At 47.5% G+C, this 72089-nt stretch overlaps 1 protein-coding gene across 1 annotated transcript; it reads left to right on the top strand.

Annotated features, from left to right (window-relative positions):
• The first annotated feature begins 22406 nt into the window (after window positions 1-22406).
• On the top strand, window positions 22407-71859 carry LOC134945246 (cytochrome b-c1 complex subunit 2, mitochondrial). Its single transcript, XM_063934418.1, has 14 exons — window positions 22407-22625; window positions 44319-44396; window positions 48452-48601; window positions 59550-59614; window positions 60919-60975; window positions 64463-64587; window positions 65213-65310; window positions 66386-66443; window positions 68096-68191; window positions 68947-69146; window positions 69422-69502; window positions 69864-69940; window positions 70974-71127; window positions 71540-71859. Exons 1-14 carry the CDS (start codon window positions 22590-22592, stop codon window positions 71621-71623), a joined length of 1359 nt encoding a protein of 452 aa, XP_063790488.1. The 5' UTR covers window positions 22407-22589; the 3' UTR covers window positions 71624-71859.
• Window positions 71860-72089: the final 230 nt, after the last annotated feature.

The raw sequence follows: 72089 nt of genomic DNA, 5'->3' as shown, positions 1-72089 counted from the left end.
ACAAGGGTATCAAGTTGCTTCAAGTATTGCACCCACAAACGCGCGGTCCAATCGCACAGCGTATAGGTACTTGTTACCTATCCGCACTACGACCACTGGAGTCGAATTCACAAGCTGCGATCCTCAGCCGGAGTGTAACAAAAAACCTTTACTTCAATACTACACAATGAACAATTCCCTATTACGCTCCTCTGCAAATCTCCTCACGATTTGCGTACTTCACTGTACCATATTTAGTATGAGTCAGCCGCCTCATGCCGCCAAGCCTCCACTTACTTGGTGTACCAACGACGGGATCCCGAATTCACGGGGTTCAATACACTCACTCTTACTTTCAGCTCACACAAATACACAGCATTTTTCTGTACAGAAAATTGCCACTCTTTCTGATTGGCAGCTTTACCCCAGAGGCACTTACAGTTTAGACAAAAGTCTTACACTAATCTGCTTTTGAAATCGGATAGTTACAGTATGTGCTATTGTATTTAAGGTATACTATCCCACCTTTTAATTGAACAAACTATCGTGTGATTTGTACTTAGCGTCTGCACCCTTTCGTAACCTAGCATAAACACGCGACCGTGCATGTCTTTTACGCCGCGTGCGCGACCCTGTACTTTGTCCATACCACGTGTACAAAAAGTGCGTCCGCAATTCAACAAACCACAGTCTCTATAAATGTGAGCAATACTAACTATAATTGCTCACTTAACACAACACCCAGTTTTTCTGTATAAACCTTTAACGACTAGGCCAGAACTGCGTTTCATGTCTTTATAATTACTCCCTTAATACAGTTATTTTTAAATTTATCTATATAGCAAACAAATGTATCCGATTTCACACAGATATATAATGACTGCAATAATCTATAATTTAAATGATATGATTCAGATTGGATAGCCATCTTGCAGAACATACACTGATATAAATATACACATAATTACAATAATATTATATATATGTACCATTCACTCGCCTCCTATGAGACACCTTCATATGTATTTGTGGGCACACTGAATGACTTATTTCTTTCAGGGCCTCTAATTTGCATATCAAAGATATTTGCCTTGCCTATACTAAAAAAAAGTAGTCACAGAAGTTAATTTGCATTTCAATGGCAAGTCTTGGAAAAAAACTCTTAATTTTTTCTTTTTCACAGACAAGAAGGAAAAAAAACATTCACTTATCTCACCATTTACTCTCACTAGGCCCAATTGAAACTATTTGTAATTGATTATGGCATGGGTTAAATAAATTAATTGATAACTCATAAATGGTGCTGAATTTGTATATATGTGGAAACTTTGTGACAAAGGAAACCGATTGTTCTGAGCAGACTGAAAATCAGCTATTTAGAAAGTGACCTTCCTAAAATGGCCACTGCTCCTCCCCCTTCCACATCCATGAGGTTTACACAAGATGGTGGTCAGGCCATGTGGCTAGGCCAAAATGGAGGACAAACCATGCGGCTCCTTTGTCACAAAGAAATCACACTTCATACAGGCACCAATGTTAAATTAGGCCTGAGTTTTAAAAAAAAAAGCTATATCATGGCTATGCAGCAACTTTTAAATGTACTTAAATTCTACTTAACAGATAAACAATCCAATCTGAATCAAACACAATATGACTTATTTGAACTTTGTTTTGCAACAATAAAAATACGCTTTAGCATTTTAAATATTATGAGAAACACACTGTTCCTTGAATTTCATATCAGCACCTTACTAATAACACAACAGAACACACGGATGTGATTTCTCAGCGTCACGATGCGTCCATCGTTAGCTGATCGACCACAGCGTCGCGTTTGTAATGTACAGTGCATCATTAAGACTGTGATATCCCGCAGAACCCCCATCTGTAAATACCAAATTGCTTTCTAACAAATATTTAAAATGCCTGCTCTAATATATACTGCGGATGCCAGGCACATCTTATTACCATATACGATAAAAGTGCGCTGTACGTCGCAAAACACTACATCCCTTAAGAGAAAACAATACACGCACACATTGTCTGAGTTCCAAAGCTCATTGATGTATATATTTTTTATTAAAAGGATATGTATTCAATATATCACAATGTACAGTATATATATATATAGTTACATGGTTACAATGTATACAGTAAGCAGTTAATACAAACTAAATCAAATACATACATGGCCAGTGATACAATTAACATATTTTGCTCAATGCTTTCTACGCTCCAGTTCCTCCATCTTTAGCTGTATCTCAACTCCAGCTAACAGAAGCAAAATATTATCAACACTCCATCTCGCTCAGGACCCAGGGAAAAAAGGACAGAGACTTCTGTGTGTCTCTTCAGCAATACACTATGTAGTTTGGGGGAGTTCACACATCTAGTCTAGGGGAGGGAACTTTCTCATTCATGATGAGTCACTGTTCAGTTCATATGCAAACAAGGTTCAGCCTTCATGGACAAATTACAGGAGATAGCCACTGGTCAGGCATGCTGTCTTCCAGGAAATCCATTGTTCTAATAAGAGTGACTTTAGCTTTCATACATTTAATCATATCTACTTGTTGCAATGAGCTACAACTTAATAACAGGCATCAAATTGATATACACATTAATCTGGTTGATTTAATACCAAATACGACATGTCCATCTTGCTTCGTTCCAATAATACACATACATGACGTTACTCCATTAAATACATTTAAAACATTATGATGTCTGGCGCTTGATATGTTCAAATTATGTGCTGTATGAAATATGTGTTGAATCTATCTCTGTGGCATGTCTCTGTAAATGCATATGTTACCATATATTGCTGTTCTCGCTGCGCGTATTTGCAAGCATAGCGACTCATAATGTGTGGAGTCTGTATGTTCTCTCTATGTAATATTTTGGACTTCGACACTAGTACCAGAGTCTGATTTACACACAATATGAGCCACAGGGCTCTTGTGGACATTATAGTTGTTAGGATCTCCTGCTCTGTGCTGCCACATCGCCATGGCAACCGGGAGGCAAGTGTTAGCGAAGTAACCTGAGCGCAGCTGATACTCCGGTCCGGGTTTTTACTGTGTAGTGGTTACAGGCTCTGTGCACGGCAGGGAATCCGGCGCTGGTTTTGTGCTCACAGTCTGTGAGGTCTGAGTGGGGCGTGGACAGCACCTGCTATATAAACCATCCTCTCAGGCTAGGCAAATGCTGCTGAATCTTTGTTTGTTAGTCAGTTCCAGAGAGTTAGCTAGTACTGTGTGACTTTGTATTTACTTGTTGCTTACTGCAAATAGGCCTTGGGATTCGGTACTTCATTCTGCCAATCCGGATCTAGCAGTAAGACTAGAGTCAGTTGTTTAACCTGCTGGGGTTCTTTTGCTATTCTGTGAACCCACCAGGTTTGCGGCTGTACTCTCAGACCTGCTTGCTTAATCCTCCCTCACTGTGCAGGGCGTCCAGGTGTCAGTTTAGTGGCAGTAAGCTGAACCTGTGCCCTGCAAGTGGGGGTTAGGATTGTGGATACTCTCCTTGTGTCTATATTTCTATCTCTGACCAAGGAGTTTATTCCCACACCCGTTGGTAACCCTTTGGGGTTTTTTCTGTTGCTCTTAGCAACATCATTTCGGGTGCTCCACATGTTAAATCACTACATCTCGCTTCATTGTCCGCTCTATTCCATCTGAGCATTCCTGACACTAGGGAGACACCCAGTTCCTGAGCCTTTGGGCTTCTCCGTTCACTTTGTGTTTATTAGTTATTCCATCACCTCCTGTGTATGTTATGTTATACTGTCTGTGAGTTCGTTTGCTTCGCATCCCTCTCTATTCATACACCGGTATACTCCTGTTAGCACTGGTGTGCGTAACATATTCAGCAGCCCTACTCCTGTTGAAATTTTGTGGGAATATGGAGCATACCCCTCAAAATATTTTGCAACAGGTGGTCGATCAGGTGCGGGTCCTGACTCGACAATTTAATGAGATGTCCATTAAAATGAACACACCGCAGGCCGCTAGCGGAGCTCCCGCAGCAGCAGCGGCAAGTTCAGGGGTTAAGGAGCCGAAAGTAAATCTCCCGGATCGTTTTTCTGGAGATCGCTCGCTGTTCTTTTGTTTCAGGGAGAGCTGTAAGCTATATTTCAGGCTTAGGCCCCAGTCTTCTGGGTCGGAGATTCAGCGGGTGGGCATGGTGATTTCCTTGCTACAATGAGACCCACAGGTCTGGGCATATGGGTTGCAGCCTGACTGTCCGTCGCTTAAAAGTGTTGATGCTTTTTTTACGGCACTGGGCATTTTGTATGATGACCCTGACAAGATGGCTTCAGCCGAGGCTCAGATTACGGTCCTTAAGCAAGGGCGACGGCCAGCTGAGGTTTATAGTACGGAGTTTCGAAGGTTGGCTCATGATACCCAGTGGAATGACCCAGCCCTGAGAAACCAGTACCGAAGGGGCCTTTCTGACCAGATAAAGGACCAACTGGTACAATATCCCTCGCCTGATAGCTTAGATCAGCTCATGCAGTTATCCATCCGGGTGGATAGACGGCTGAGAGAGCGTAGGCTTGAAAGGGAGACCGCAGTTTCCTTTTTTCCCAAGGGAACCTCAGACTCTGAGGAATATTCCGAGGAGCCTATGCAGATTGGGGCTACCCGCCTCTCCTCGCGTGAGACGACGCGGAGGAGACAGCAGGGTTTGTGTTTGTACTGTGGGAATAAAGGTCATGTTGTAGTATCATGTCCAGAAAAGCCGGAAAACTTCAGGGCCTGAGGGTGATGGGAAATATCCTGTCAGGCCAGAAGTCAGAATTTCCCAAAAAGACTTTTCTCATTCCGGTGACTTTGGAGATCCTCGGTCAAACTGTCAAGACTGAGGCCTTTGTTGACAGTGGGGCCGATGGGGTTTTCATGGACCGTCAATTCGCCCTGGAACACTCTGTTCCCTCAGTACCTTTGGCATCAGAGATTGAGATCTGTGGGTTAAACGGAGAACCATTGTCCCAGGGTAAAATTACCTCCTGCATCAGCCAAATTCCTTTGTTTATTGGAGCCACACACTCTGAAAAATTGTCTTTCTATGTGACTGTCTGTTCTTTTGCACCATTGGTTTTGGGGTTACCCTGGTTAAGGGCCCATAACCCTCAATTTGACTCGGTCTCTGGGGAGATTCTTAGTTGGGGTAGTGATTGTCTCAGGAGTTGCTTGAGCTTTCCAGTCAGGCTCTCGCAGCTAAGTTTCCAGGATTGCCAGGATGTTATGCAGATTTTGCGGATGTGTACTCCAAAAAAGTTGTGGAGGTACTACCTCCCCATCGCCCCTATGACTGTGCCATTGATTTGTTGCCGGATGCTAAGCTTCCCAAGAGCAGGTTGTACTCCCTGTCACGTCCTGAGACTCAGGCTATGGCAGAGTACATTCAGGAGAACTTGGCTAAGGGATTTATCAGACCCTCACAGTCCCCAGTTGGGTCTGAGTTCTTCTTCGTGGGTAAAAAGGACGGTTCGTTGCGACCCTGCATCGACTTCAGGGAATTGAACCGTATCACGATTAAAAACTCGTACCCACTGCCTCTCATTTCGGTTTTGTTTGACCAGCTTCGTACTGCCACCATTTTTTCTAAGATTGACCTACGCGGTGCTTACAATCTAATCCGAATAAGAGAGGGGGATGAATGGAAGACTGCCTTTAATACCCACTCAGGGCATTATGAATATTTGGTGATGCCTTTTGGGCTCTCTAATGCCCCGGCAGTCTTCCAGGAATTCATGAACGATGTGCTCAGGGAATATTTGGATAGATTCTTAGTTGTTTATCTAGATGACATCCTAATCTTCTCCCATTCCCTGGAGGAACATCGGAAGCATGTACGCTTAGTCCTCCAGAAACTCAGAGACCACCAGCTTGGGGCGAAGCTGGAGAAGTGCGAATTTGAAGTCCAGCAAATCGCAATTCTAGGGTATATTATCTCCTCAGAAGGTTTCCAAATGGAGGGTTCTAAGGTACAGGCAGTCCTGGATTGGGTGCAGCCCACTAGTTTGAAGGCGCTTCAGCGTTTTCTGGGCTTTGCGAATTTTTATAGACGGTTTATCGCTGGATTTTTGTCTATAGTGGCCCCCTTGGTGGCACTCACTAAGAAAGGGGCGGATGTTGCTCACTGGTCTTGTGAGGCCAAAGCGGCCTTTGCCCGTCTCAAAAGGGCATTTGTCTTGGCCAAGGTGCTTGCGACACCCAGATCCAGAGCGTCCTTTTGTGGTAGAAGTGGATGCCTCTGAGATAGGTATTGGGGCAGTGCTCTCTCAGATGGGGGTGTCTGATAATCGCCTTCATCCCTGTGCTTACTTTTCCCGTAAATTTTCGTCTGCCGAGATGAATTATGATGTGGGTAACCGGGAATTGTTGGCTATAAAGGATGCACTCGGGGAGTGGAGACACTGGCTTGAGGGGGCTAAGTTTGTGGTCTCAATTCTCACCGACCATAAGAATCTGGCATATTTAGAGTCAGCGAAACGGCTCAATGCCAGGCAGGCACGATGGGCTTTGTTTTTTGCTCGCTTTAATTTTTTGATAACATATCGCCCTGGGTCAAAAAACATCAAGGCTGATGCGCTCTCGCGGAGTTTTGCTCCAGTCCAAGAGACCACCGAGGAGCCATTGCCCATTGTGTCCCCATCATGTATTAAAGTGGGCATTACCCAGGACCTCTTGTCATTAGTCCTTAGAGCACAGGAGCAGGCTCCTCCAGACCTTCCGGTAGGTCTCTTGTTTGTGCCTCCTAGGTTAAGACAGCGAGTGTTCCTGGAATTCCATGCCAAGAGGTCGGCAGGGCATCCGGGTATTGCCAGAACTCGGGAGTTGCTGTCTAGGGCGGTGTGGTGGCCCTCGGTGGCTAGGGATGTGGACCAGTGGGTTCGGGCATGTGACGTTTGTGCCCGAAATAAAACTCCTAGAGGGGTTCCTGTCGGCCCATTACATCCACTCTCTATTCCATCTAAGCCATGGACCCACATTTCCATGGATTTTGTGGTGGACTTGCCCAAATCCTCGGGGATGACAGCCATTTGGGTTGTCGTTGACAGGTTTTCGAAGATGGCGCATTTCGTTCCACTGGTTGGGTTGCCATCGGCCAGACGCCTGTCTGAGTTATTTATGCAGCATGTTGTGCGCCTCCACGGGTTGCCACTTGATGTGGTCTCTGACTGTTATGATTCCTGTACTCCAGACCGGAGGAGATCTTATGGCAGGGATCTGAGTACAGGAAAATAAGCTGGTTGTGGGAGCTGGATAGCCTAGTAACCCCTGGCGCCCTAACTCCGTTGTCTCGCCCGTGTTATCAGAAATCCCCTGCGAGACTATGGTTGCTTGAGCCCATGGCAGCCGCGTTCGAAGGGCGGATTATGTCTGCCCAACCCCGATGCCCCCGCAGGTCTTAATGGGAGACAAGGGGAAGTCCAAGACAGGGTGATAACAAGGGGCCCTCTGACTAAGCAACCAGGCCAGGGGTTACAAGCTAACTAACTAAATCAAAAGGTATGTGCGGACTAGCCGCCAGGAAAAAGGACAACCAAGGATCCACTGATCCGACACTCCTATCCGGCTCCGCCGGACACCAGAGTGGATCTGTGGAAGCGGAATCCTCCGCAAAGCTCCAGAACACAATTAAACAAAATAATAAACAGAAGCGGACAAGCCGCAACACACGGCTGCGCCGCGACTCACGAACACCACCAGATGTTAAAGGTGCTCGGTCAGACTCCAGGAACAGATGGTAACTTCCGAGTACAGGATCTCTGAGGACAGGAACAACCGAAAAGACCGGGACTGGGAACTCTCTGCAGCAGACACAGGCAAACAGGAAGCTATCACCGGCGTCTGTAAGAAGTCCTGAGGGTGCCTTTATTCAGGCACCCTCCAATCAAGATCCAGACAGGACAATCAAATAGAAATGCCGTGCAGCTTGCATGCTGCACGGCCAGCACATAATCAGGGTAATGAGAATAGACCCAGCAACGGGGAACGCGGCTGAACGTGGCGTCCCCGTTGCGAAGGTCAGAGCGGCTCCGTGCACCCGGCGTCTTAGCGTTGCCAGGGAGCCGGCGGCTGAACGCGCACGGCGTCCCTGGTTGCTAGGCGCCGGGCCGCACGGCCGAGCGGACCCCGGCGCCTAACAGTACCCCCCCCTTGAGGAGGGGTCAAGGAACCCCTAAAGCCAGGTTTCCGAGGAAATTCACGAAAAAATGCCCTTTTGAGCTTTGGGGCATGAAGGTCTTCATCCAGGACCCACGACCTTTCCTCTGGCCCATAACCTCTCCAATGCACCAAAAAATAAAGCCGACCCCGGGACAACTTGGAATCGAGAACCTTCTCAACCAAGAACTCTTGCTGACCCTGTACATTAACTGGTGATCTCCCCTGAGATTTTTTACGAGGAAATCTGCTGGACGAAACATATGGTTTAAGCAATGAGCAATGGAAGGTATTTCCGATCCGTAAAGTCTTTGGTAAACGTAACCGGAAAGCAACTGGATTGACTTTTTTGATAATGAGAAATGGTCCAATATATCTAGGACCCAATCTGGCTGAGGTTTGTCGAAGTTTGATGTTGCGAGTCGACAACCACACCCTGTCTCCTACTTTAAAAGTGCACGGCCGCCGGAGCCTGTCAGAAATTTTTTTTTCCCGGAAAGCTGCTTTTCTGAGAGCCAGGTGCACTTTTTTCCAAATAAGTTTAAGATGAGAGGTCAGGGCCAGAGAGGAGACAGAGGAATGTTGAAAAAATGAATTAGCTCTGGGGTGGAAACCAAAAACTGCAAAAAATGGAGACACATTGGTGGAGGAATGACAGGCATTATTATAAGCAAACTCCGCCAATGGAAGAAACTCAGACCAGTCATTTTGGAGTTTGGCCGAGTACAAACGCAAATATTGTTTTAGAGATTGGTTAACTCGCTCAGTCTGTCCATTGGATTGTGGATGATAGCCGGAGGTTAATGATAATTTCATCTTTAACGAAGCACAAAAAGACTTCCAAAATTGCGCAATGAATTGTGGACCCCTGTCAGAAACAATATCAGTGGGTAACCCATGGAGTCTGAAAACATGACGGAGGAACAAGACTGCCAATCCCTGGGCAGATGGCAATCGGGGAAGAGCAATAAAATGGGCCATCTTGCTAAAACGGTCCACTACCACCCATATGACTCGGCATCCGGCTGACAGAGGGAGATCCACCACAAAATCCATGGAGATATGCGACCATGGCCTAAGAGGAACTTTCAAGGGCATAAGTTGACCAATAGGCAAAGAACGGGGAACTTTATGCTGTGCACAGACCTGACACGAAAAAACAAACTCTTTAATGTCTTTGGAAAGACCAGGCCACCATACTGAGCGGGATACTAATTCCAAAGTCTTAGCGATTCCCGGATGCCCTGCAACTTTGCTATCATGAAATTCCGCCAAAACAGTTGCTCTCAAAAACTCAGGAACAAAAAGACGACTAGCAGGAGTATTTCCCGGAGCTTGATGTTGAAGCAGCTTTAATTGGGAAAATACATCCTGTGTGAGACCTGCCTGAATGACTGAAGGCGGAAGTATGGGAGTAACAGGACTGTTGTCTTGAACCGGAAGGAAACTGCGTGACAGGGCATCTGCCTTGGTATTCTTGGAACCTGGTCTGAAGGTGATAATGAATTTGAAACGAGTAAAAAATAAAGCCCAACGAGCCTGTCGGGCATTCAGTCGTTTAGCCGATTCAATGTATTGAAGATTTTTGTGATCAGTCAAAACTGAAATGGTGTGGGTAGCTCCTTCAAGCCAATGTCTCCACTCCTCGAAAGCCCATTTAATAGCCAGCAATTCCCGGTTACCAACATCGTAGTTGGATTCTGCAGATGAGAATTTCCTGGACATAAAGGCACAAGGATGTAACTCAAGGGAATCTGGATCCTTCTGAGAAAGGATAGCCCCTACTCCAACCTCCGAGGCATCCACCTCAACAATGAAAGGTAATTCTGGGTTGGGATGTCTAAGGACAGGGGCTGAGACAAAGGCTTGTTTTAAGGCCTGAAAAGATAACTCCGCTTCACATGACCAATTGGTAGGATCTGCTCCCTTCTTAGTAAGTGCCACAATGGGAGCAACTAGGTCAGAGAAAGAGTGAATAAATCTTCTATAGTAGTTTGCAAACCCTAAAAAGCGCTGAATTGCTTTTAAATTGGTGGGTTGCGCCCAACTAAGGATGGCTTGGAGCTTTTTTGGTTCCATTCGGAATCCCCGAGGGGAAATAATGTACCCTAAAAAGGATACTTCCGCGACATGAAATTCACACTTCTCCAGCTTGGCATATAAGTGATTTTCACGTAATCTCTTTAGCACCTGACGCACCTGGGTAACATGTTGTTCCACGGAGTCAGAATATATCAAAATATCGTCTAAATAGACCACGACGAATCTTCCCAGAAACTCACGGAGCACATCATTAATGAGATCCTGGAAAACTGCCGGAGCGTTAGATAGGCCGAATGGCATGACCAGATACTCATAGTGGCCCGACTGAGTACTAAATGCCGTTTTCCACTCATCCCCTGACCTGATTCTGATGAGGTTATATGCTCCTCTAAGATCAATCTTAGAAAAAATAACAGCCGAACGTAGCTGATCAAAGAGGACAGAGATCAGCGGCAGAGGGTAAGTATTCTTTACTGAGATTTTATTCAAAGCTCTAAAGTCAATGCAGGGTCTGAGTGAACCATCCTTCTTCTCTACGAAGAAGAAACCTGCACTTAAAGGGGATTTAGATGGCCTGATAAACCCTTTCCCAAGGCTTTCTTTCACATACTCATTCATGGCCACAGTTTCAGGACCAGACAATGCATATAACCTTCCTTTAGGCAACGTGGCACCAGGAATTAACTCAATGGCACAATCATAAGGCCTATGGGGAGGCAAAATATCCGCATTGCCCTTGGAAAACACATCAACAAAATCCTGGTATTCCCCAGGAATATGTGCGGAACTGGCGGCAGCTACTCGGATAGGAAGCGTAATACATTCTTTATCACAGATGGTACCCCATTGTAGGATCTCCCCAGACTGCCAATCAATGACGGGATTATGAAAGGCCAACCAAGGATGACCCAGAACCACAGGAACTGCTGGACAATGGGTAAGGAAAAACTCAATTTTTTCAGAATGCAGAGCTCCCACCGAGAGCAAAACAGGAGGTGTACATAGAGAAATAACCCCATTGGATAAAGGACTCCCATCTAAACCATGCATGGTGATACACCTACCTAAGGTTAGCTGAGGAATACCTAAGGCCTTGGCCCATGTTAAATCCATAAAGTTTCCTGCAGCTCCACTGTCCACAAAAGCAGAGACCGAGGAACAGAGGCTGCCATAGGAAACTTTAGCAGGAACCAACAGTGAATTATTTGAGGAGATGAGCTGCAGACCAAAGTGAACCCCCTCACAATTCACTTGGTCAGGAAGTTTCCCAACTTGTTTGGACAACTACGGGCAAAATGTCCCTTACCTCCGCAGTATAAACACAGACCATAATTTTGCCTCCTGGTTCTTTCTTCCGGAGACAATTTGGAGAGACCAATCTGCATAGGCTCCTCTATGTCTACAGGAATGGAAGGAACCCAGGGAGAGGACCCGACAGATGCCCCTTTTTCAGCCCTACGCTCTCTGAGCCGACGATCTATTTTAATAGATAGCTCCATGAGGTTATCGAGGGTCTCAGGAGCGGGATACTGGAGGAGACTGTCTTTTATAGATTCAGATAAGCCGAGGCGAAACTGACTGCGCAGGGCTGGGTCATTCCAGCCACAGTCGTTCGACCAACGGCGAAACTCCGTACAATAATTCTCTGCGGGATTCCTACCCTGTCTAAGAGCACGCAACTGACTTTCTGCGGACGCCTCTCTATCAGGGTCGTCATACAATAGCCTTAAAGATTTTAAAAAGGCGTCTACAGACGATAAGGCCGGATCGTCTGTCTTTAAACCAAAAGCCCAGGTCTGAGGATCCCCCTGAAGTAGAGAAATAATAATCCCAACCCGCGGAGCCTCTGTACCTGAGGTAACTGGTCTTAAACGAAAATACAGTTTGCAAGATTCTTTAAAATTAAAAAACTGTTTTCTATCCCCAGAAAAACGGTCAGGCAGATGCATTTTTGGTTCAGGGATGACCCTCGGGGAAGTCCGTAACAGATCTTCCTGTGACCTCACCCGGAGGGACAGATCCTGAACCATCTGAGTAAGTTCCTGAATCTGACTAACAAGAAGCTGGCCAGGGTTTGGCCCAACACCGGTGGGATTCATAAGGCCGACAAAAATCTCCCAACTAAAAAGTGAAAAAATTTACTGTAAGTTAAATCTTTTCTTTTGTGGCCGGTGATAATGTTATGATTCCTGTACTCCAGACCGGAGGAGATCTTATGGCAGGGATCTGAGTACAGGAAAATAAGCTGGTTGTGGGAGCTGGATAGCCTAGTAACCCCTGGCGCCCTAACTCCGTTGTCTCGCCCGTGTTATCAGAAATCCCCTGCGAGACTATGGTTGCTTGAGCCCATGGCAGCCGCGTTCGAAGGGCGGATTATGTCTGCCCAACCCCGATGCCCCCGCAGGTCTTAATGGGAGACAAGGGGAAGTCCGAGACAGGGTGATAACAAGGGGCCCTCTGACTAAGCAACCAGGCCAGGGGTTACAAGCTAACTAACTAAATCAAAAGGTATGTGCGGACTAGCCGCCAGGAAAAAGGACAACCAAGGATCCACTGATCCGACACTCCTATCCGGCTCCGCCGGACACCAGAGTGGATCTGTGGAAGCGGAATCCTCCGCAAAGCTCCAGAACACAATTAAACAAAATAATAAACAGAAGCGGACAAGCCGCAACACACGGCTGCGCCGCGACTCACGAACACCACCAGATGTTAAAGGTGCTCGGTCAGACTCCAGGAACAGATGGTAACTTCCGAGTACAGGATCTCTGAGGACAGGAACAACCGAAAAGACCGGGACTGGGAACTCTCTGCAGCAGACACAGGCAAACAGGAAGCTATCACCGGCGTCTGTAAGAAGTCCTGAGGGTGCCTTTATTCAGGCACCCTCCAATCAAGATCCAGACAGGACAATCAAATAGAAATGCCGTGCAGCTTGCATGCTGCACGGCCAGCACATAATCAGGGTAATGAGAATAGACCCAGCAACGGGGAACGCGGCTGAACGTGGCGTCCCCGTTGCTAAGGTCAGAGCGGCTCCGTGCACCCGGCGTCTTAGCGTTGCCAGGGAGCCGGCGGCTGAACGCGCACGGCGTCCCTGGTTGCTAGGCGCCGGGCCGCACGGCCGAGCGGACCCCGGCGCCTAACACTGACCGTGGATCCCAGTTTGTGGCCAAATTCTGGAGGGCATTTTGTTCTGATCTCCAGATTTCTGTGAGCTTGTCGTCAGGCTACCATCCACAGTCTAATGGGCAGACTGAGAGGGTGAACCAGTCCTTGGAGCAGTTCCTCAGGTGTTATGTCTCCAAGTGTCATACTGACTGGGTTGCTCATCTGTCCATGGCGGAGTTTGCCTATAACAACGCGGCTCACTCTGCTACAGGGATCTCTCCCTTCCTTTGTGTGTATGGGCATCATCCTAAGGCCAATTCTTTTGACCCCCTGGATTCCACGCCTGGTGGTTCCTCTGTGGTTTCGGCCCTTAGGGGTATTTGGAGGAAAGTGAAGAAAGCCCTTGTGTCTGTGTCATTAGTGACCAAAAGGGTTTTTGATAAGCGGAGAAGACCCTGCAGCTTCAAATTAGGAGACTTCGTCTGGTTGTCCACCAAGAATTTGAAGTTAAGACAGCCATCTCATAAGTTAGGCCCCCAGTTCATCAGCCCTTATAAGATCACCAGGGTTATCAATCCGGTGGCATTTCAGTTAGATCTGCCCCGTTCATTGGGTATCAATAAAACATTTCATTATTCCCTTTTAAAACTGGCGGTTAGTAATCCTTCTTCCAGTGGAAGACATTCTCCTCTTCTGATACGGGGTCAGAGGGAGTTTGTGGTTGAAAGGGTTCTTGACTCCAAGATGGTTCGGGGTCGGCTGTCATTTTTGGTGCACTGGAAGGAGTATGGCCCGGAGGAGCGGTCGTGGGTGCGCAGTTGTGATCTTCATGCCCCCAGACTGATACGCTCTTTCTTCTCGCAGTTCCCCGATAAACCCGGTGGTAGGGGTTCTTTGACCCCTCGTCAGAGGGGGGGATACTGTTAGGATCTCCTGCTCTGTGCTGCCACATCGCCATGGCAACCGGGAGGCAAGTGTTAGCGAAGTAACTTGAGCGCAGCTGATACTCCGGTCCGGGTTTTTACTGTGTAGTGGTTACAGGCTCTGTGCACGGCAGGGAATCCGGCGCTGGTTTTGTGCTCACAGTCTGTGAGGTCTGAGTGGGGCGTGGACAGCACCTGCTATATAAACCATCCTCTCAGGCTAGGCAAATGCTGCTGAATCTTTGTTTGTTAGTCAGTTCCAGAGAGTCAGCTAGTACTGTGTGACTTTGTATTTACTTGTTGATTACTGCAAATAGGCCTTGGGATTCGGTACTTCATTCTGCCAATCCGGACCTAGCAGTAAGACTGGAGTCAGTTGTTTAACCTGCTGGGGTTCTTTTGCTATTCTGTGAACCCACCAGGTTTGCGGCTGTACTCTCAGACCTGCTTGCTTAATCCTCCCTCACTGTGCAGGGCGTCCAGGTGTCAGTTTAGTGGCAGTATGCTGAACCTGTGCCCTGCAAGTGGGGGTTAGGATTGTGGATACTCTCCTTGTGTCTATATTTCTATCTCTGACCAAGGAGTTTATTCCCACACCCGTTGGTAACCCTTTGGGGTTTTTTCTGTTGCTCTTAGCAACATCATTTCGGGTGCTCCACATGTTAAATCACTACATCTCGCTTCATTGTCCGCTCTATTCCATCTGAGCATTCCTGGCACTAGGGAGACACCCAGTTCCTGAGCCTTTGGGCTTCTCCGTTCACTTTGTGTTTATTAGTTATTCCATCACCTCCTGTGTATGTTATGTTATACTGTCTGTGAGTTCGTTTGCTTCGCATCCCTCTCTGTTCATACACCGGTATACTCCTGTTAGCACTGGTGTGCGTAACAATAGTTTTGATCAGAGATGTGCGGAAAAGGTGCCTCGCCTGCCATAGACTTATTACTCCAATGTTTTGACTATAAAAATGATTTGAATAATACAAAGAAGATATTTCTAATATATTCTGTGTATTTTTCATATAATTTATATAGTCAAAACTATGGTGTATATGTTAGTATGACAGGAAAGACTCTGTGTCACCCCACTGCGTGTCATTGATACATACATATCTTTCAACTATTCCGATTTTGGAGGGACAATCACGTTTTTCTGAGACTGTCCCGCTGTTTGGGTGGTATTCATGTGACCGGCGGTCACATGACCTCCCCCAAAATTCCGCCCCCTAACTATCCCGACGGTTGGCATGCCGACCAACAGGGACTATTTCCACTCGTGGGTGTCACCACCGAGCCCGCAAGGGGCTTGCCCCTCCCTGCCAGGATGCCGGCGTCGGTATGCTGACCGGCGGTCAGGAGACCATCGGTCAGCCATACCACACCCTGCTGTTCTGTCCTGCCATGTGGGGAGACTGGGACCCACACACCCACTGTGCGCATGCCTGGAGTGACAGGGGGCATGCCAGCAGCCCAGAGTTGTCGGAACGCCATCCACAGCAGCAAAAATGGGGGCATGATCATGGCACTTCCAGTGACGCCACGCCCCTTAATTTCAGGCGTTTTGGGCCAGTGTTCCTCATCCCAGCTTCAGAAAGTTGGGACTCGGGAGATATAAATATAGACATACTGTAAGCCCCCACCAAGATAAATATAATAGGATGATTTCAGACGTGCATTAGTGTATTATATGCTTATGTAGACAAATGAAGAAAAAAATATAGAAACAGCGGATTACATCGCTCACAAAGAGCCAGTGTTTTAGACTGACCAATGTTTTAAAGTCAATGTTAAAAAAATAAGAATTTACTCACCGGTAATTCTATTTCTCGTAGTCCGTAGTGGATGCTGGGAACTCCGTAAGGACCATGGGGAATAGCGGGCTCCGAAGGAGGCTGGGCACTCTAGAAAGATTTATGACTACCTGGTGTGCACTGGCTCCTCCCACTATGACCCTCCTCCAAGCCTCAGTTAGGACACTGTGCCCGGACGAGCTGACATAATAAGGAAGGATTTTGAATCCCGGGTAAGACTCATACCAGCCACACCAATCACACCGTACAACTCGTGATACTATATCCAGTTTGACAGTATGAAAAACAACTGAGCCTCTCAACAGATGGCTCAACAATAACCCTTTAGTTAACAATAACTATTTACAAGTATTGCAGACAATCCGCACTTGGGATGGGCGCCCAGCATCCACTACGGACTACGAGAAGTAGAATTACCGGTGAGTAAATTCTTATTTTCTCTGACGTCCTAGTGGATGCTGGGAACTCCGTAAGGACCATGGGGATTATACCAAAGCTCCCAAACGGGCGGGAGAGTGCGGATTACTCTGCAGCACCGAATGAAAGAACTCTAGGTCCTCCTCAGCCAGGGTATCAAATTTGTAGAATTTTGCAAACGTGTTTGCCCCTGACCAAGTAGCTGCTCGGCAAAGTTGTAAAGCCGAGACCCCTCGGGCAGCCGCCCAAGATGAGCCCACTTTCCTTGTGGAATGGGCATTTACAGATTTTGGCTGTGGCAGGCCTGTCACAGAATGTGCAAGCTGAATTGTACTACAAATCCAACGAGCAATAGTCTGCTTAGAAGCAGGAGCACCCAGCTTGTTGGGTGCATACAGGATAAACAGCGAGTCAGATTTTCGGACTCCAGCCGTCCTGGAAACATATATTTTCAGGGCCCTGACAACGTCTAGCAACTTGGAATCCTCCAAATCCTTAGTAGCCGCAGGCACCACAATAGGCTGGTTCAGGTGAAACGCTGACACCACCTTAGGGAGAAACTGGGGACGAGTCCTCAATTCTGCCCTATCCATGTGGAAAATCAGATAAGGGCTTTTACATGATAAAGCCGCCAATTCTGACACTCGCCTGGCTGAAGCCAAGGCCAATAACATGACCACTTTCCACGTGAGATATTTTAGATCCACGGTTTTTAGTGGCTCAAACCAATGTGATTTTAAGAAACTCAACACCACATTGAGATCCCAAGGTGCCACAGGGGGCACAAACGGGGACTGAATATGCAGCACTCCTTTCACAAATGTCTGAACTTCAGGTACTGAAGCTAGTCTTTTTGAAAGAAAATCGACAGAGCCGAGATCTGTACTTTAATGGAGCCTAGTTTTAGGCCCATATTCACTCCTGCTTGCAGGAAATGCAGAAATCGACCCAGCTGAAATTCCTCTGTTGGGGCCTTTTTTGCCTCGCACCATGCAACATATTTCCGCCATATGCGGTGATAATGCTTTGCCGTAACATCTTTCCTGGCTTTAATAAGCGTAGGAATGACTTCTTCCGGAATACCCTTTTCCTTCAGGATCCGGCGTTCAACCGCCATGCCGTCAAACGCAGCCGCGGTAAGCCTTGGAACAGACAGGGCCCCTGCTGTAGCAGGTCCTGTCTGAGCGGTAGAGGCCACGGGTCCTCTGAGAGCATCTCTTGAAGTTCCGGGTACCACGCTCGTCTTGGCCAATCCGGAACCACGAGAATTGTGTTTACTCCTCGCTTTCTTATTATTCTCAATACCTTTGGTATGAGAGGCAGAGGAGGGAACACATAAACCGACTGGTACACCCACGGTGTCACTAGAGCGTCCACAGCTATCGCCTGAGGGTCCCTTGACCTGGCGCAATATCTTTTTAACTTTTTGTTGAGGCGGGACGCCATCATGTCCACCTCTGGTTTTTCCCAACGGTTTACCAGCATCTGGAAAACTTCTGGATGAAGTCCCCACTCTCCCGGGTGGAGGTCGTGTCTGCTGAGGAAGTCTGCTTCCCAGTTGTCCACTCCCGGAATGAACACTGCTGACAGTGCTAGAACATGATTCTCCGCCCATCGGAGAATTCTTGTGGCTTCTGCCATCGCCATCCTGCTTCTTGTACCTCCCTGTCGATTTACATGGGCGACTGCCGTGATGTTGTCTGACTGGATCAGCACCGGCTGGTGTAGGAGCAGGGATTTTGCTTGACTTAGGGCATTGTAAATGGCCCTTAGTTCCAGAATATTTATGTGAAGGGAAGTCTCCTGACTCGACCATAGTCCTTGGAAGTTTCTTCCCTGTGTGACTGCCCCCCAGCCTCGAAGGCTGGCATCCGTGGTCACCAGGACCCAGTCCTGTATGCCGAACCTGCGGCCCTCTAGAAGATGGGCACTCTGCAGCCACCACAGTAGAGACACCCTGGTTCTTGGAGACAGGGTTATTAAGCGATGCATCTGAAGATGCGATCCGGACCATTGGTCCAACAGGTCCCACTGAAAGATTCTGGCATGGAACCTGCCGAAGGGAATTGCTTCGTAAGAAGTTACCATCTTTCCCAGGACCCGCGTGCAGCGATGCACTGATACCTGTTTTGGTTTCAGGAGGTCTCTGACTAGAGATGACAACTCCCTGGCTTTCTCCTCCGGGAGAAACACTTTTTTCTGGACTGTATCCAGAATCATACCCAGGAACAGTAGCAGTGTCGTCGGAACCAGCTGTGACTTTGGGATATTCAGAATCCAGCCGTGCTGGTGCAGCACTTCCTGAGATAGTGCTACTCCCACCAACAACTGTTCCTTGGACCTCGCCTTTATTAGGAGATCGTCCAAGTACGGGATAATTAAAACTCCCTTTTTTCGAATGAGTATCATCATTTCCGCCATAATCTTGGTAAATACCCTCGGTGCCGTGGACAGTCCAAACGGCAGCGTCTGGAATTGGTAATGGCAATCCTGTACCACAAATCTGAGGTACTCCTGGTGAGGATGGTAAATGGGGACATGCAAGTAAGCATCCTTGATGTCCAGGGATACCATGTAATCCCCCTCGTCCAGGCTTGCAATAACCGCCCTGAGCGATTCCATCTTGAACTTGAATTTTTTTATGTATGTGTTCAAGGATTTCAAATTTAAAATGGGTCTCACCGAACCGTCCGGTTTCGGTACCACAAATAGTGTGGAATAGTAACCCCGGCCTTGTTGAAGTAGGGGTACCTTGATTATCACCTGCTGGGAATACAGCTTGTGAATTGCCGCTAGCACCGCCTCCCTGTCTGAGGGAGCAATCGGCAAGGCAGATTTTAGGAACCGGTGGGGTGGAGACGCCTCGAATTCCAGTTTGTACCCCTGAGATACTATTTGAAGGATCCAGGGATCCACCTGTGAGCAAGCCCACTGATCGCTGAAATTCTTGAGGCGGCCCCCCACCGTACCTGGCTCCGCCTGTGGAGCCCCACCGTCATGCGGCGGACTTGGAAGAAGAAGCGGGGGAGGACTTTTGCTCCTGGGAACCTGCTGTTTGTTGCAGCCTTTTTCCCCTACCTCTGCCTCTGGACAGAAAAGACCCGCCTTTTCCACGCCTGTTTTTCTGGGTCCGAAAGGACTGAACCTGATAAAACGGCGCCTTCTTAGGCTGTGAGGGGACATGGGGTAAAAATGCTGACTTCCCAGACGTTGCTGTGGAAACTAGGTCCGAGAGACCATCCCCAAATAATTCCTCACCCTTATATGGCAAAACTTCCATGTGCCTTTTAGAATCTGCATCTCCTGTCCACTGGCGAGTCCATAAGCCTCTCCTAGCAGAAATGGACAATGCACTTACTTTAGATGCCAGTCGGCAGATTTCCCTCTGTGCATCTCTCATATATAAGACTGAGTCTTTGATATGGTCTATGGTTAGCAGGATCGTGTCTCTGTCTAATGTGTCAATATTTTCTGACAGTTTATCTGACCACGCAGCGGCAGCACTGCACATCCATGCTGACGCAATAGCTGGCCTAAGTATAATGCCTGTGTGTGTATACAGACTTCAGGATAGCCTCCTGCTTTCTATCAGCAGGTTCCTTGAGGGCGGCCGTATCCGGAGACGGTAGTGCCACCTTTTTAGACAAACGTGTGAGCGCTTTATCCACCCTAGGAGGTGTTTCCCAACGTGACCTATCCTCTGGCGGGAAAGGGAACGCCATTAGTACCTTCTTAGGAATTACCAATTTTTTATCAGGGAAAGCCCACGCTTCTTCACACACTTCATTTAATTCATCTGATGGGGGAAAAACTACGGGTAGTTTTTTCTCCCCAAACATAATACCCTTTTTAGTGGTACCTGTATTTATATCAGAAATGTGTAACACCTCTTTCATTGCCTCAATCATGCAGTGAATGGCCTTAGTGGGCATCAGGTTAGACTCATCGTCGTCGACACTGGTGTCAGTATCAGTGTCGACATCTGGGTCGGCGGTCTGAGGTAGCGGGCGTTTTAGAGCCCCTGATGACCTGTGAGACGCCTGGACAGGCACGAACTGAGAAGTCGGCTGTCCCACATTTGGCATGTCGTCAAATTTCTTATGTAAGGAGTCTATACGTGCACTCATTTCTTTCCATAAGCTCAACCACTCAGGTGTCTGCCCCGCAGGGGGTGACATCCCTTCTAAAGGCATCTGCTCCGTCTCCACATCATTATCCTCATCAAACATGTCGACACAGCCGTACCGACACACCGCACACACACAGGGAATGCTCCAACAGAGGACAGGACCCACAAAAGCCCTTTGGGGGGACAGAGTGAGAGTATGGCAGCACACACCAGAGCGCTATATAATGCAGGGACTAACTGAGTTATGTCCCCTATAGCTGCTTTTTCTATATAATTGTATACTGCGCCTAAATTTAGTGCCCCCCCTCTCTTTTTTACCCTTTTCTGTAGTGTAGACTGCAGGGGAGAGCCAGGGAGCTTCCTTCCAGCGGATCTGTGAAGGAGAAATGGCGCCAGTGTGCTGAGGGAGATAGCTCCGCCCCTTTTTCGCTGACTATTCTCCCGCTTTTTCCTATATTCTGGCAGGGGTATTTTCCACATATATAGCCTCTGGGGCTATATATTGTGGTATTTTTGCCAGCCAAGGTGTTATTATTGCTTCTCAGGGCGCCCCCCCCCCAGCGCCCTGCACCCTCAGTGACCAGAGTGTGAAGTGTGTGTGAGGAGCAATGGCGCACAGCTGCAGTGCTGTGCGCTACCTTGGTGAAGACTGATGTCTTCTGCCGCCGATTTTCCGGACCTCTTCTTGCTTCTGGCTCTGTAAGGGGGACGGCGGCGCGGCTCCGGGACCGAACACCAAGGCTGGGCCTGCGGTCGATCCCTCTGGAGCTAATGGTGTCCAGTAGCCTAAGAAGCCCAAGCTGGCTGCAAGCAGGCAGGTTCGCTTCTTCTCCCCTTAGTCCCTCGCTGCAGTGAGCCTGTTGCCAGCAGGTCTCACTGAAAATAAAAAACCTAATTTCTATCTTTCTTTCTAAAGGCTCAGGAGAGCCCCTAGTGTGCATCCAACCTCGGCCGGGCACAAAATCTAACTGAGGCTTGGAGGAGGGTCATAGTGGGAGGAGCCAGTGCACACCAGGTAGTCATAAATCTTTCTAGAGTGCCCAGCCTCCTTCGGAGCCCGCTATTCCCCATGGTCCTTACGGAGTTCCCAGCATCCACTAGGACGTCAGAGAAACACTGTTTAAACGATGTTTTCGTTCAGTCCCATCCAGGGCCGGCTCTACCATTAGGTAGTTTTAGGCAGTTGCCTAGGGGCGCCAGCTCTTGGGGGGCGCCAGCTCTTGGGCGGCGCCACTGAATTAATCTAGCAAATAACTGAAGGATGTCTCTGTATGCGGCCTCCTCCTTTTACACTGCGCTGGCTGCTGCTGCGGGTCTAATCAAGTGCAGCTACCACTATCAGGCTGTTCCACATAGTGTCTCAGTGTTTCCTCTGTGCCGAAATGAGTAACATCAAGCCATGTGAAGGCACATAGGATGCGGATGTAACTATAGCTCCTGAGGGGCACCTTCACGGCTGCTCCTCATAGCCCTGATGCACCTCCTGCAGGGGGGTTGCAGGTAAGGGGGCACCGGGTTGAAGCTTTTGCCTAGGGTACATAGAGACCTTGCCCCGGCCCTGGTCCCATCCCTACATGACACCTTCTCATCCAAGCCCTACATGATACTACCGTCCCATCCCAGCTCTACAGATCATATCTCCCAACATGACCCCCTCCAGGAGGGACACAATGCGCTGCTCCTGGACTTCACCTGTAGTGAAACACCTGTCTTATCATTTACTAGTTCAGTACACGTGATAGCAAGCATATATTAAGAGGGAAGTCCAGGAGCAGAGCATTGTGTCGCTCCTGGAAAGGGTCCTGTTGGGAGGGAGATATGCTACATGACACCGTCCTTTCCCTCTCTCGCTGAGTGCTGGAGGGAGCGGACTCTCACCAAGTAGGCGGGCACTGGCAGCGGGAGGGTTAAGGGGCGGCGCTGTGCATGCCGGGTAAGCGGACGCGGCCATTGTAACTTCCTGCCCGCACTGTTGCTGAAGGAGAGAGCGGTCACGATGAGGCTCGTCACCCCCGGCGCCCGGTACCTCTCTGTAAGGATCCATGTCCTCGCCTCTTGTCCCGTCACCCCGTACGTGTGCCCCGCTGTCGCCGCTCGGGCCTCAGGCAGTTAGCAGTCAGGGATAGGAAGTATCTCCATATTCCAGCGGCCTCCCCTCATATCTGCACCCAGGACACCCCGCACCCTCACTGACAGGCCGGGACCGTGATGCCGGGGCGCTGTATCCGGGGCTGCAGTGCCTGCAGTGAGTGTGTATGGCAGGGTGCTTGTGAAGGTCACCTCCCTGCCCTCCTGTATGACCTGCTCACTACACTGTATCGTCCTTCCTTATACATGGCTGGTGTATACCTGCTGCCCTTACCCTCCGCTAACAGTCCCCACTGGCCATATCCTCCGCTGACAGTTCCTGATGTCACTTCCCTTACTGTCCACTCACAGTCCTTGGTGCCACTGCCGTCACATTCTGTTGACAGTCCCTCGTGTCACTGTCCACGAGGGAGAATAAGTGTCGGGATTCCTGCGCCGGTATACTGTGCGCCGGGATCCCGTCAGTTGGCATACTGAAGACCACCCGCCCGTACCCTCCGCTGACAGTCCCCAGTGTCACTGTCCTTAACTTCTGCTGGGTTGGGGTTGTTAACGGCGGCCAGGATCCTGGCCGCAAAATGCCAGCGGGAATAAGTGCAACGAAGCCCCTTGCGGGCTCAGTGGCGAGCAAGATTGGGAATAGATCCTGTTTGTCGGCATGCTGACCGTTGGGATTTCGTGTGGGCGGGATTTACGGGTCGGTATTGTGACCGGCGGTCTCCTGACTGCTGGTCTCATAACTACATCACATCCCGCTGACAGTCCCTGCTGTCGCTGCCCTTACCTTTTGCTGACAGTCCCTGCTGTCGCTGCCCTTACCTTTTGCTGACAGTCCCTGCTGTCTCTGCCCTTGCCCACTGTTTTTAGTCCCTGGTGTCGCTGTCCTTATTCTCCATTGAGGGCCACTGGTGCCACTGCCCTTACGGTTGGTTCTAAATCGGAGTGGGAGAAGGGACCTTCTGATGTCACTAGGGGAGGAGACGCGTCACCGGGGCAGGAGCTACGGGCGAACAGGGTACCCAAAAAGTACCCCCTCGCTTTGGGCTCGGTGGCTCGCTCCACTTCGCTCGCCACCTGATTACTAAAGGTAATAGTTGGTGGCGTGGATAGTAGAGGAACTATCCTGCTGGCCTAGCTCCTCCCCCTTGTGTCGTGCCTCTGACGTAAACGGTCCCTTAGGCCACTTGAATCTAGCATCTACCCTGCCCTTACCCTCCAGGGATATTTGAGGAGTAGAGTTGAAAACCTCTGAACTACTGAAGTGAATAAACAAATTGTAAACCTTCCTGAGCCCTCCCCCAGGTGTGATGTGTATGTGCCACTGGGGTCGATTCAATTCGGCAATTTAAGAATAGCGCCGGGAATTAGCTCTCGACGCTATTCAATTCAGCTCCAGTTAGGTCGGCGATGGCCCTTTCTCGCAGACTAAACAGGTTGAATTGTCAGGAGAACGGGCATTCTCCGACTTAACTCCCCGGCGCGAGGCTGATTCCCGACAGAATCAGCCTCGCGCCAGCCGCGAGGCAGCACTTTTGTCTGGTTTCTTCTCTCATCCCCCGGGGATGAGAGAAGAATTCCCGACAATTGCGGGTCACTAGCGGCTGAATTGAATAGCGTCGGGAGCTAATTCCCGGCGCTATTCTTAAATTGCCGAATTGAATCGACCCCCCTGTGTAACTTAAGAGCCTGTGACATACATGATACCAAACACAAGTTCTAGGTCAGCTTTAGCACAACTAGAGATTTTGGTATTTGCTTTAATTACAAATTTTATGTTTAAAGAACCATCTATAAAGTGTAAATATTTAGGGTATGACGACTAGGGAGATCCTGCTGAAAACAGAGTGGATTAATTCTTCACAAGCATCTGTTCTTTAGGGTTCAGTATGACTTAAGGGCCCTACACATATCACGATGCGCCGCTGAGGTGCCCGACGGCCGATACGGCCGACGAGCGACCCAGCGGCGGGGGGGGCAGTGACGGGGGGAGTGAAGTTTCTTCAATCCCCCGTCACGCGGCTGCATTGAAGTGCAGGCGAATATGGACGAGATCGTCCATATTGGCCTGCATGCACAGCCGACGGGAGACCAGCGATGAACGAGTGCGGGGCCGCGCATCGTTCATCGCTGGAGTCTCCACACTGAAAGATATGAACGAGTTCTCGTTCATTTATGAACGAGATCGTTCATATCTTTCAGAAAATCGGCCAGTGTGTAGGGCCTATTACCGACGGCTGGGATGCCAGTATACCGACAACGGCATCCCGGCCGACAGCAGGGTGAGTGCAGAGTCCCCTGGCGGGCATGCTGTGCTCGCCATAGGTTCTATTCCCACTCTATGGGTGTTGGCATTATCTGCTGTCGGGTTTCTGGCGTTTGTATCCTGACCACCGGCATATTAACTGCATCCCGTTCATGAAAGCAGTTGCAGATATCTGTTTACTGAGGTTGGGTACATTGGGGTTGTCTTATACTGATGTGGATCATTTGAGCTATGTCAATGGTCACTTGGTTAGGCATTTTTAGCTGCATTCACTTGAGAAGTACTGTACTGTTTGTTAGATATGTTTGTAATTCGTGACCATTATTTTATGGCATGTAACTGTTTCCTATGTAGGGCTTGCCTGGCTATAATAATTTGCTTCCATTATGTTCCTGCTGCCAGATTTGATTGGTCCACAGTTTGATGTGTGCGTCATGCATAACCGATACTGACATAGTGACTACTACTGATTATTGTGTTTTATTTTTTTATTACATTTTCTTTGGTTTGTTATTTATATACATGCTTTGAGTTTGTATCATTTGCGGGTATGGGGATGCCCTGCCATGGCAGTTCCCAGTGGCACTTGTGTGGGAATTTAGGAGGCATAATTACTGACCAAGGAGCCAGTACAGTAGTGTCATTTGTATTTTAAGTTAATTATAATAACTTAATTATACCCCACCAATGCATAAAGATACGTACATACATGTAGCCTCAATACGGCATGCGGTGTGAAACGCTTGCCACGACTCGGCCACACTGAACATTTTTTTCACTGAATGTGTCTTAATCGCAATGCAACATAGCTTACTTCCCGAGACTGCTCTGATTAATGTGATATGTGTTCTCTTTGTGTGAGACTAAAGGGGGGATCTAACTGCCGTCGGGAAGTTTAAAAAATCCCTGTGGTGTGGGGTTCTTCCCACAGCCACTGGGTTTTAGTATTTAATTGCAGGACAGAAAATGGGACACAGGGATTTCTATAGAAATTGCAGTGTCTTTTGTCTTGCATACCCAGAACGAATATGATTTTCTTTGTCGTCCACGAGGAGGCACAGGGAGAAACGCTGGGTGTGGGTTGCACTGCACCTGCACTCTCATCAGCGGGATGGATCGCCACCCTGCGCGCCGACTGCGACCCGCCAGTTGTTGTTGTTGTTGTTGTTGTTGGGTTTTTTTTTCTTTGGTACGCGGTGGGAGCTAAACTTAGCTTCCAGTTAGTTTCTGGATTCTCTTGAGTAGCTCTGCGTAGTTGCGCCTCCGCCCAGCCCTGGCGGTGGCAGCAGCACCGGCGTCTGGGTCAGTGACTGCCGCTGTGGAACTCCAGGAAGCAGCACACATGCCGCAACCGGGGACTGGAGGGTGAGTAGACCATCTCCCTGGCTTCAGGGAGCCGCGACAAGGTGGCGATCCATCCCGCTGATGAGAGTGCAGGTGCAGTGCAAGCCCAGGTTGCTGCGCTCAGTCACTAGACCACGAGGACATTAGCGACAGACACAGCGCTGCGTACCTGGTGTCCTGTCTTCTGAGTGGGGAAGGAGTCCTTGCCTGTAGACCCTCCCCCACCCCTGGGGGTCGCTTTTACATTGGTAACTGGCTTCCTAGGGGCTGTCCCCTCCTTTTTCTGTTCTCCTCCCTCAGACCGCTGGGCAGCCATTTTAGGCTTATTGCTGCTCCAGTTTCAGAAGGAGAGGGACCCTCCGCTTTTCTCTCTCCAGTTCCTCGCTCCTGCAGCCTGGTTCTTCGCCTGCTCCTTCCTGCTACTTGGTGGCTGGGTTGTTGAGTATCATTTATTACCTCCACACCCCGTTTTCTGTGCATTAAGAGTTTGTGCATGTTGAGTGTGTCTGATTTTATTATGACATTTCATTTATAATCTCCACAAGTGTTTCACAGCGCCGTACAAAGGACAGTGCAGGGAGACCAAACTTAGCATTACAGTAAATAAATAACAAAAATAGAGTACAGGTAACAAAGAGCACCACAATTCTCAAAACATAATACAGCTAGGATGTAATTAGCGAGGGAGTAATCGTAATGCTTGTGGCTGATGGCAACAGATAGAGATGAGCCTTTACCAGCAGGAGAAAAAGCGGGTAAAGATGGTCGCTGAGTAGGAGAGAGCTGTGAGTGAAATATGTCGAGAAGAGGGCTTTAACAACCAGAAGAAAGAGGGCCCTGCTCTGAGAAGCTAGCAATCTAGTGGCAAGGGGCGACAGACAGATGACATGAGGTGCAAGCGGGAGGTAGCCTGATGGCAGTATGTAAGCAAAGCAGAGATGTTCAAGGCATGAGGCAGGGGGATGGAGGAGCAGCCTCAGGACTAGGTTATGCATCAGAAGGGTACGCTTTGGTTAATAGGTGGGTTTTTAGTGTTTGTTTGAAGCTTTGCAAGGTCGGGGAGAGTCTAATGGAGTGGGGGAGCGCGTTCCACTGAAGGGGTGCAGAACGCGCAAAATCTTGAACTTGAGCATGGGAAGAAGTGACAAGGGCAGAGGCGAGGCGATGGTCATTGGCCGACCGTAGGAGGCTGGAGGGAGTATGAAGGGAGAGGAGGTTGGAAATGTAGGGAGCAGTGGAATTAGAAATGGCCTTGTATGTGAGGGTGAGGAGTTTGAAGAGGATTCTGTAGGTGAATGGGAGCCAGTGTAGATTTTGTCGAAGGGGATTGGCAGATGTAGAGCAGCGGGAGAGGAAGATAAGCCTAGCTGCAGAATTGAGGACAGATTGGAGAGGAGCAAGTGAACTAGTGAGGAGAACATCACAGTAGTCGAGTCGTAAGATGACCAGTGAGTGGATAAGTTTAGTTGCACTCTGGGAGAGAAATGGCCTGATGTGAGCAATGTTGCATAGCTGGAACTGACAGTATTGCGCCAGAGCTTGGATGTGGGGTGCAAAGGAGAGGGAGGAGTCAAGAGTGATGCCCAAGCAGCGGAGTTGGGGAACGTGGGAGGTGATGGTGTTGTCAAAAGTGATAGAAATATTGGTGGGGGTTGTGGCTCTGGCAGAAAGATGCCAAGATATCTGGAAAGATAATGAGTTCAGTTTTGTCCATCTTCAGCGAGCGCTCAGACATCCAGGAGGAGATGCGGAGAGGCAGCTGGAAACCTGAGAGAGGGCAGACCAGGAGAGGTAGAGTTGTGTGTCATCAGCATAGAGGTGGTGTTGAAAACCAAAGGAGTTAATGATAGCACCCAGGAAAGAGGTGTACAGGGAGAACAGAAGGGGGTCCTAGGACAGAACCCTGAGGGACAGCAAGGATGGAAGGGTGTGAGGTGGTGCTGGAGGCAGACACAGAGAGCGGTTAGTGAGGTAAGAGGTAAACCATTCAAGCACAGTGTTAGAGAGACCAACGTTTTGGAGTGTGCGGAGGAGGAGAGGATGATGCACAGTGTCAAAGGCAGCAGAGAGGTCCAGAAGGATGAGCAGAGAGAAATGGACCCTGGATTTGGCCAGAAGCAGGTCATGGGTGACTCTTCACCAAGGCAGTCTTGGTGGAGTGGGTGAAAGCCAGATTGTAGTGGATCAAGGATGGAGTTGTAAAAGAGGTAGCTTGTGAGACAGCTGTCGACAAGTCGTTTAAGTAGTTTGGAGGCGAATGGGAGAAGAGAGATGGGCAGTAGCTAGTGAGCGATGAAGGGTCGAGGTTCATTTTTTTGAGAATAGGTTAGACCAGATCATGTTTGAATGGTGAGGCTAAGATGCTTTCTCTTATGTCCTAGAGGATGCTGGGGACTCCGAAAAGACCATGGGGTATAATCTGGATCCGCAGGAGACATGGGCACACTAAAAAGACTTTGACTGGGTGTGAACTGGCTCCTCCCTCTATGCCCCTCCTCCAGACCTCAGTTAGATTCTGTGCCCAGGAGTGACTGGACACACTCTAGGGGAGCTCTACTGAGTTTCTCTGGAAAGACTTTTGTTAGGTTTTTTATTTTCAGGGAGACCTGCTGGCTACAGGCTCTCTGCATCGTGGGATTGAGTGGAGAGAAGTCAGACCTACTTCTTCTTAGTTCAAAGGCTCTGCTTCTTAGGCTACTGGACACCATTAGCTCCAGAGGGTTTGATCCCTTGGTGTGCCTAGCTGCTTGTTCCCGGAGCCGCGCCGTCACCCCCCTCACAGAAGCCAGAAGAGAGAAGCCGGGTGAGTATTAGAAGAACAGAAGGCTTCAGACTGCAGAAGACTTCAGTGATGGAGGTACAGCGCAGCGGTCGCGCTGCGATCCATGCTCCCACACACCAACGGCACTCACAGGGTGCTGGGCGCTGGGGGGGAGCGCCCTGGGCAGCAGTTGCTGAAGGCTTTTTTGCACTGGTACAAGGCATATTCGGTGCCCGGGCACCATATACGATACCCCCGCCAGTATAAAGAATTCAAATTTGAGCGGGACTACAGCGCGCCGGGAAGGGGCGGGGCTTAGCCGCACAGCTTACCAGCGCCGTTTTCTCTCTCCACAGCCGCTGCAGAGACGCTGGGCCGGACCTCCAAGCTCCTTGCAAGTAACAAGGGAGCGAAACGGGGGGGGGGGGAGCACATGCAATTTTGGTGCGTTATATGTGTATTACAGCGCAAACACCATATATTATTTGTAGTATATGGGCGCTGGGGTGTGAGCTGGCATACTCCCTCTGTGTTCTCTCTACAGGCTTCCCTGTGGGTCTGTCCCCTTTATTTTGGCCGGTGTGGGTGTGTTGGTAGTACGTGTCGACATGTCGGAGGCTGAGTGTTCCTCCCCGGAGGAAGTTACTGGGGGCGCAGAAAAGGGTTTGGGAGTGACTGTCGGCATAGCCGACTGCTGATTGGGTGAATATGTTGAGTACACTGAATGCACATGTGGCTTTATTGTCTAAGAGGCTGGATAAATCTGATTCTCAGACACAAACATGGAGAAAATCCATGGATGACGCTTTGTCTCAGGTACAGACCCCCTCAGGGTCACAAACGTTCATTTACCCAGATGGCAGATACAGATACCGACACAGACTCTGATTCCAGTGTCTATTTCAATGAGGCTACTTTACATCCAAAGGTGGTTAAGAGTATTCAGTACATGATTGTGGCTATTAAAGATGTTTTGCATATTTCTGAGGAACCTCCTGTTCCAGATACAAGGGTTTGTTTATTTAAAGGGAAAAAGCCTGAGGTGAAGTTTCCCTCCTCTCATGAACTGAACGCTCTTTGTGAAAAGGCTTGAGAGTCGCCTGACAAAAGGTGGCAGATTCCCAAGAGAATTTTTATGGCATCTCCTTTCCCCTCTGACGACAGGAAAAAAATGGGAGTCGCCTCCAAATCTGGACAAGGCTCTATCCCGATTCTCCAAAAAGGTGGCACTTCCGTCTCCTGACACAGCTGCCCTCAAAGATCAGGCGGATCGCAAGCAGGAGACGACATTGAAGGCCATTTTCGTTACTACTGGTGCATTACTCGGACCTGCTATGGCGTCGGTGTGGGTGAGTAGTGCTGTTGCTAAGTGGGCTGATAATTTAGCTTCTGATATGGATACCCTTGATAAGGATAACATTCTTTTGACTCTTGGTTATATCAAGGATGCTGCAGATTACTTAAAGGATGCGGCGAGGGATATTAGCCTCTTGGGATCCAGAGCCAATGCCATGGCGGTCTCGGCCAGGAGGGCGCTGTGGATTCATCAATGGAATGCTGATGCCGACTCCAAGAAAGCTATGTAAGCTCTTCCTTTTAAAGGTAGTGTCTTGTTTGGTGAAGGCCTTGCTGACCTGGTGTCTACCGCTACTGCGGGTAAGTCGTCTTTTCTTCCTTATATTCCCACTCAACAGAAAAAGGCGCCCCATTATCAGACGCAGTCCTTTCGGCCTAATAAATACAAGAAAGGAAAAGGCTCGTCCTTCCTCGCTTCAAAGGGTAGTGGAAGGGGAAAGAGGTCACCTGCCGTGTCTGGCACCCAGGACCAAAAGTCATCCCCCGCCTCTACTAAGTCCACCGCATGACGCTGGGGCTCCCCTGCGGGAGTCCGTGCCGGTGGGGGGGCCGTCTCCGATTCCTCAGTCAGGTCTGGTTTCAATCGGCCCTGGATCCTTGGGTCTTGGACATAGTGTCCCAAGGGTACAAACTGGCGTTTCAGGAGATGCCCCCCCCCCCCCCCCGCCGCTTTTTCAAGTCGGCCTTGCCAGTTTCTCTTCCAGAAAGGGTAGTAGTAGAGGCTGCGATACAAAAGCTGTGTCAATAGAGGGTCATTGTGCCGGTTCCCCCGTCCCAACGGGGGGAAGGGTTCTATTCGAGCCTCTTGGTCGTGCCGAAGCCGGACGGCTCGGTCAGACCGATTCTGAACCTAAAATCCCTCAATCCATACTTGAAAAATTTCAAGTTCAAGATGGAATCTCTTCGAGCTGTGATCTCCAGCCTAGATGGGGGGGATTTTATGGCGTCGAAATAAGCGCATATTCAGCCCCCTTTTGTGCCTCCAGTGGCACCTTGGGATCTTAACGTGGTGTTGAGTTTCCTGAAATCACACTGGTTTGAACCACTCAAGACGGTGGAATTGAAATATCTCACGTGGAAGGTGGTCATGCTATTAGCCTTGGCTTCGGCTAGGCATGTGTCAGAATTGGCGGCTTTGTCACATAAAAGCCCTTATCTGGTTTTCCATGCGGATAGAGCAGAATTGCGGACCCGCCCACAATTTCTGCCGAAAGTGGTTTCATCCTTTCATATAAACCAACCTATTGTGGTGCCTGTGACTACTACTGACTTGAAGGATTCCGAGTCACTGGATGTGGTCAGGGCTTTGAAGGCTTATGTAGCCAGAATGGCTAAGGTCGGGAAAACAGAATCTTTGTTTATCCTGTATGCCTCCAACAAGCTTGGGGCGCCTGCTTCAAAGCAAACTATTGCTTGCTGGATCTGTAACACGATTCAGCAGGCTCATTCTGCGGCTGGGTTGCCGCTGCCTAAATCAGTTATGGCCCATTCCACAAGGAAGGTGGGCTCTTCTTGGGCGGCTGCCCGAGGGGTCTCAGCATTACAGCTTTGCCGAGCGTCTACTTGGTCAGGTTCAAACACCTTTGCAAAGTTCTACAAGTTTGATACCCTGGCTGAGGAGGACCTTGTGTTTGCTCAATCGGTGCTGCAGAGTCATCCGCACTCTCCCGCCCGTTTGGGAGCTTTGGTATAATCCCCATGGTCCTTACGGAGTCCCCAGCATCCACTAGGACGTTGGAGAAAATAAGATTTTACTTACACAGTAAATCTATTTCTCGTAGTCTTTAGTGGATGCTGGGCGCCCGTCCCAAGTGCGGACTTCTTCTGCAATGCTTGTATATAGTTGATGCTTAAATAAGGGTTATGTTATAGTTGCATCAGGGTTGATCTGATGCTCTGTTGTTGTTCATACTGTTAACTGGGTAAAGTTATCACAAGTTATACGGTGTGGCTGGTATGAGTCTTGCCCTGGATTCCCAAAATCCTTTCCTTGTACTGTCGGCTCTTCCGGGACCAGTTTCTCTAACTGAGGTCTGGAGGAGGGACATAGAGGGAGGAGCCAGAGCACACCAGAATCTAAATTCATTCTTAAAGTGCCCATGTCTCCTGCGGAGCCCGTCTATTCCCCATGGTCCTTACGGAGTCCCCAGCATCCACTACAGACTACGAGAAATAGATTTACCATGTAAGTAAAATCTTATTTTTACATGTGGAATTGAGGACTCGTCAACAATTTCTGCCGAAGGTGGTTTCTTCGTTTCACATAAATCAACCTATTGTGATACCTGTGGCTACAGATTCTCTCTTAGCAACTGTTCCTTTGATCTCGCCTTTATCAGGAGATTGTCCAAGTACGGTATAATTGTGACCCCTTGCTTGCAAAGGAGTACCATAATTTCCGCCATTACCTTGGTGAAAACCCTCGGGGCCGTGGAAAGCCCAAAGGCAACGTTTGAAATTGGCAATGACAATCCTGCACTGCAAATCTTAGGAAGGCCTGATAAGGAGGATATATATCGGGACGTGTAAGTAGGCATCCTTTATTTCGCCTGGATATCCCTAAAACCGGCACTGTTAGTGTGCTTTGAGGACCATGGTTGGGAATGCCTGGCTTATGTGTCTGCTGCTTCACGTCATCTAAGAATGTGACTCTGGTACAGCCGACACCCTCTCCTGAACTGGTTTTGGCGCCGACATTGACAAAGGTAATGTCTTAACTAGTAGATCGCCTGGTGACTCCAGCTCCGCTGCCAGCTGAGCCCACGCAGGTGAGGCCACTTCTTTTCAACCTCAGATTCCACAGGTAGAACCACCTTGGATGCAGTCTTTTACTCAGCCGGTGCAGGGCTTAACACAGATGTCAGCTTCTGTTCAACAGCTCTTAGAAAGGGGCAGGCCTGCTACGTATAGGTTACCTGCCTGTGATAGTTTTACTTCACAGGCCCAGTCCGACCCCGAGTCTGTTTGGGACCTGGAAGAAACTGGGTCGGGTAATTCTGACCTGGAGTCTTCAGTTATGGAAGAATCTATTTCTCTAACTGATCTGGAACCTTCGAGCGGTCAGGTCAGTACTTCAAATTCAATTCAAATTAAAGACTCGTATCCACCAACTACAGATAAGGCTCTGTTGTTTAAACGACAGAAAAAGGAGTCAACTCAGTTTCCTTCCTTCGCTCAGTTGGAGGATCCCTTAGAGCAGGCATGTCCAAACTGCGGCACTCCAGCTGTTGTGAAACTACATATCCCAGCATGCCCAGAAACAGTTTTGCTGTCAGGGAATGCTAAAGCTGTGTCAGGGCATGCTGGGATGTGTAGTTTCTCAACAGCTGGGGGGCTACAGTTTGGACAAGGCTGCCTTAGAGGTTGCGTGGGCTGAGCCCACTAAACGCTTTCATGTACCTAAGCGCATGGCTTCCTTTTACCTGCTGCCTCCTAAGGAGCGTGCTAAGTGGGTATCCCCTCCACCAGTGGATGCCCATGTAGCCAGATTGGTAAGGTCCTTCCTATTCTGGACATGTCTTCCCTAAAAGATCTTACAGATCGGAAGTTGGAAGCTTTCCTGAGAACGGCCTATTCACATGCTGGGACGGTTGCTCCTCCTGGCCGTGGCAACCCAGGCTGAGGCCAGGGCATCGATAGCTGGGCAGAACGGGAAGAAAAAGGGACTTTAGTCTGGTACTAGTAGACGAGAATTGCTTGCATACGTCATCAATATTAAAAAGGCTAGTACCTATTTGGGAGAAGCGGCCATGGATACCGGAGTCCTAACCTCCAAGGTAACGGCAGCACAACTATAGCTGCTATACAGGCGCTCAGGTCATGGCATGATGCCAACTCGAAGCAGGCTCTTCCCTTTTCTGGAGATGCTCTCTTTAGGCAGGGTGTGGACAAGATTGTCACGACTTTAGCGGAGGCCAAAGCCACCTTCTTACCTTCGGCAGCTCTGTCCAAGGCCAGAACTATCTTTAATTCCTTTCGCCCGCAGGGCAAAAGGTCAGGCTTCCTCGAGATACCAGGCCCCATCCAAGCGAGCTAAGCCCCGTGCTAAACAGCCATGGGCCACCAGACGACCAGCTCCCAAGCAGACTGAGAAGCCTGCCGAGAGACCCCAGGGTGGGAGGCCGACTTCTGCGGTTTGCCCCGTTATGGCTGGAGACCACGTCGGACACTTGGGTCAGGGACATCTTTTGTCAAGGGTACGCAATATCCTTTTGGAAGCGTCCTCATCTCCGGTTCTTCTCCACAGGTATCCCAGCAGATTCGGGGAAAGCAGAAGCTCTACAAGAACCTGTTAGTTACTTTCTGGCCTCCAATGTCATTTTCCCGGTTCCTCAGTCCCAGAGAGGACGGGGGTTTTATTCAACGCTGTTTCTGGTTCGTAAGCCGGATGGCTCTTACCGCCCTATCCTCAATTTAAAGTCGTTGAACAGGGCTCTGCGAATTTCCAAGTTCTGCATGTAGTCCCTCTGTACGATTATCCTCGCCATGGAGCCAGGGGACTTTCTGGCATCCCTGGACATTCAGGATGCCTATTTTACATATTCCCATTTGGGCCCGTAATCAATTGTTCCTCAGGTTTGCCATTCAACAGGACCATTAACCATTTCAGGCATTGCTGTTCGGGTTGTCAATGGCACCTCGTGTTTTTACGAAAGTCATGGTAGCCAGAGTACATCGCAGAGATGTACGGGTCCTTCCTTATTTGGACGACCTGCTCCTCGTGGCCCAGTCGCAGGAGGTGCTACTTCAACATATTCACCTTACGGTGAATCTTCTACAATCTCACGGCTGGAAGATAAATTTGGCACAAATCATCCTTAGTGCCTTCACAGGAGATGATGCATTTGGGAGCCCTGCTCAATTTATGGCTCCAACGCATCTTCCTCCCAGAGGACAAAATTCGAGCTCTGCAATCCACGATTCAACATTTTCTCCTTCACTGCAGAGTGTCCATACAGGCTTGTATGCACGTTCTGACGTCCAAGGTTGCCACTTTCGACATGGTAGAGTACGCGCAGTTTAATTCGCAGGCTCTTCAGTTGGAAGTGCTGTCCGAATGGAATGGCTCCAATCTACACAGTCCATTGTCGGGTCTAGAGAGGTGCGGTACTCCCTCTTGTGGTTGCTTCTTCAGTCCAACCTGGATCAGGGACGCCTCTTTTTGATCCAGGATTGGTTTCTGCTCACCACGGATGCCAGCCTGCAAGGATGGGGTGCAGTCTCCTACCAACATACATTCCAAGGACGTTGGACTGCCCAGGAAAGCAGGCTTCCCATCAATGTCCTTAAGCTCTGGGCCATACAGAGCCCTTCTAGTGATGCAATCTCTCCTTCGGGGTTAACCAGTCAAAATTCAGTCAGACAACGCAACCAAAGTCGCTTACATAAATCAACAGGGCCGGCTCCCGCAGTCACGGGGCCATGCGAGAAGAAACGCACATCTTCCATTGGGCGGAGTGGCATCTTTCTGCACTGTCGCCAATATTCATGCCAGGAGTCCTCAACTGGGAAGCGGACTTCCTCAGTCGCCAGGACGTGCGTTTCTGAGAATGGGCCCTTCATCCGGAGGTCTTTCAGTTGCTGGTTCGTCACTGGGGGCTTCCAGACATCGACATGATGGCGTCTCTGCACCAGGTTCCAAGGTTCTGTGCTCGCACGAGATCCTGCAGCCTTCTTGGTGGACGCCTTAACAGTTCCATGGGAGTTTCCACTGGTAGATTTCTTTCCTCCGATCTCAATGCTGCTGCGGGTACTTCGCAAGTTCAAGCTGGAAGGGGGCACAGTGATTCTCATTGCCCCAGACTGGCCTCGTCGCGGTTGGTACGCAGATCTACAGAGCATCTCCATCGATTCTCCTCTCCGTCTTCCGCGGCGTCCGAATCTTCTGTTCCATGGCCTGTGTCTGCATCCGGATCTCGACAAATTGGCTTTGACAGCGTGGCTCTTGAGACATCCGTCCTGAGAGAGAGAAGCTTTTCTCAGAGGGTTATCTCTAACATGCTTCGGGCTAGGAAATCATCTTAATTCCGAGTTTATCAGAGTCTGAAAGGCTTTCTTTGCTTGGTGTTCACAGCGGCAGTTTAGTCCGCAGTCTTTCCGTCTTTCACAGCTTTTGGCATTTCTCCAGTTGGGGCTTTATCTAGGCCTTATCCTTTCCTCACTTAAGGTTCAGGTTTCTGCCCTTTCTGTCCTCTTCTAACGTCGGCTGGCTCACTTGCTGGACGTTAGGACCTATTTGCAGGGTGTGCTAACTCTACAACCTCCATTTGTGCCACCGGTTTCTCTGTGGGACTTATCGTTGGTTCTTCGGATTCTTCAGTCGGCGCCATTTGAACCGCTGGACAAGGTTGAGCTTAACTCATGTGGAAAGCGGTATTTCTTCTGGCTACTTCGTCAGCTCGACGTGTCTCTGACATCCAGCGCCTTATTCTGACGCTCCCCTTTTCTGGTGTTCCATTCGGATTGTGTTGTCCTGCAGACTCGGTTAGGTCACTTGCTAAGGTAGTTTCCCGTTTCCACATCAATCGGGAAATTGTGGTTCTGACTTTTTCTGCCTCCTCGGCTTCGGAGGCTACCCTAGATATGGTGCGGGCTCTCCGAATTTATGTAGGCTGGACTAAGGACCTCCGTAGGATGGAGTCTGTCCTCTGAGACTCTCACAAGCGGGGATGGCCTGCTGCGAAAGTCTATATAGCTCGATGGCTCCATTTGACTGTCCGGCATGAGGAGGTTACGCCCCATTCCACTCGTTCTGTTGGTCCTTCTTGGGCTGCTAGCCGGGGCGCCTCGGCTGTACAGCTCTGCAAGGCAGCTACGTGGTCTACTGCTGCCACTTCTGTCAGGTTTTATGCCTTTGACACTTTTGCGTCCCAGGACACCGCTTTCAGGTGTTGTGTTCTTGGCGCAGTCCAGGAGCGTTTACACTTGAGTGGACAGTTTTTTTTGTTTGTTTTTTGTTTGTTTTTTAATGCCCCAGCGTTTCTCCCTGTGCGGACGACGAAGAAAATAAGATTTATGATCTTACCTGGGTAAATCTTTTTCTTCCAGTCCATAGGGGGCACAGGGCCCTCTCCACGCACCTGTCTTGCTAGGCATTGTTCCTCTTTTAGTGGGTGTATACAGTTGATGGCAGTGTGTGGCTCTCTCTGTGTGATGGTCTTCCTTCCTCTTTTCCTCGCTCCTGCCGCGTCTTGCTAACTAAAAACTTGCAGGCCGCTGTCAACGGGCAGGGTATAGGAGAGAGGAGGACTGAAGGCTGCTGGGGAAAAATTCTGTAACTCTTTGGTGCCTGGACTCTGTCCTCAGCCACCCTATACCCAGCATCTCTCCCTGTGCCCCCTATGGACTTGAAGAAAAAGATTTTACCCAGGTAAGAACATAAATCTTTCTTTTTTTCCTAAAAGCGTTAAATTTGGGGAAAATCTTTGGGACTTGCTCTGGGACAGTGGCGGCACCAGCCCTGAAGACTGACTAAGTAATTGGAAGTTTCCAGTTAGCTTAATTAGTCAGTTATTGCTCACCTTCTTAAGTGGGGTCTTCTGTATACAGCGTTGGAAGTCGGGTACTCTGCAGCAGGATGAGCATATGTGAGGTGTGCAGAGTATCTGTATTTCAGTATGTGTCCCTGATGTATATGATGCCAAATTATTAATTGGGACATGTACCAAAGGTATATAAAGGTCACATTGGCATACATGGCACAATAAATATATTTTTTTGTGTATAGTGTAAACTTTCCTTATTGCATGTAGTTATACCTATATGGTCCAGCAGTTGCTTTACTGTAGGAATAGCCAACGGTGGGATATCCATCAATGGTTGCTATCGATGTTTCTCTGACGTCCTAAGTGGATGCTGGGACTCCGTAAGGACCATGGGGAATAGCGGCTCCGCAGGAGACTGGGCACAACTAAAGAAAGCTTTAGGACTACCTGGTGTGCACTGGCTCCTCCCACTATGACCCTCCTCCAGACCTCAGTTAGAATCTTGTGCCCGGCTGAGCTGGATGCACACTAGGGGCTCTCCTGAGCTCCTAGAAAGAAAGTATATTTTAGGTTTTTTATTTTACAGTGAGATCTGCTGGCAACAGACTCACTGCAGCGAGGGACTAAGGGGAGAAGAAGCGAACCTACCTGACTGGTGGTAGCTTGGGCTTCTTAGGCTACTGGACACCATTAGCTCCAGAGGGATCGAACACAGGACCCGACCTTGATCGTTCGGTCCCGGAGCCGCGCCGCCGTCCCCCTTACAGAGCCAGAAGCAAGAAGTGGTCCGGAAAATCAGCGGCAGAAGACCTCGGTCTTCAACAAGGTAGCGCACAGCACTGCAGCTGTGCGCCATTGCTCCTCATGCACACCTCACACTCCGGTCACTGATGGGTGCAGGGTGCTGGGGGGGGTGGCGCCCTGAGCAGCAATATAAACACCTTGGCTGGCAAATCATCACAATATATAGTCCCAGGGCTATATATGTGATAAATTACCCCTGCCAGAATCCATGAAAAAAGCGGGAGAAAAGTCTGCCGAAAAAGGGGCGGGGCTATCTTCCTCAGCACACTGGCGCCATTTTTTCTTCACAGTGCAGCTGGAAGACAGCTCCCCAGGCTCTCCCCTGTAGTTTTCAGGCTCAAAGGGTTAAAAAGAGAGGGGGGGCACTAAATTTAGGCGCAATATGTGTATACAAGCAGCTATTGGGGGAAAAATCACTCAGTTATGTTAATCCCTGCACTATATAGCGCTCTGGTGTGTGCTGGCATACACTCTTTCTGTCTCCCCAAAGGACTTTGTGGGGTCCTGTCCTCAGTCAGAGCATTCCCTGTGTGTGTGCGGTGTGTCGGTACGGCTGTGTCGACATGTTGGATGAGGAAGGTTACGTGGAGGCGGAGCAGAGGCCGATAAATGGGATGTCGCCCCCTGTGGGGCAGACACCAGAGTGGATGGATAGGTGGAAGGTATTAACCGACAATGTCAACTCCTTACATAAAAGGCTGGATGACGTAACAGCTGTGGGACAGCCGGCTTCTCAGCCCGCGCCTGCCCAGGCGTCTCAAAGGCCATCAGGGGCTCAAAAAACGCCCGTTACCTCAGATGGCAGACACAGATGTCGACACGGAGTCTGACTCCAGTGTCGACGAGGTTGAGACATATACACAATCCACTAGGAACATCCGTTACATGATCTCGGCAATGAAAAATGTGTTACACATTTCTGACATTAACCCGAGTACCACATAAAAGGGGTTTTATGTTTGGGGAGAAAAAGCAGCCAGTGTTTTGTTCCCCCATCAGATGAGTGAATGAAGTGTGTGAAAAAGCGTGGGTTCCCCCGATAAGAAACTGGTAATTTCTAAAAAGTTACTGATGGCGTACCCTTTCCCGCCAGAGGATAAGTTACGCTGGGAGATATCCCCTAGGGTGGATAAGGCGCTCACACGTTTGTCAAAAAAGGTGGCACTGCCGTCTTAGGATACGGCCACTTTGAAGGAGCCTGCTGATAAAAAGCAGGAGGCTATCCTGAAGTCTGTATTTACACACTCAGGTTCTAGACTGAGACCTGCAGATAGTGCTGCTGCAGCGTGGTCTGTAACCCTTTCAAACAATAAGACGTCGTCTTATATATGAGGGATGCACAGAGGGATATTTTGCCGGCTGGCATCCAGAATTAATGCAATGTCCATTCTGTCAGGAGGGTATTAGAGACCCGACACTGGACAGGTGATGCTGACTTTAAAAGGCACATAGAGCCTTATAAGGGTGAGGAATTGTTTGGGGATGGTCTCTGGGACCTCGTATCCACAGCAACAGCTGGGATAAAAAAATTTTACCTCGGGTTTCCTCACAGCCTAAGAAAAGCACTGTATTAGGTACAGTCCTTTCGGCTTCAGAAAAGCAAGCGGGTCAAAGGAAAAAGCTGCACCAGTCAGCCAGTTCCCAGAATCAAAACACCGCTTCCTCTGAGTCCACCGCATGACGCGGGGGCTCCACAGGCATAGCCAGGTACGGTGGGGGGCCGCCTCAAAAATTTCATCGATCAGTGGGCTCGCTCACAGGTGGATCCCTGGATCCTTCAAGTAGTATCTCAGGGGTACAAGCTGGAATTCGAGGCGTCTCCCCCCCGCCGTTTCCTCAAATCTGCCTTGCCGACAACTCCCTCAGGCAGGGAGGCTGTGCTAGAGGCAATTCACAAGCTGTATTCCCAGCAGGTGATAGTCAAGGTGCCCCTACTTCAACAAGGACGGGGTTACTATTCCACACTGGTTGTGGTACCGAAACCGGACGGTTCGGTGAGACCCATTTTAAATTTGAAATCCTTGAACACATACATTAAAAAATTCAAGTTCAAGATGGAATCGCTCAGGGCGGTTATTGCAAGCCTGGAGGGGGCGGATTACATGGTATCCCTGGACATCAAGGATGCTTACCTACATGTCCCCATTTACCATCCTCATCAGGAGTACCTCAGATTTGTGGTACAGGATTGCCATTACCAATTCCAAACACTGCCGTTTGGACCGTCCACGGCACCGAGGGTCTTTACCAAAGTAATGGCAGAAATGATGATACTCCTTCGAAAAAAGGGAGTTTTAATTATCCCGTACTTGGACGATCTCCTTATAAAGGCGAGGTCCAAGGAGCAGTTGTTGGTCGGAGTAGCACTATCTCGGGAAGTGCTACATCAGCACGGATGGATTCTATACGTTCCAAAGTCACAGCTGGTTCCTACCACACGCCTACTGTTCCTGGGGATGGTTCTGGACACAGAACAGAAAAAAGTGTTTCTCCTGCAGGAGAAAGCCAAGGAGCTGTCATCTCTAGTCAGAGACCTCCTGAAACCAAAACAGGTATCGGTGCATCACTGCACACGAGTCCTGGGAAAAATGGTAGCTTCTTACGAAGCAAAATTCCATTCGGCAGGTTCCATACAAGAACCTTTTAGTGGGACCTCTTGAACAAGTGGTCGGGATCGCATCTTCAGATGCATCGGCTGATAACCCTGTCTCCAAGGACCAGGGTATCTCTACTGTGGTGGCTGCAGAGTGCTCATCTTCAAGAGGGCCGCAGAATCGGCATACAGGACTGGGTCCTGGTAACCACGGATGCCAGCCTTCGAGGCTGGGGGGGCAGTCACACAGGGAAGAGACTTCCAAGGACTTTGGTCAAGTCAGGAGTCGTCCCTACACATAAATATTCTGGAACTAAGGGCCATTTACAATGCCCTAAGTCAGGCAAAACCCCTGCTTCAAAACCAGCCGGTACTGATCCAGTCAGACAACATCACGGCAGTCGCCCATGTAAACCGACAGGGCGGCACAAGAAGCAGGATGGCGATGGCAGAAGCCACAAGGATTCTCCGATGGACGGAAAATCACGTCTTAGCACTGTCAGCAGTGTTCATTCCGGGAGTGGACAACTGGGAAGCAGACTTCCTCAGCAGACACGACCGACACCCGGGAGAGTGGGGACTTCATCCAGAAGTCTTCCAACTGTTGGTAAACCGTTGGGAAAGGCCACAGGTGGACATGATGGCGTCCCGCCTAAACAAAAAACTAGATATTGCGCCAGGTCAAGGGACCCTCAGGCAATAGCTGTGGACGCGCTAGTGACACCGTGGGGGTACCAGTCGGTTTATGTATTCCCTCCTCTGCCTCTCATACCAAAGGTACTGAGACTAATAAGAATACGAGGAGTAAGAACGATACTCGTGGTTCCGGATGGGCCAAGAAGAGCTTGGTACCCAGAACTTCAAGAAATAATATCAGAGGACCCATGGCCTCTACCGCTCAGACAGGATCTGCTACAGCAGGGGCCCTGTCTGTTCCAAGACTTACCGCGGCTGCGTTGGACGGCATGGCGGTTGAATTCCGGATCCTAAAGCAAAAGGGCATTCCGGAGGAAGTCATTCCTACGCTGATAAAAGCCAGGAAAGAAGTAACCGCAAACCATTATCACCATATTTGGCGAAAATATGTTGCGTGGTATGAGGCCAGGAAGGCCCCAACAGAGGAATGCCAGCTGGGTCGTTTTCTGCACTTCCGACAGTCAGGAGTGACTATGGGCCTAAAATTGGGTTCCATTAAGGTCCAGATTTCGGCTCTGTCGATTTTCTTCCAGAAAGAACTGGCTACACTGCCTGGAGTTCAGACATTTGTAAAGGGAGTGCTACATATTCAGCCCCTTTTTTGTGCCTTCTGTGGCACCTTGGGATCTCAACGTGGTGTTGAGTTTCTTAAAATCACATTGATTTGAGCCACTTGAAACTGTGGATTTGAAATATCTCACGTGGAAAGTGGTCATGTTATTGGCCTTGGCTTCGGCCAGGCGTGTGTCAGAATTGGCGGCTTTGTCATGTAAAAGACCTTATCTGATTTTCCATATGGATAGGGCAGAATTGAGGACTCGTCCCCAGTTTCTCCCTAAGGTGGTATCAGCTTTTCACTTGAACCAACCTATTGCAGTGCCTGCGGCTACTAGGGACTTGGAAGATTCCAAGTTACTGGACGTAGTCAGGGCCTTAAAAATTTATATTTCCAGGACGGCTGGGGTCAGGAAAACTGACTCGTTTTTTTTTTTATCCTGTAGGCACCCAACAAAATAGGTGCTCCTGCTTCTAAGCAGACTATTGCTCGCTGAAATTGTAGCACAATTCAGCTAGAGCATTCTGCGGCTGGATTGCCGCATCCTAAATCAGTAACAGCCCATTCCACGAGGAAAGTGGGCTCATCTTGGGAGGCTACCCGAGGGGTCTCGGCTTTACAACTTTGCCGAGCTGCAACTTGGTCAGGGGCAAACACGTTTGCTAAATTCTACAAATTTGATACCCTGGCTGAGGAGGACCTTGAGTTCTCTCATTCGGTGCTGCAGAGTCTTCCGCACTCTCCCGCCCGTTTGGGAGCTTTGGTATAATCCCCATGGTCCTTACGGAGTCCCCAGCATCCACTAGGACGTCAGAGAAAATAAGATTTTACTCACAGGTAAATCTATTTCTCGTAGTCCGTAGTGGATGCTGGGCGCCCATCCCAAGTGCGGATTGTCTGCAATACTTGTATACAGTTATTGCCTAACTAAAGGGTTATTGTTGAGCCATCTGTTGAGAGGCTCAGTTATATTTCATACTGTTAATTGGGTATAGTATCACGAGTTATACAGTGTGGCTGGTATGAGTCTTACCCGGGATTCAAAATCCTTCCTTATTGTGTCAGCTCTTCCGGGCACAGTATCCTAACTGAGGTCTGGAGGAGGGGCATAGAGGGAGGAGCCAGTGCACACCAGATAGTACCTAATCTTTCTTTTAGTTGTGCCCAGTCTCCTGCGGAGCCCGTCTATTCCCCATGGTCCTTACGGAGTCCCCAGCATCCACTACGGACTACGAGAAATAGATTTACCGGTGAGTAAAATCTTATTATTTTCTATTGTTGCAACCATCAGTGGTATAAAACTATCTGCTAGGGAGCCATCAATGGTTTAACCCATCAATGGTTATCCCTGCTTTACAATTAAGTGGGCTGTGGGCGGAACTATGGTCAGTGTCCAGACACATTGTAAGGGAGGGGGGGGGGGGGGAATCGTGGCTGGTCATTACCATCGATGGCAGGAAACCATGTGGCATGTGGTTCACCATCAATGGCTAAAGTATTTGACATCTGGCATAGACCATCAATGATTTTAAATCATTGATGGTTGATGGCCATCCCTACTTTACTATACCCGTGTGGTTGATCATCTCTCAGAAGCAAGTGGTGGCAGGCACTGAGTGATCCCTATTTTTACCTGCATCAAGTAGTAAGTGTCTGAGGCCAAAACTGCTAATCGCTCATACAGTTCTGCTTTTTTCTTTTAAAATGACAAATGCTGAATTTCATTGCGGAAGTTTTGCCTAGATGTGTTATTTAATAAATGTATTTTGTTCAATTACAGAGAAGACTGTATTCTGCAAAAGCAGCCAAAAGGCCTGAAGCTGCTGTTAGTGTGCGTCTTCATCCAGAGGAGCTTGAGGTGAGTTATCTTCAGTTGGTGGTGACTACACATAGAATTAGGTTGTATGGCTATCCTAAAGTGGGTGGTGGAATCTGGCAGTTTTCCGGTGCAATCTTCAAGTACCAACAGATAATGGGGCAGATTTATGAAGCCTGGAGAAGGGATAAAGCAGTGATAAGTGCAAGGTGATAACACACCAGCAAGTCAGCTCCTGTAATTTTTCAAATCCGTAATGATCGGCATGTGCGTGATCACCTTGCGCTTATCACTGCTTTGTCACTTCTTTATCCTTTCTCCAGGTTAATACATCTGCACCATAGTTTAGAATATCTATAATCATGCACAGGTTAATATAGTTTGGTGGAGCAGTAATTATCCCACCTGCTTCCACAGAATTGAAATCCTGCAAACATGGCCTTTTGGTGGTACTTGAGGATTAGATTGGTCCCACAGGGGACGTCAATTTAGTCACAAACGTGCATAGCAATGTGGAGAATGTAGCCTTAGGCGGATCCTGTGATGCCCCAAGCGCTATTGACCCACTGGGGGGTAATGAACCCCCTGAACTCTCAGCTGCTAAATTATCCTACGTTGCGTCAGCTGCCTCACTACCACGCAGTGTGGGAGAGGCCCCAATGTCGTTGCCACGTGTAGCAGACATAACTATGTGCACAATAATGGGCAACCTGGTACAAGGTATAGCAGCACTATACCTAGCAAGAACACTCAGATGGCACAGACTGGAGGTTCAATAGATATAGAATATATGGTGACTATAAATCACAAGCAAAAATACCCCGACAGTATATCTTGTGATATAATCCTACATTGAAAATTGAAAAACCTGAAACACTTGGCCCCCTCAGGTATAGCAATATAGGAATAGCATGCTGAGTGAAATTCCCTGCTATAAGGCAACCACGCAGCAGCTACATGCGTGCGCACACATAGATATATAGTCACAAATGTACCATAAACTGCACTGGACTAGCAATACAAAGTAATACTCAGTATGGCTATATGTGATAACAGATATAGCAAACACAGTAAGCACTGGATGTATATCACAGGGTGTTTGTACCACACAACCCTGAAGGTATGCACTCTTTCTTAACTAACACAATACCAGTGACAGGTAGAATACTCAAGTGTCCTGTACAGGGCCGGTTCCAGCGCTGTTTGCGCCCCGGGCGGGAAGTAGGGGGCGTGGTTTCGTGCAGGGGGCGTGGTCAGTTACGCCCCCTGTTTAGAGTAGCGCTGCTGAAACGCTGTGCGGTGCGCAGTAAAGGTCCTCTCCATGAAGGGAAACTAGACGCTACGCATCTAGTTCCCTTCGGAGCGGGCACCTGGGGGCAGTAGCGGAGGGCAGCTGGGCAGTAGCGGATCTTGCCCTGCTGCGGCGACCTCCGGAAGGCGGCGCCCTGGGCAAAAGTCCTGCTTGCCCGTGGCAAGATCCGCTACTGGTCCTGTAGGAAGCACAGCACTGGCAGTCAGGCGGTTCCACAGAGGAGGATTTGCCCCAGCAATCCCAGGAACAGCAAAGCTCAAGCTGAAATGGCCGCTGACCAGGAGTGAAGGAGAAGGAGGCAGCTCCAGGGCGGGAACATTGTAAAAATGGCGCCCTGGGGCTGGGGGGAGGAGCCTCAGGTCCAACCTGCTCCCCCTGCTGGCATCCCCGCCGGGTGTGCGTGCAGAATATAAAACAGGGGAATTATACTAAATCCCCCTGACCTGTACCCTGAATAGTACCCTGGTGGCTAGTGGAGCAAGCTGCCCAGTAATCAGTGCCAGCGCGCGCATGGCCCGTCTCTTACGGCCGTGCTGGATCGCGGTAAAGTGCCGCATAGGAGTATCAAAAATCCTTCGTTGGGCGTAACGCCATCTGCCAGCCATATCGGCAGTGTTCATTGCGAGAGACCTCAACTGGGAAGCGGACTTCCTCAGTCGTTAGGACGTACACGCCGGAGAGTGGAGTCTTCATCCCGAAGTCTTTCAACTCCTAGTTGACAAGTGGGGCCTACCAGATGTAGACCTAATGGCGTCTCGACACAATCACAAGGTTCTGGTCTTCGGAGCAAGGACAAGGGATCCTCAAGCAGCGTTCGTGGACGCCCTGGCAATTCCATGGAACTTTCGGCTGCCATACGTGTTCCCTCCGGTGTCACTTCTGCCCATGATGATAAGGAAGTTCAAGCAAGAAGGAAGAATACTACTTCTAATCGCTCCAGCGTGTCCCATACTGCATTGGTTCTCAGACCTGCAGGGTCTCTCAATAGAGCGTTTTCTACTTCCGCAACGCCAGACCACCTTGTTCAGGGCTTTTGTGTCTACCAGGATTTGGCCCGGCTGGCTTTGACGGCATGGCTCTTTAAGCTTCCGTACTGAGGGCCAAAGGATTTTCTGAGGCAGTTATTCAAACTATGTTAAAGGCCCGTAAACCGGCATCTGCTCAGATTTATCATAGTGTCTGGAATTATTTTGCCTGGTTTTGACTAACCATTATGACTCGTACAAGTTCAGTACTGCCAAACTTTTGGCTTTCCTGCAACAGGGCCTGGACTTAGGCCTTCATCTGGCCTCCCTCAATGTTCATATTTCTGCCTTGTCGATATGGTTTCAGAGAAATTGCAACTCTGCCTGACGTTCATACATTCACTCAGGGTGTTTTACGGATTCATCTTCCCTATGGCTCCTTGGGATTTGTCGGTGATTCTGGACGCCTTACAAGAGTCTCCGTTTGAACCTCTTGAGTCTGTGGACCTTAAGTGGCTTACTCTTAAGGTCTTGTTTTTGCTGGCTATTGCCTCTGCTAGATGGGTTTCAGACATGGGTGCCCTGTCCTGTCGGTCACCCTTTCTGATTTTTGACCGTGCAGTTCTTAGAACTCGCCCTGGTTATCTGCCTAAGGTGGTGTCCTCTTTCCACCTTAACCAAGAGATTGTGGTTCCGGCCTTTACCTCTCCTGGTTTATCCTCCAGAGAGTGGTCTTTGGATGTGGTACAGACTCTCCGTATTTATGTGAAGAGAACAGCTTCGCTTAGGAGATCTGATTCTCTTTGTTCTTTTTGGTTTTCATAAAAGTGGCTGGCCTGCTAATAAGCAGATCTTGGCCAGATTGATTAGAATGGTGATTGCACATGCTTATGTACAGGCTGGCCTTCCAGCTCCTTCTACCATCAGAGCCCATACTACTGTCTGTTGGACCTTCTTGGGCGGTCCGCCTGTTGGTGCCTCAGATCAAGATCCCACTCTACACCCTGATGTTGTCTCTGTGGAACCCAGTGTACCTCGCAGAAAGAGATTTAACAAAGGGAAGTTCTCGCCATAAATCAATCTCTCTGTCTTTCTGTCAGTAAACTTGTTCCATAAGGCAGCAAAATAGTAATCGTAGCTAAATATTCCAGGCTCCAGCCAGTTGACAGTTACTGGTACAGAAATAGTTCCTGGCTTCATGTATGCAGGGATTACTGTCACTGTTCTTGTTCGAAAATGTGCACATTTGGTGGTTATGGTAGTTCTGCTAATTCCTGACTTGAGGCATTTGACCCTTACAGGCCCTGTGCTTGTACCTGCCTTGAGGCAGATGATAGATACAGCCACTGTGATAACCGTCTAGAGGCTTATGACGATTACAGGCACTGTGCTAGCTCCTAGCTTGGGGCAGCTGGCGATTACAGGCATTGTGCTAGCTTCTGTCTAGAGGCTATAATTCCATATGGAACGGCAGGATTTTGCAGCCTTGCAGCAGCAATATGTCTGAATCCAGTCCGGGTTTTAGCTGTGCCTGTTGTGAGGCTTGTGTATAGCTGGGCTAATCACTACAACTTGTTTGTTTAGTAGTATTTGGTCCTGATGCCAGCAAGTGGGCAGGCGATAGGTTGGGGTCTGGGGTTACGTTAGGAGCCATTTGAAATCCGTCCTACTTGTGCTTATTAGAACTTGGAACGTTGTGCTGCGGTTCAAAGACAACCTGCATGTATTGTGTAATCTGCCTGATGTGGAAATAAAGTGAATTGGACTGTACTCCGTCTATGCGGTTCTGTCTCATAGTATATTTTGCAATTGTCTTACAGATCACAAAGTTGCCAAATGGACTGGTAATTGCTTCTCTAGAAAACTACTCCCCTGCTTCTAAGATCGGAGTATTTATAAAGGCAGGAAGCAGATATGAAAATGCCAACAGTCTGGGTGTTAATCATGTATTACGTCTTGCATCTAACTTGGTAAGTCTTTTGCACAATTAACCTGCTAACTATTATAGTTTCAGAAAGCTTAAGTTAATTAAAGGGATCCTTCACTCAAACGGCATAATGTACTATGTAGTGTGTAATGCTGGCCATACACTAGGTCAATATCGTGTACGAATACACTGTATCGACCTATCATTCGAACCCATTGCATGCACTGCTTGTTAATACGATGCTTGACCCTGTAGGTTGCACTTCGCATCAGCTGATATGTCGTGCACACATGATCAGCTGATCCCGGCAATTGCGGAGGTATGATGGATTGCATGGTGCAAAAGCACCGTACAGTCTATCGCATGCCTGGTGGCTGGCGAGGATGATCATTAGTACGACATGCATCTAATGCAAGTTGTACTAATGTATGGCCAGCATTATGAGTGGTTGTTTTCAAAAAGACATAAGAACTATGCACCCGCCCCCCACCCCTCACCCCTCATCTGGCTTTCCTATCATCTCTGCTACATTTCACCATGGTGAGTCTGTCATGGTTAATATATGCTGTTACTATGCTGGTGAGCTCCATAATAACCAGACAGAGATCTCTCCCCTCTAGCATGTCCTAGCATTTTATATGAATGTGCTTTATACAGAATAGTAGGACATGCCTCAGACGAGTGTGATTTTTGCTTGGTTAATCTGCTGCATAGTAATTGCAGATTCTGTCAGGCCTGTCACGGCAGAGAGGTTCCAGACTAGTAAGGGTGTACTCTTGTATGCAGCTGCCTCAAATCCACTAAATAGGGAGGTTACCAAACATGACTGATGTGTATTGATGCTATTAAAGTCATGTCTAAATAAAATGGGCCAATAAACTAAACTAATTTTCTCTAACGTCCTAAGTGGATGCTGGGGACTCCGTAAGGACCATGGGGAATAGCGGCTCCGCAGGAGACTGGGCACAAAGTAAAAAGCTTTAGGACTACCTGGTGTGCACTGGCTCCTCCCCCTATGACCCTCCTCCAAGCCTCAGTTAAGATTTTGTGCCCGAACGAGAAGGGTGCAATCTAGGTGGCTCTCCTGAGCTGCTTAGAGAAAAAGTTTAAAGTAGGTTTTTACTTTCAGTGAGACCTGCTGGCAACAGGCTCACTGCATCGAGGGACTAAGGGGAGAAGAAGTGAACTCACCTGCGTGCAGAGTGGATTGGGCTTCTTAGGCTACTGGACATTAGCTCCAGAGGGACGATCACAGGCCCAGCCATGGATGGGTCCCGGAGCCGCACCGCCGGCCCCCTTACAGAGCCAGAAGACAGAAGAGTCCGGAAAATCGGCGGCAGAAGACGTCCTGTCTTCATTAAGGTAGCGCACAGCACCGCAGCTGTGCGCCATTGCTCTCAGCACACTTCACACTCCGGTCACTGAGGGTGCAGGGCGCTGGGGGGGGGCGCCCTGAGACGCAATAGAAATACCTTTTTTTGGCTAAAAATACATCACATATAGCTCCTGGGCTATATGGATGTATTTAACCCCTGCCTAAATTACAATAAAAAAGCGGGAGAAAGGCCGCCGAAAAGGGGGCGGAGCCTATCTCCTCAGCACACTGGCGCCATTTTTTCCTCACAGCTCCGTTGGAGGAAGGCTCCCTGACTCTCCCCTGCAGTCCTGCACTACAGAAACAGGGTAAAACAAGAGAGGGGGGGCATAAAATTGGCATATAAAGATATACAGCAGCTATATTAGGGAAAAACACTTATATAAGGTTATCCCTGTGTATATATATATATATATATATATATATATATATATATATATATATATATATATATAATATAATATAGCGCTCTGGTGTGTGCTGGCAAACTCTCCCTCTGTCTCCCCAAAGGGCTAGTGGGGTCCTGTCCTCTATCAGAGCATTCCCTGTGTGTGTGCGGTGTGTCGGTACGTTGTGTCGACATGTATGAGGAGGAAAATGGTGTGGAGGCGGAGCAATTGCCTGTGTTAGTGATGTCACCCTCTAGGGAGTCGACACCTGACTGGATGATCTTATGGAAAGAATTACGTGATAGTGTCAGCACTTTACAAAAGTCTGTTGACGACATGAGACAGCCGGATAATCAGTTAATACAGGCGTCTCAAACACCGTCAGGGGCTCTAAAGCGCCCGTTACATCAGGTCGATACAGACACGGACACTGACTCCAGTGTCGACGGTGAAGAAACAAACGTATTTTCCAGTAGGGCTACACGTTACATGATCACGGCAATGAAGGAGGTTTCGAACATTTCTGATACTACAAGTACCACAAAAAAGGGTATTATGTGGGGTGTGAAAAAACTACCCGTAGTTTTTCCTGAATCAGATGAATTAAATGAGGTGTGTGATGAAGCGTGGGTTTCCCCCGATAAAAAAAATAAAAAAATATTGGCATTATACCCTTTCCCGCCAGAGGTTAGGGCGCGCTGGGAAACACCCCCTAGGGTGGATAAGGCGCTCACACGCTTATCAAAACAAGTGGCGTTACCGTCTCCTGATACGGCCGCCCTCAAGGAACCAGCTGATAGGAAGCTGGAAAATGTCCTAAAAAGTATATACACACATACTGGTATTATACTGCGACCAGCAATCGCCTCAGCCTGGATGTGCAGTGCTGGGGTGGCTTGGTCGGATTCCCTGACTGAAAATATTGATACCCTGGACAGGGACAATATATTATTGACTATAGAGCGTTTAAAAGATGCGTTTCTATATATGCGAGATGCACAGAGGGATATTTGCACTCTGGCATCAAGAGTAAGTGCGATGTCCATTTCTGCCAGAAGAGGATTATGGACGCGACAGTGGTCAGGGGATGCGGATTCCAAACGGCATATGGAAGTATTGCCGTATAAAGGGGAGGAGTTATTTGGGGTCGGTCTATCGGACTTGGTGACCACGGCAACGGCCGGGAAATCCACCTTTCTACCCCAAGTCACCTCGCAGCAGAAAAAGATACCGTCTTTTCAGGCTCAGTCCTTTCGTCCCCATAAGGGCAAGCGGGCAAAAGGCCACTCATATCTGCCCCGGGGCAGAGGAAGGGGAAAAAGACTGCAGCAGGCAGCCTCTTCCCACGAACAGAAGCCCTCCCCCGCTTCTGCCAAGTCCTCAGCATGACGCTGGGGCCTTACAAGCGGACTCAGGCACGGTGGGGGCCCGTCTCAAGATTTTCAGCGCGCAGTGGGCTCACTCGCAAGTGGACCCCTGGATCCTGCAGGTAGTATCTCAGGGGTACAAATTGGAATTCGAGACGTCTCCCCCTCGCCGGTTCCTGAAGTCTGCTTTACCAACGTCTCCCCCCGACAGGGAGGCGATATTGGAAGCCATTCACAAGCTGTATTCCCAGCAGGTGATAATCAAGGTACTCCTCCTACAACAGGGAAAGGGGTATTATTCCACGCTGTTTGTGGTACCGAAGCCGGACGGCTCGGTGAGACCCATTTTAAATCTGAAATCCTTGAACACTTACATAAGAAGGTTCAAGTTCAAGATGGAGTCACTCAGAGCAGTGATAGCGAACCTGGAAGAAGGGGACTATATGGTGTCTCTGGACATCAAGGATGCTTACCTCCATGTCCCAATTTGCCCTTCTCACCAAGGGTACCTCAGGTTTGTGGTACAGAACTGTCATCATCAGTTTCAGACGCTGCCGTTTGGATTGTCCACGGCACCCCGGGTCTTTACCAAGGTAATGGCCGAAATGATGATTCTTCTTCGAAGAAAAGGCGTCTTAATTATCCCTTACTTGGACAATCTCCTGATAAGGGCAAGGTCCAGAGAACAGTTAGTGCTACTCCGACCTCTATCTCAAATAGTACTACGACAGCACGGTTGGATTCTAAATATTCCAAAATCGCAGCTGATTCCGACGACACGTCTGCTGTTCCTAGGGATGATTCTGGACACAGTACAGAAAAAGGTGTTTCTCCCGGAGGAGAAAGCCAGGGAGTTATCTGACCTAGTCAGGAACCTCCTAAGACCAGGCCAGGTGTCAGTGCATCAATGCACAAAAGTCCTGGGAAAGATGGTGGCTTCTTACGAAGCGATTCCATTCGGCAGATTCCACGCAAGAACTTTTCAGTGGGATCTGCTGGACAAATGGTCCGGATCGCATCTTCAAATGCATCAGCGGATAACCCTGTCTCCAAGGACAAGGGTGTCTCTCCTGTGGTGGTTAGAGTGCTCATCTCCTAGAGGGCCGCAGATTCGGCATTCAGGATTGGGTCCTGGTGACCACGGATGCCAGCCTGAGAGGCTGGGGAGCAGTCACACAGGGAAGAAATTTCCAGGGCTTGTGGTCAAGCATGGAAACGTCACTTCACATAAATATCCTGGAACTAAGGGCCATTTACAATGCCATAAGTCAGGCAAGGCCTCTGCTTCAGGGTCAGTCGGTGTTGATCCAGTCGGACAACATCACGGCAGTCGCCCACGTAAACAGACAGGGCGGCACAAGAAGCAGGAGGGCAATGACGGAAGTTACAAGGATTCTTCGCTGGGCGGAAAATCATGTGATAGCACTGTCAGCAGTGTTCATTCCGGGAGTGGACAACTGGGAAGCAGACTTCCTCAGCAGACACGATCTCCACCCGGGGGAGTGGGGACTTCACCCAGAAGTCTTCCACATGATTGTGAACCGTTGGGAAAAACCAAAGGTGGACATGATGGCGTCCCGCCTCAACAAAAAACTGGACAGATATTGCGCCAGGTCAAGGGACCCTCAGGCAATAGCTGTGGACGCTCTGGTAACACTGTGGGTGTACCGATCAGTGTATGTGTTCCCTCCTCTGCCTCTCATACCCAAGGTATTGAGAATCATAAGAAGGAGAGGAGTAAAGACTATACTCGTGGCTCCGGATTGGCCAAGAAGGACTTGGTACCCGGAACTTCAAGAGATGCTCACGGAAGACCCGTGGCCTCTACCTCTAAGAAAGGACCTGCTCCAGCAGGGACCATGTCTGTTTCAAGACTTACCGCGGCTGCGTTTGACGGCATGGCGGTTGAACGCCGGATCCTGAAGGAAAAAGGCATTCCGGATGAAGTCATCCCTACCCTGATCAAAGCCAGGAAGGATGTAACTGTGCAACATTATCACCGTATTTGGCGTAAATATGTTGCGTGGTGTGGCCAGGAAGGCCCCTACAGAGGAATTTCAACTGGGTCGTTTCCTGCATTTCCTGCAAACAGGACTGTCTATGGGCCTAAAATTAGGGTCCATTAAGGTTCAAATTTCGGCCCTGTCAATATTCTTCCAAAAAGAACTAGCTTCAGTTCCTGAAGTTCAGACGTTTGTCAAGGGGGTACTGCATATACAGCCTCCTTTTGTGCCTCCGGTGGCACCTTGGGATCTCAATGTAGTTTTGGGATTCCTAAAATCACATTGGTTTGAACCACTCACCACTGTGGACTTAAAATATCTCACATAGAAAATGGTAATGATGTTAGCCCTGGCTTCAGCCAGGCGTGTATCAGAATTGGCGGCTTTATCCTATAAAAGCCCTTACCTAATTTTTTCATACGGATAGGGCAGAATTGAGGACTCGGCCTCAATTTCTTCCTAAGGTGGTTTTCAGCATTTCACTTAAACCAGCCTATTGTGGTGCCTGCGGCTACTAGGGACTTGGAGGATTCCAAGTTGCTAGACGTAGTCAGGGCCCTGAAAATATATGTTTCCAGGACGGCTGGAGTCAGAAAATCTGACTCGCTGTTTATCCTGTATGCACCCAACAAGCTGGGTGCTCCTGCTGATAAGCAGACGATTGCTCGTTGGATTTGTAGTACAATTCAGCTTGCACATTCTGTGACAGGCCTGCCACAGCCAAAAATTTGTAAATGCCCACTCCACAAGGAAGGTGGGCTCATCTTGGGCGGCTGCCCGAGGGGTCTCGGCTTTACAACTTTGCCGAGCAGCTACTTGGTCAGGGGCAAACACGTTTGCTAAATTCTACAAATTTGATACCCTGGCTGAGGAGGACCTTGAGTTCTCTCATTTGGTGCTGCAGAGTCATCCGCACTTTCCCGCCCGTTTGGGAGCTTTGGTATAATCCCCATGGTCCTTACGGAGTCCCCAGCATCCACTTAGGACGTTAGAGAAAATAAGAATTTACTTACCGATAATTCTATTTCTCATAGTCCGTAGTGGATGCTGGGCGCCCATCCCAAGTGCGGATTGTCTGCAATACTTGTACATAGTTATTGTTACAAAAATCGGGTTATTATTGTTGTGAGCCATCTTTTCAGAGGCTCCTTTGTTATCATGCTGTTAACTGGGTTCAGATCACAGGTTATACGGTGTGATTAGTGTGGCTGGTATGAGTCTTACCCGGGATTCAAAATCCTTCCTTATTGTGTACACTCGTCCGGGCACAGTATCCTAACTGAGGCTTGGAGGAGGGTCATAGGGGGAGGAGCCAGTGCACACCAGATAGTCCTAAAGCTTTCTTTAGATGTGCCCAGTCTCCTGCGGAGCCGCTATCCCCCATGGTCCTTACGGAGTCCCCAGCATCCACTACGGACTATGAGAAATAGAATTATCGGTAAGTAAATTCTTATTTTTCAAGGGATTCTATTTCAAAGACCCTGGTGAAAATATACGGAAGAAGGCGGATACCAACTCTACCATCGCGGCTGATTTACAGTTGGGGTGTGGAGATTTGCTATTTAATTTACATGCTTGATCCGGGGCACCAACAGGCTAAAGCTTTGACTGTTCCCAGGATGCACTGCACTGCCTCCTCTATAACCCCGCCTCCAAGCACTGGAGCTCAGTTTGTAAGTTGGTTCCTGCAGAGCAGGTCACTTAACAGATGGGGCTGCGCTAGGTAGCCCTGAAAAGAGCTTTTTAAGAATACTTCAAGGGCTGCAGCACTGTTTGTTATGCTGACATTCTGTGCTGCGGCTCCATGGCCTCCCCAGCAGCACTGCATACGTTGCTGGGTTCCCGGGTACTTGCAGTGGAAGCGCACCGGTCTTCAGGCACACAACCGCTGACGCTCTCCTGGAACGCGTGGCTGCACATCAGGGAGGAGGTAAGAGGGTCCCCCAGATGGGACCCGCCGGTAAACCTGGGACCGCGCCGCTGGTGCAGGGACCCCAGTATATCCACCAGGGCAGGAAGCACAGGTCGGATTTACTAAAATCCGTTTTACATAGGCTCCACAGTACCCAGTGGTGAGGACCAGCATAGGGGATAAGGCGCTGACCTGTAGCCCCTCCCCCAGCTCCGGGCGCCATCTACTGCTGGTGTACCCGCCCTGGAGCTGCATTTGTCTCTCCCTCACTCCCTCACAGAGATTTTGGCGCCATCTTTACACAAGTAGCAGGGCTGATCTCCGGGACTGCAGGGCACTGTCTCGCACTATGGAGTGTACGGCTTATTGTGGTCACATGTGCAGATACACCAGTCTCTGCTGTGGAACTCTGCAGCTCCTTCAGTGTTACCTTTGGTATCTGTGCTGCCTGCCTCTCTGATTAATGCTCTTCTTGCCCAGTCTGAGTTTTGGTGGCCGGCCCTCTCTTGGCAGGTTTGTTGTGGTACCATGGGGCAGATATATTAACTTGGAGAAGTCATAAGGAAGTGATAAACCAGTGAGATGTGCAAAGTGATAAAGGCACCAGCCAATCAGATCCTAACTGTTCATTTACATATTGGAGCTGATTGGCTTTTGCTTTTATCACCTTGCACATCTCACTGGTTTACTCGTAGCATGATGCACCTGGGGGTACTGCTGGACACACACAGCCAGAGATTGTTGCAGTCTCCAGAGAAAGTCCTGAAGCTTCAGGACAGGATTAGATACTTCCCCTCTCGCCTAAGAGTGTCGATACACTCGGCGATGCAAGTACTAGGCCTCATGGTGTCTGCTTTCGACATGGTAGAGTACGCTCAATTTCATTCCCGCCCTTTGCAGAGGTTAATCCTTTCTGAGTGGGACGGCCTGCCCCATCTGATCAGGTCTCAAATGATCTCCTTGACTCCGGAGGTTCGTCTGTCACTGAGCTGGTGGCTACAGGACCAACAGTTGAGCAGGGGCCGTCCCTTCTGGATCTACAACTGGGTCCTCCTGACAACGGACTCCAGTCTGCGGCGTTGGAGCATCTCTGTCAAAAATCCTCCGTTGGGCGGAACGCCATCTGCCAGCAATATCGGCAGTGTTCATTTCCGAAGTCCTCAACTGGGAAGCAGATTTACTCAGTCATCAGGACATTCACGCCGGAGAGTGGAGTCTTCATCCGGAAGTCTTTCAACTCTTAGTGGACGAGTGGGGCCTACCAGATGTAGACCTGATGGCGTCTCGACACAATCACAAGGTTCCAGTCTTCAGATCAAGGACAAGGGATCCTCAAGCAGCGTTCGTGGACGCACTGGCAATTCCATGGAACTTTCGGCTGCCATACGTGCTCCCTCCAGTACCACTCCTGCCCAGGGTACTACGGAAGTTCAAGCAAGAAAGAGGAATACTACTTCTAGTTGCTCCAGCGTGTCCCAGACGGCATTGGTTGTCAGACCTGCAGGGTCTAGCAATTAGATCGTCCTCTTCTACTTCCTCAACGCCCCGACCACCTCGTTCAGGGCCCTTGTCTATCCGGACCTGGCCAGACAGGCTTTGACGGGCGTGGCTCTTGAAGCTTCACTCCTGAGGGCCAAAGGATTCTCCGAGGCGGTTATTCAAACTACAGTATGTTGAAAGCCCGCAAAAAACGACTTCTGCACAGATTTATTACAGGGTCTGGAATTCTTACTTCACATAGTGTGCTGCTAAGAATTATTTATTTATTAACCGTTTCTTATATAGTGAATCATATATTCCTTTGCGCTTTACAATTAGAACAGTAATAGAACAAATGCCTATTCGTTCAGAACTTCCAGGCTTTTGGCTTTTCTGCAACAAGGCCTAGATTTAGGCCTTTGTCTGGCCACCCTCAAGGTTTACATATCTGCCTTGTCGGTGTGGTTTCAGAGAAAAATGGTGTCTATTCCTGATGTTCATACTTTCACTTAGGGAGGCTGAATCCATAAAACACCCTATGTCCCTCCTGTGGCTCCATGGGATCTGTCTGTTGTCTTAAATGCCCTGCAAGAGTCTCCATTTGAACCTCTTGAGTCTGTGGACCTTAAATGCGTTACGCTTAAGGTCGTGTTTCTGCTGGCTATTGCCTCTGCTAGGAGGGTGTCGGGCTTAGGCACTTTGTCCTGTCGTCCACCCTTTTTTTTTTTTTTTTTTTCACGGTGACTGGGCAGTTCTTCGAACTCGACCCGGTTATCTACCTAAAGTGGTATCATCTTTCCATCTTAACCAAGAGATTGTGGTTCCGGCTTTTCGGGGTTATTCAGAGTTGATCGCTAGCTGCCATTGTTCACTGCGTAGCGTTCAGTGAAAAAAACGGCTAATCTGCGTATGCAACGCAAAGCGCATGCGCGTCGTACGGGTACGAAGTCCATTGTGTTTTTGCACTGGTTCTAGTGACTATTCCAATCTCACAGCCAAGCGCAAGGAGATTGACATAGGGTGTCTGACGTCATTACTGTCACTCGTCGCAGCAATCATCGCACAGGATAAGTAACTACAGGGCTGATCTGATGTGTTTGCAGGCGCTCTACTGCACAGGCGTTCGCACTCCTGCAAAGCGAAAATACACTCCTCCCCCCCCCCCCCCCTGTGGGCGGCGACTATGCGTTTGCACGGCTGCTAAAAACTACTAGCGAGCGATCAACTCTGAGTGACCCCCTTTATCTCTTCTGGTTTGTCTTCCAAAGAACGGTTTTTGGATGTGGTACGAGCTCTCTGTATCTACGTGGAGAGGACTGCCTCTATCCGGAGGTTAGATGCCCTTTTTTTTTTTTTTTTTTTTTTTTTTTCACAAACGTGGCTGGCCTGTGAATAAGCAAACCTTGGCCAGATGGATTAGAATGGTGATTGCACAAGCTTATGTGCAGGCTGGACTCCCAGCTCCTGCTGCTATTAAAGCCCATTCTACTCGGTCTGTTGGACCTTCTTGGGCAGCCCGTCGTGGCGCGTCCGCTGAACAATTATGCAAGGCGGCTATGTGGTCCTCCATGAACACGTTCATTAGGTTCTATGCCTTTGATACTTCCGCCTCCCAGGATGCTTCCTTTGGACGCCGGGTTCTTGTGCCCGCTACGGTGCGTACCCTCCCATGAGGAACTGCTTTAGGACATCCCTGATGTATTCCCTGTGGAATCCCAGTGTAACCCGCTGCAGAGAAAGAGCTTTATGGTAGACTTACCATGGTTAAATCTTTCTGCGAGGTACACTGCATTCCACAGGGTGCCCACCCTGACGCACTTGGCTTCTTTGGGTTTGTATGGCATTAGCCGCTGGTCCCTTCTCCTGTTGTGAGAATGTGGTTCTATGTTACTAACATCTGCCGTCTTTTACCTGCTACTGCATTGGACTGGTTAACAAAACTGAGCTCCAGTGCCTGGAGGCGATGCAGGGCATCCTGGGAACAGTCAAAGCTTTAGCCGGTTGGTGCCTCGGATCAAGATCCAATTCTACACCCCAATGTATTCCCTGTGGAATCCAGTGTACCTCGCAGAAAGATTTAACCATGATAAGTCTACCATAAATCTTCTTTTTTTTTTAGCCATGTGTCTGATTTATTTTATTTGTCCTTGGATTTGGCACTGGTCTGCTGTGCACTTTGTGTTATAACTCAGGACAGCAATCTTTTTGATGGTATTAAGTTATTTGCTAAATAGCAAACAAACTGCCACTTATTTAGCATACAATTGAAGTAGGACATATGCAAATACAGTTTGGTGTCTGAAATGGAATTAGAACACAAATGGTCTAAATTTGATATTTGTATTTATATAGCAAAATGATATACCATTTCTGTATAGAGCTGTGTATTGATCAGACACAACATAGAAGTGACGCCTAAATCCGTAACTTTGCACCCTCACTATTTGTTGTGATATTTTCTTGTAGACAACCAAGGGAGCCTCCTCTTTTAAAATAACCCGTGGGCTTGAAGCTGCCGGTGCTGCATTAAGGTTAGTGTTTTACATGCATAATATCTGATGTCTTTTATGAAAATGAAAAAAAAAGTAATACAGTAAGATTGGCGCAAGATCTTATTACATGTTTTTGTTGTATCGTATCCCATAGGAGCTGTACAGCTACATTTTAAAATTGTTGCCACCAACATGTAAGAGACATTTTAAACTTCATACCTGATGGTATTGAACCCTGATGGGTCCCACACATGCTATTCCCCAACACATCTCACCTGTGAAGCCTTTTATAGCAGAAAGTATCCTAGGATGTTGAGCATGATAAATCTGTATGCCATCCTAATAACCTGTCCTTTTTTCTTATTGAATTGTAACCTTTTTAAAGTACAGTCGATTCTTTTTTTTTTTTTTTTTATGGTGCTAGAGCAACTATCATTATGGGGCTAATTCAGGTTGGATCGCAAATAGCGATCCAACGGGAATGATTCCAATCGCTCCGCAGGCGCATATGCCTGCACTTTCTGCGGGGAGGCGCAGAAAATGCGATCGCCTCTGCCTGTCAATCAGGCAGAAGCGGTCGTGGGGCAGAGACGGAGAGTTGCGGGGGCGGTGCAGCGCGAACGGGGTCATGAACGTGGCGGCTGCGTGATGTCACACGCAGCCACTTCTATCGGGACTATGGCGGCGGGCCTCCTGCGGATGCAGCAAAGCTCCGCCGGCAGGAGGCATCCTTTATTTCTGCTAACAAGCAGAAATTGCGATGGGGGGGGAGGCGGCGGTCAGCATGCTGGGCGACCCCCAGCATGCTAACAAAAGGATTGCAAATTCTGCTAATTAGCAGAATTTGCAATCCTTACGGAATTATCCCCTATATTTGGAAATATTTGCCACCTCATCATTTGACCCACAGACTAGCTAGGGAATCATATTTTATGTATAGTGGACATTACAGCGGCAGCCAAGGTGTGGACTGTGGAATCTGGTTTATGCCTTGGCAGCACCTTCTCCCTCCCTGCTGCAAACATTCTTGGAAAGGACTCGCTCCCCACGCACTAGAAAACCCTACCTTACCTTTACCTTGTCTTCATCCCAAGTTTATAACTTGATAAAAACTTGTAAAATTTCAGTTTACGTGCGCTGGGTTTTATTTTGTGCTGCACCTCGTTTAGTACCAAATGAACTTCTTTGGCGTATGAAAGAGCAGTTTCCCCTGAGTGGGCCTCCACTAAACTGATCATTTACAGAGGCACTAATTAAAGGGGAATGTCTCTAGCTCATTGGTGGTTATTTTAAAATGTGTAAATGTGATTCTATATTTCTCAGTATACAATGTTATTTTGCAGTGTGACTTCTACAAGGGAGAACATTGTGTACTCCGTTGAGTGTCTGAGAGACTATGTGTAAGTAACCTCAGTCCCGGCTCTGCTTATTTATGTAAATGAATAAAGGGAAAATGTATACTATGCAATAATGCGTTCCTCTGTGTGGAGTTACGTGTTAAAATGCCAGATAATGGCGCAAAGGTAGGCACGTTACTGGTACATTGTTCCAGGCCCTCAGATTTAGCCTTGGCCATTCAACAGTTTAAGCTTTGAAGCCTTATGCTTAGAATGGATGAAAAGCAATATCCTTTCTTGTACAGTGCTACTTGATTCTTGGTCGGAAGATAAGCAGTACATATAACTAGAAAAATCATGGCTAATTAGATTGGTGAAGGTCATTACTCACTGAATATAAATTATGACGGCATACAGTGCTGGTATTTTGATTTCAGAAGTGTTGGGAAGAAAGTGATAGGGGTCATTACAGTATCATTCATAGTGTTTCCGATACTATGTTGGGCATCCATTTAGACGCAGTGAAACATCGAATGCGAAAAAGTGTTTTGCACTATTTCCCGATGTTTCACCTATTTTTATTTTTACAGGCCATCCACTTAGATCGCCTGTAAAACAAACAAACCCATTTTCTTACGAAACACACAAGTTCAGTAAAATGGTCCCGCTTTCAGGGATATGGTTTTGCCTGCCTGAGGCAGGTGAAACAAAATCCCCGATGAGCCAAGCCTCGCGTCGGCTTATCAGGACTAATTGGATAGCCCCCGGCAAGACAGTTGGCCACGGTCACCTGTGTATTCAACCCAAATGGCACTTCAAGAGGGATATTAATACATTAGAGACTGTACAAAGAAGGGCAACTAAAATGGCACATGGCCTACGTCACAAAACTTACCTGGAAAGGTAAAAGATCTTAATATGTATAGTTTGAAGCAGAGAAGGCAAAGGGGGGACATGATAGAAACTTTCAGTTATATCAAGGATATTAACAAAGTAGAGGAGGGAGACATTTTTCAAAGTAAGAGAATTATAAGAACATGAGGACTTGCACTGAAAGTGGAGGGATGTAGGTTCAGGGGAAACTTGATGAAAAATTAGTTTGCGGAAAGGGTAGTGGACAAGTAGAATAAACTCCCATCAGGGGTGTTAGATGCGAAGACAGCAGAGCAATTTAAACCTGCTTGCAATAGACATAAGGATATCCTTACAAAGAATTACAGATCAAATAGGATTTGAGATAAAAACATCCTAACTAAATACTGGGATTAGGGTTAAACACTGATGGGGACAGTTAGGGTTAAGCTGCAGGAGGGTTGGGTTATGGTTAAAATGCCAAAATCAGTCAACTTTTTGAACATCGGGATGTCCATTCCGACCATCTGGGTCCTGTGCGCCAGGATATAGATACCAACCCTACCCTATTAGAATGTGTGTTACTTTATCTGTGAATTTATCTAAAATGACTGCAGTCAGTAAGGTGACCCGTGCCACTGGTTTTTGTCATATAAGATCTGTGATGATGGTTATTCATATGCGTTTGGTTTCGTTATTGTTGGTTTAATAAGCATCTGATACAGGGCTGAGCAATAAGCAGCCCTCCAGCTGCTGTACATAAGTAAGGAGTGAAGTAGCTGTTGTGATAGCTGGGCAATAATTTCACTGAAGAGATATAGTATTGTGTAATTGAGATAACAGCCTTCTAAAACACAAAAAAACTTTTCATGTTGACATCAGGAGGAAAAACAACTAATGTCATCTACCAGGAATCTTATAAGATCTCCGTTTAAAAAGGCTATCTCTGTATATTCAGAATTGCTCCCATGAGAAGCCAGGGCGGGTAGCTAGTCTAAAATGAACTAAAGTCAACAGGGCAACTGAGAGATGTTTAATACCCCTATAAGACTGGCAGCACTTGCTAGGCCAGTTTGATAAAGAGCTTACCAAATCCTGGGTGTGCACTGGAAATGAAACATTTACTTCAAGATTCAAAATTAAAATTTAGTAAATGCATTTTTCCCTGTGGGCACCCACATCTAATGCCATCCTGTGATGTAATTAACATTCAGATATAGGCTGATTACTGGCAAAAGCCTTCACCAGAAAGGGGGTTGTGGTAAATAGGAAAAAGCCATGTTTGCACTTGTCACTAACATTACATTTCTTGTAACATTCTTATCTTTACCATCAATGACATTGTCCACTTATTGAACAGCTTTAAATGAAACCACTTTTCTCCTTGTGGAAACCGTACTCAATCAGTGGGGCAGATGTATTAAGCCAGGAGAAAGGGATAAAGCAGTGAAAAAGCAGTGATAAGTGCAAGGTGATAATGCACCAGCCAATCGGCTCCTGTCATTTTTAAAATCCGTAATGATTGGCTGGTGTGTTATTACCTTGCACATATCATTTCTTTATCCCTTTTCCAGGCTTCATACATCTGCCTCGTTATTTTCTGCTGGTCTCATTATGGAGCTCTGGATGTGTAAAGCACAGTGATTTTTTTTTTTTACTTGTACTATTCCCAGCTATAGTCTGTACATTGATTACATGTAATTTTACACAATAATAATATAGAAGACCTCATCAGTAAAAGATGGTTATATTAATGTATGATGAGATGTTTATTGAGCAAAGTGTACTAGGGACAAAAAGCTATTCTCTCTTCCACTGTTCTCTGCCTTTTTAAATTGAAATATGTTTTATTAGCTGAAGTACCCGGCGTTGCCCTGGTTTAAATTTTCCAGTTATTCTCAATGAGTTGTAACTGTTAACATATTAAAAAGAATTAGTAGCTCTTCCAACACACCCATGCGGTGGCCACCCACTGTCATTTTCCTTCTGTTATCAGTGTTGCTGTTCCAAGGCTTTGGGGACAGTTATTTTAGTTCATTGAGTTATGGTTATTTCTGTCAGTTTTTTCAGGTCATTAATGTTTTCAACCAAATCAATCCATTGGGAGGCCCAGAACAGGCTCCCTGGGTCAAAGTTCTGCCCAGTGTACACCAATGGGAGGTCCGACTGGGACCCCAATCCCCTAGTATGTCTTCTGGGATTCAGTGTTACTACTCTGAAGTTTTTTCTTACAGCCCATCCAGTGTAAGGCCCAGAGCAGGTTCCTTGGGTCAAAGTTTTGCCCAGCACATTCCGCTGAGAGGTCCAACTGGGAACCTAACCCCACTAGAACCAGGCAAGAATCCAGCTGGAGAACCTTTTGTATTTTTTTCATCCCAGTCGGTGCAGAGGTGTCCGAATGCATAACAGACTAATGAATTTTATGTAGAAGATATAAATGATATCTTAATATCTGAAACACACAATGTTTAGAAGGCATGTACAATTTGTGCAGTCTGATGTAATAACGTCATTGTTCACTATGAAAACCCGCGTTATAGAGAAAGTAAATGACATGTATAAGAAGCCACCTTGATTTTTTTTGTAATGTGTGTAAGAGTACTCGGCCTAAGGCCTTGTTCTATATAGTTTCAGAGCTCCTGAGCATTTTGCCTGAAAGAAAAGACACAAATATTTGTACTTTTTGATTTTTTTTCAGGGATACTGTAATGGAATATCTCATAAATGTCACTACTGCCCCAGAATTCAGAAGATGGGAAGTCGCTGACCTGTCTGGTAGAATAAAGCTTGACAAAGCTTTGGCCTATCAAACGCCACAAATTAGTGAGTAGTGAACATACTGTTTAGTTGTATAACTTTGTTGCAGGGTATAAAAGCTAATTTTTCTGTAATCAGTGTCCTATATGAAGTGTTATTGAATAAGTAAGAGATTTAAAAAAATTGTGATTTGTTTTACACTTTTATTTTAAATAGTAATACAGGTTGAGTATCCCTTATCCAAAATGCTTGGGACCAGAGGTATTTTGGATATCGGATTTTTCCGTATTTTGGAATAACTGCATACCATAATGAGATATCATGGTAATGGGACCTAAATCTAAGCACAGAATGCATTTATGTTACCTATACACCTTATACACACAGCCTGAAGGTCATTTTAGCCAATATTTTTTATAACTTTGTGCATTAAACAAAGTGTGTGTACATTCACACAATTCACTTATGTTTCATATACACCTTATACACACAACCTGAAGGTCATTTAATACAATATTTTTAATAACTTTGTGTATTAAACAAAGTTTGTGTACATTGAGCCATCAAAAAACAAAGGTTTCACTCTCTCTCTCACTCAAAAAAGTCCGTATTTCGGAATATTCCGTATTTCGGAATATTTGGATATGGGATACTCAACCTGTATATATTTTTTTTATTTGTATAAATGCAGGCATTTTGGAGAACCTTCATGCAGCATCTTACCGCAACACTCTTGCTAATTCCTTATTTTGTCCCGACTACAGAATTGGAAAAGTTTCACCAGACGAGGTAATAGTCTAAATAAAAACAGAAAGGTAATGAAAAAGCTACACCTTCAATATGAAATGATAAAATCTTGTGCTGCCATCGGAGTTTTGATCCATGAGCAATGTCCTAAAAAAAAAAAAAAAAAAGTGTACTTTGTTGGGAATTTGTTTATTTTGAAATATCTGGAACCTTGATCTAACATTTTGGGGACTAATGGACAACCTGGCAACGAAAAATCCCATCAGTTTCAGCAAAATGATGGCCCTCTCCACTGTTTATATATGTGTCCCACTGAGTGCTGTTTGACGTTCCCACAGTGTACACCCTGGTGTTCTAGTATGTGTAATACAGCATTTCTAGAAGCAAGCCTTTGTCTTTATATGGATTTATGTGTACCTATACCATGCTTTATTTTATCTTTTACATTTGTTTTCATTAAGTGTCAGTTGGGTTTATTTTATGTAGATTAGCAATGTGTATTTTGATATGGTTTGTGAACTTATAACGAGTAGGTGACTTTAACAGTAGGCTGACCAACAGTAGCGGCATCATCAGGCCCTGGTAGCATGGAAACATTAACATATAGTTTAGAATATCTAAAATCCTTTGTATATTTAAGCATCTATGGAGGGAATTTAATTGAGAACTAATTTAAGCTTAGTCTGTAATTAATCACCTTCCGAAGTGGTGTCTTCTCCAGTGTCGGGATCTGAGTGTAGTGTACATGAGTGTTTGTAAGTATATGTGTGCATGAGTGAGTGTGTTTGATCGCAGCAGCTGGGAGAACTACATCTCCCAGCAGCCCCCTCTTCATTGAAAGGTTGGAGGGGAGACCACTGGAGGGATAAGTATTTTTTATTTATTTACTTGCACTGAAACCCATTGGTTTTCTTTTAAACTGAATTCCGTGGGTATCTGCAGCGCACATACTCACAATAATCCAAAATTTGGCGCAAGGTTTTTTGCTCACTAATCCTCGCTCCCAAGTGAATTCCCCCCGTATGTAACAGCAGTCTTATACTGCTGCTTTCCATTTAATGGCATACTTTTTAGTTGTGACTTAAGTGTCCATTAATCTTTTTGTTGTCTTTCTTAGTTGCAGCAGTTTGTGCAGAATAATTTCACAAGCGCAAGAATGGCCCTGGTTGGACTAGGTGTGTATTATGGGGAAATGAGGTTAACATACATTTTACATCCTGACTGATGCATTCTATAGATATGCAGTTACTGCAAAAATGATACTTGTATTAAAGCAAAGCATAAGTAAGAAGGTAATGACAGTGCCGCAAAATACATGTGGAAGTAGGTCAACAGTAACATAGTGATCAAGGAGTGAGCTAGTGAGAGCCCGGAGGTATCCATGAGTGGTGAAGCTGATCAGTCATATCTACATCAACCAAAATTGGTGTATTTAAAGAGAGACTGTTCCTTTTTGGCTAAATGATCTATACGCTGCCATGTTGTGAGGGTACAAGGTGAGTGTTTATCTCTTGTCGCACCAAATGGCAGGATGGCCCAAAGTCTGCCTTATTTATCTGCTTGTCACACCCAGTGACTTCTGTGGGTGAGAGAATCACCTAGGAAAATAGCAGGTTAAAGTAATTGCATTGTAACACACTTTACATACGTAGATATTGGGGGTTTCATTGCACTAAGCTTCACACAAAGCCTATTCCTTTTTTAAATTCAATAATTTGGCTTTCCAGCGGACAAACAACGAATACAGTATGCATTGGTAGACACAGAATATTATGTATGCATAAACCTTAATTGACACACAAGCCTATTGTAACAGGGCTCTAAGTACCGATCGTTCTGATGGATGCGGTCCTTCCTGCTAGGATAGGGGCCAATCACTTTGTTACCCCACTTCCTGCAGGGTGGCGAAGTCTGCAGCAAGATGCAGCTGTGAGCCCAGACTTAGGGGGTCATTCCGAGTTGCTCTTAGCTGTGCTTAATTTAGCACAGCTATGATCAGACACTCAGACATGCGGGGGGACGCCCACCACAGGGCTAGCCCGCCCCGCCTGCGTTGGCCGGACTGCGCCCCCAAAACGGCGGGCAAACGGCGTCGTGCAGCCCCCTCCTGCCTAGCGACCGCCTCTGCCTGTCAATCAGGCAGAGGCGATTGCTAGGGAACGACTGCCTTCGGCCGTCCGGCATGCGCCGGCCCGACCTGATTGCTGCGATAAACTGCAGCGATTGGGTCAGAATGACCCCCTTAGTCTGTTCTGAAGTATACAATGGTCATGTCGCATAGAGAACCTTATCATTGACACAGTCTTGTAACAGGCCACATACAGTTAATGTCATTTGCCCTAGTGAGACTTGACGCCAAGCGGGGTTGAGCTTTATTTTCAATCTGTCCGGGATCCTGCACCATCCTTTTTGAGTAGATTTTTTCATTGTTGTCTGATGAATCTCTCCTTACACTCACTGAGATTACAGAGAAGCTGAGCCTCTGGGGGAGAAATGACTCATTTAAACAGATTGGGGTCTATTCATGAAGCAGTTAAAAGTGTGCAGAAGTGAGCCACTAGAGACGTTTCCTATGGCAACCAATCAGTGTTGTGGTAACATTTATAAAAAGCATTCTGTAAAATTGAATGTAGCAGCTGATTGGTTGCTATGGGCAACTTCTCTACTGACTTTTCACTGCTACATGAATAGAACCCATAGTGGCATAAAATAAGAAGTCGATAGGAATTTCTATTGACTGAAAAGTAAATGCCAGCAATGGGCGTGAATGAATAAATTTTTCCAGTTTCTGCTAAGTTTTGCAGATCTTCTCATCATGTACTTTCAGGTGTCAGCCATTCAGTCCTCAAACAAGTTGGAGAGCACTTCCTCAACATCAGAAGTGGTAGCGGCTCCGCCGCTGTGAAAGCGCAGTATCGCGGAGGTATGTGATCATATTTATGTTACTGGGTCTTACTGTACTCCAAATACAAAGATGTACACATTGGGCAGAAGTTTCAGTGTAGAGCAATTTAATGCATTAAGAACATGGTAACAATTTTGCTATCTATATGCATTCAGTTGGGTACAGTGGAGATGATCATAGAGCATAAAGAACATGAGTGCGGCTACTCCTCTCTCTAAAGTAAGAGTATTCCAGTCAGGCACGAGTGGATAATGTGTTTGGATGCATGAATCAGGGGTTAATACATTATAAAACACTTGATCGCTGGGTATGTGGTATCATTTGGGGTACCTGTGTATGAGAAGAACACTTGACAAATGTCAGAGGGTTCAGAGACAAACTACCTTACTAATTAAAGTACTGGCAAGGTTAGACGAAGTAGGGGAGTTAACTTAATGTGTAGAAATGTAATTACATCACAATACAAATTATTTTATTACAGCTTTTTACCTTTGGAACTGTAAAGAGGAGGTGGGGGATCCTCACTGCTGACCTAGAAAGGGCTGTTTGTATACAAACTATGTAATGAGCGATGTTCTAATGGCATTCAATAGATGTGGATGAAGTTTTGTAAGATTTTGGAACATGTTTTACTAATAGTATCCAACACCCCAGGCGCAGAAGAGCAGTTTGTCAGTAATTAGTGGTGGGCAACAAACAACATTAGAGAAAATGAACCTGACCCGACAGTGGTCACTGGGTGTTACTGACCCAGCTTCTATTCTTCTGCCCAGGTGAGGTCCGAGAGCAGAATGGAGATGACCTGGTCCATGCTGCTATTGTGGCAGAAGGAGCATCTGTTGGGAGCCCTGAAGCAAATGCGTTTAATGTCCTGCAGCATGTTCTTGGGGCCGGGCCTTACATCAAGAGGGGGAGCAACACTAGCAGCAAGTTGTCTCAAGCAGTCACCAAGGCAACTAGTCAGCCCTTTGACGTAAGTAAAAACTTAGGAAGGGTGAAATGAGGAGACTGTGCTTTGTTAGTATGGTCTGTGTCACTGGATTGAGGTCACCTATCTCAAGTTTTGTAACGCATTACTTTGGTTAGTTGATTCATGGCAATTGGTTAATGAGTTGCCAGGATAATGTGGATATACTGTATTTGCCACAGGTTTGTAAACCTACCAACACTGAAAGTTATTTGCAATGATTGAATCGTATTTAAATTGCATTGAATTGTGTGTTTTCTTTCTTTTGTTTCTGTGTAAAGGTTTCTGCATTCAATGCCAACTACTCAGATTCTGGTATCTTTGGAGTTTATACAATTTCGCAGGCAGCTGCTGCAGGAGATGTAAGTGAAATGCTATACTGGATGTAATTTTACATCACTTGCCCCATAGTAAGTGTATGTCTTGCCAAATTTCTTTTAGTAAGTAATTGGCATACACTGATAGCTGCATTTCTTTAATTTTATTATTTTTTTCTTATATACTTTTTTCTTAAATAGAGTATTATGTGCGTACATTGAGGCTTGTATTTCCAGGTGATGCCTCCTAGTGGCAGAACCATTGCACAGTACCTGATATGTTGTAGTTGAAAAATAGAACTAGTTAGGCTCATGCGCTCGGGGCCTGATTTAGAGATGTATGCTAATGTTGCTGCGTCTTAGCACGCAGACACTGTGCAAACTTATACGTGTCCATTTTTCTTAGGTAATTAAAGCTGCAGTTAACCAGGTGAAAGCGATTGCCCAGGGCAGCATTACAGAGGCTGATATAACAAGAGCTAAGTGAGTAATTTAGTTGTTTTCCCAAACAGCGCCGTCTCCCCTTCACTTTCACAGAGAAACTGAAATTGCCAGTGGTATTGTTTAGCTTTGTAGTTTGGTGTAATAAGGTACACACCCAAACACAAGCAAGAGTGCTATTAACTGTCCGCAGCTTCCTTGTTCTTGCTGGCAGTATAGAAAGCCAGAGGTTCTGTAGCCATGCTGTGCTGCATTGTGTCAGTGAGCCTGTGGCTCTCCACCTTTTTAGAACTGCAAGTCCAGGCATGAAGAGTGAAGGAACTTCACAGTTGGAGAGACCGACGCTGCCTAAGATGCTACCTTGTTCCTACCAACATTAGTGTTTTACAAGAGCTGGCGAATGCCTTTTTTAATGCTTTATAAAGCAATCGTGTATGCACATACTTCTCTTATTGTTGCATTCTTCCCAGTCCCACCTTGGTATCGGACTGCAAGAATTTCATCAAAAGTAGACCTTTAGCAATTATTAGGCCAAACGGTTCATGCTTTGATGCAGAAGGATGTCATGCCCTATATAACGTTTTCAGTGCAATGAATTTTGCAATAATTCTCAACGTGTTTATGACCGATGGGTACACTGGGGTAAATGTATTAACCTGGAGAAGGCATAAGGAAGTGATAAACCAGTGATATGGGCAAGGTGATAAACGCACCAGCCAATCAGCTCCAATATGCAAATTGACAGGTGACTGACTGGTGCGTTTATCACCTTGCAGTTATCCCCCACTATCTCAAAATGCCAGAGAAACTTGACAGAGCTATTTAGGGCTAATTGACATGAACAAGGTATGTAAGGTTCATACGTGTGTAGTTACCATGAAAATGAGACTCCTCATAGTTGCTGTTATCAAAGTTAAAGCGTTTTTTGGTGGTATTCCGTACTACGTAGTGGAATCCTAATTTGCTTTAATTTGCAGTGTGTTTTTGTTTTTTGATATGTTTGGCTCAGAAGTTGGTAGCCAGTACTTAGTGTATTTATTGAAAGCCATGTGAAGATAAATTGTCATCATTTCAGGAACCAGCTAAAATCCCATTACCTGCTGTCCGTGGAGAATTCCTCTGGGCTGTTGAATGAAATTGGCTCCCAGGCATTGTCGTCCGGATCTTACGTATCACCAGCTGCTGCCACCCAGCAGATAGACTCTGTCACCAGCGCTGATGTTGTTAATGTGAGTTCTCGTATATATTCAGATTGTTCACAATGAGTGAGAAATGTGGACACAGAATTAAGTCCTAAATATAAATCTATAAGGCTTGTATGTATGAAATATACAAACCACTTAAAAAAACAAAAACAAAACACTATTAATGCATAGATAAGTCGGTACACACTGTATCTGAAACTATATTATTCCTTATAGACCAGTTAATTAGTGTCTGAACGTTTTTTCGATCTGGAATGATGTGAAATCCCATGTTTAAGCTTTGGAACAATGTTCGAATACTTCGGTCTTTCCAAAAATTTGTCCTCGTATAGCAAAATGTTAAATTTATTTGTTGCATTGTTTTGTCCTGGTGCATGTAAATAATAATTTTCATAGACAATTTAGCTAACTTGGATATCCATGGTTATTTCTATAGGCTGCAAAGAAGTTTGCTTCTGGAACCAAGTCTTTGGCAGCTTCCGGGAACTTGGAAAACACCCCATTTGTTTCTGATCTGTAGTTTCCGAAAGACACTCGCAACAGCAGATGTTTCAGGCTTAGAATTGAAGTGTGGACTATCCCAATAGATCTTCACGACTTTTGTTCCACAGAGTTTAAAGCAAATTATTTATGATGTCAGACCATACATGTAAATTGTAACGGGGAATCAAGGAAGGCTTTCAGTAATGATCTATGGGGAAACATACTAGTGTGTTGTTTAACAGCATAACATACAATAAAAGATTACTATTTCTATCATGTGCTCAAGTGGCATTACTCTGTACAGTCTGAGCTGTGTTTACTGTATAGGATGAGCAGGTGCTTATCTGTGGGGGTGTACTACGGTATGCCGGCGCCGGGATCCCGACTGCTGGTATACCGGCAGTGGGGCAAGCGCAAAATAGCCCCTTGCGGGCACGGTGGCGATCTTCCTCCAGGGGGGTAGTGGACACCCCAAGCGAGGAAAATAATTGTCGTATGCCGGC

The sequence above is a fragment of the Pseudophryne corroboree genome, chromosome 7, assembly GCF_028390025.1.
Source record: "Pseudophryne corroboree isolate aPseCor3 chromosome 7, aPseCor3.hap2, whole genome shotgun sequence".
NCBI lineage: Eukaryota > Metazoa > Chordata > Amphibia > Anura > Myobatrachidae > Pseudophryne > Pseudophryne corroboree.
The sequence above is the reverse complement of the archived record's forward strand: the minus strand, read 5'-3'. Positions and strand labels throughout refer to the sequence as shown.

Excerpts from the sequence above, each read along its gene's own strand:
- LOC134945246 (XM_063934418.1), top strand. The coding sequence starts at position 22,590 with ATGAGGCTCGTCACCCCCGGCGCCCGGTACCTCTCT. Across the intron at positions 64,588-65,212 it reads CTATCAAACGCCACAAATTA|GCATTTTGGAGAACCTTCAT; the intron begins GTGAGTAGTGAA and ends GTATAAATGCAG. Across the intron at positions 66,444-68,095 it reads AATGGCCCTGGTTGGACTAG|GTGTCAGCCATTCAGTCCTC; the intron begins GTGTGTATTATG and ends ATGTACTTTCAG.